Consider the following 71,927-nt stretch of genomic DNA (forward strand, 5'->3'; position numbering starts at 1 on the left):
TAGATATCTCATATAAGTAGAATCATGCAGTGACTGACTTATTTCACTTAGCATAATGTCTTCCAGATCTATCTATGTTGTCCCAAATTTTTAAGACTTTTAATAGAGTCTGAGCTCGTCACTTTGACCAGATATAAAATTGCTTTGATTTTCATATACACATACACATAAATTTTTAGATGGAGAGATGGTAAAAGAAACTATTTTTTCAATTAGAGAAATTTTTGTTAGAAAGTTAAGAGGAAAATACTAAAAAGATATTTCATGAAAAGTAAGAACTTCAATTAAGCTACCAAAACTATTGCTTATAAAATACAAGATCTTTTTAACAATATCAAAGATCAATTGATTCAAAATCTGAAAAATTGCAAAAAAAATTTTTGGAGGGTAGGGTTAGCTTTATAGCTTTATATCACAAGATATAAAAAACACTGTCCAATTAGTACTTTGGGTATGTTATGTCTCCAAAGATTTTTTAATTTACAAGAAATATTGTCCATTCATGGCCTAAAATATCAAACTCATGGTATACATATTTTTTAATATTTTACATATGTCAAAGAAGAATTTTGGCTAGATATTAAAAAATTAGTCTCTAACACAACAAACAGTTTTTCACCTGTGTTAGGCCAAAAACCCAGTTTATTGGAATTTTTAAAAAGGAAATGATGTTTCCTTTAAGTCTTTGTTTCACTGTATGATACATCTTACAAATACTTGTGCTCAATTTTCTGAAGCAGACTGCATGAAATTTGTCATGGATACAGCTGTTAAAATTATTCAGTGTATATATATGCTAATACAATGAATCATTACAACCGAATAGAACTGTTGAAAGAAATAAAAGACAGTGAATGTAATGGTCTCATGACTTCTTTGCCAATGTTCTTTGGTCGAGTTGTGAGAGTTTTGTTGTGCTGTTAACTTTAATTCAATATTTTCTTGAAAATAAAGGAATATTTGCCAAATACCCAATAATCAAAGAAAGAAAAAACAGCAGTGTGATTTACATTCTCACACTAATATCACACTGCATATGAATGAGCTAAATTTGAAGTTCCAAGAAAAAGAAAAGCTTATCTGTGACCTAGCTAGAGCAATACATGATTTTAAGTTGAAATTGAAACTTTTCATCATATGATTAATTAAGAATGATTTTACAGTTTTCTTATATGCGTAAATATGAAGACAATTTTAATTGTAATTGATAGCATTAGGTGTAAATTGACTACAGCACTACGAGAAAAACGTGAAGAACTCAATACTGATAAAGACTTGCTTTTCAATCTGTCAATACCATTTTGAGTTTAATGTTAAAAATACTGAGCTAACACAAGAGTTAATGAATTTACTAAACTTAGACATAAATCTGAAATGGATATCTTTTGCTTTGAAGTCAAAGCAATTACTTTTAAAAAGATAGACCAGTTTTGTCAATGTGGTTGCAAGTATTAAAGGACAATGATTTTTCAGTTAAGGGAAAAATTTAATTATGTTTGGAACACCTTAAATATGTAAATATATTTTTCCAACTGTGAATTACATAAAATCATACACTTCACCTATTCCTCATAAAAACTGAGCATCAAAATTTGGTGTGCTATAAGTGTAAAGTGCACTTAGTAAGAAGAGAAAAAACTAAAATATCTCATTAATATGTTTTATATGGATTATATGATTGAGTATATTGTGTTATATAAAGTATGTTATCAAAATTAATTTACCTGCTTATTTTTACTTTTTTAATGTGGCTACGAGAAAGTTTTAAATTACATATGTGACTTACAATACATTTCTATCAGGCAGTGGTGGCCCGGGGGAGTCTGCAAACTGCCTCCTCAATAAATACTGCACTTAGGTGCCTCAAAGGCGAGGAGGGGAGGGAGTCAGCCTGGGTGAATTACAGGTCCCCTGACTACTGGGAGAACTTTTTGCCCTGTTGGGTATATAGCGTTTGTCAGTGTTTGCCATTGTCTTTCTGCTCTTTCCTCTTCTAACCACAAAAAGAAAAGAAAGAGGAAGGTCAGTCCTGGAAGCTTAAAGCCAGATTTCCTCTGGAAGTCTATCTGGCCAGTTAAAATACGTCAGAGTCTATTCAGAGACCCAAGGAGTGAAATAGAATGCCCTTACCCTAGTTAGTGTGAGTAAATCGTTACAGGCTTTTTGACCCCAGATCTGTCAGAAGCCCTGAAGCAGAGAAAGGGAGAAACTCTGAGCTTCTCAGACCCTTTTTAACACTGGAAACTTCATCTAAGAAAGTAAAAGGTTGTTTTTGCAAAATAAGAAAAGTGGGGTTAGGTGAAGAAGTGATTAGGATTAAAATTGAAGTTTAATAGGAGAAGGATATTTAATTTGCCCTTGTGTATTTTTTATTTCTTTCTATTTTTCTCTCAAATATACAAGAATCATACACCATGATTAGTGATTTTAGTCATGACCTAATAATTCATGCTCTTATTTTAATAATCACATTTTGGAGGAATATCAGCATAAATGATCAGATTGTTTGCCACTTTGGCATGGTTAAGAAAAGGTTTTGTTTGTTTGGGGAGGTAGGGTTCTATGGAGAAATAACCCATTTACCTGGTGGAAGATACATAGAATATGCACATGGAAACTGGGAGGAAACAAATACTTTCTGAGCAAGTTTACACACTCAGCCATGGTGCTCTGTCTGTGTCATAATCAGTTCTCTGCCTAGCGCAGTGCCTGCCACCATGTAGGTAGCTAGCATCATTTGTTGGATTGAATTATAAAATGAGGTCATTTCCACAAAGAGGTTTGTTGTCTAATCAGAAGACAGAATGCAAACCATGAAAAATTAAATAAATAAAATTGGTTTTATTTTTGTGTATTTTTGTATTGTGTTTGAATTTGTTTTCTTAATTATAAAAACCTTTTTCTGTTAGGCCTTTTTTTTTTTTAGAAAAGACAGTGGGTACACAGGACATAATACAGACATTGCATTTATTACCTGAATTCTCACTCTCCAAATATTCCCTGTAATGACTTGGAACCATTTTTACCCTACATACATTACTCTAATTGAAAACCTTCTATAAAGTATTTGCATGCTGGGGCCAGTAAAAACTCATCATTTGGACACAAGTCTGGGCAAGAGGAGTCAGGATGCCCTGCAGTCTATCTTAGCTGTTTCCTCTGAAAGACATTTCTCTCCTGCTTGCACAGTTGATTGCATTGTTTAAACTTGTGTGTTATTGCCATCATCTTCCCCACACTGTTAAGTGAAAATGCCTTCTAAGAAAGTGGAAAAGCCTGTGAACCAAGTACATGAACCAAAGAGGCCTAGAAAAACCCAATCACTAAAAAGAGAGTTGAGAGTGAAAAAGCATTTTGAGAGAAAGAGAATGAATAGAAAACTTAAGCATGTAGAAAGGAAAACGTAATACGTATTGGCTATTGAACAACATGGTTGCAGAGTGTTAGTCTATACTCACTAATGAGTTCATTAAATGCAATTTTTGTTTTAAATCCTTTATCTTTATATTTCAGAAATCCTCCATGGATTATTATATAGATTTCTAAGAGGGTTTTAGGGGTAAATGGGGGAAATTGGTTGGGGTTTCAGGAAATGCTTTTAAAATTTTTTCTCACTTAAAAATCATAAAATATGGGCTCAAGCTATTTGAAATTCAATATCCAAAATATTTTCAGGAATAAATTGTGTTTTTTAACACAGGATGCCTGAGGTCACAGAGTGAAAACAGAATTAGATGGTGTCATGAACAAATCTGTTTTAGAGTTTTCTTATCTAGAAAGGTCTTTTAAACTACAAAGAACTTAATATTTTTATGTTATTTAGAGATATTTGGCAAATATATGACTCTAGATAATTTCCAAACAGAACTTCAAAGCAGTCCTGTAATGTTGAAATAAAGTTGGAATCCTAAATAATTTTTTTTAAATACATTTGAAATTTTTGATATCTTTACAAACTCTTCTCTCCCTAAAAGAAAAAAAAATTGAGTGTGGAAGCCATAGCTGGTCCATGGACCATTGTGGTTGTTCCTAGCTGGTTTCTTTATCTCTAGTTATCCCTATCCCTCCCTGTTCCAGTGGTCAGCACAAAGCTCTCAGAATTTTCTAGCAAAACACTATTTAATTGTAATAGCTTCTGGCTGAGGAAACATCAACTTCCCATTTCTTTTCATGTTGGATTGAAATGTTTCTTTCCAATCATCAAGTTCCCACCACATTGCCAAGTCTCCCCTCAATGTGGGACTGGAAATGAGACCCCTGGAAAGCACTGTTGGTGAAAACATAAAGACTATTTTCTTGGTGAAGGAGAATCAGAAAAAATGTACTCTACTCCTGGGTGTATATGGAGGACGAATACATCATTTACTGGTAACCTTTCTGAAGCTCAACTAAAACTAGAACAAAGAGAATTTTTAATGAACAAACTACAAGAACAATGAGTGAAGGAAAGAATCAGTAATGGTAAAATATTGGAAGTTTGCAAACATATGGAAAAGTGGCAATTGACTAGGAGATCCTTAGAAGACTGAGTCCTAAACCAGCCTTAAGGAAAACTGAGAAACAACAGAATTTTTACTTCAAAAAGCCTCCAAAAGCTCAGAATTGGTGTGCAAAATCTCTAGGAAGTGCAGGGCAAAGTAGAACTTAAAAATATCTAGGAATAAACTTAACCAGTGAGGTAAATATCTATACGCTGAAAATCATAAAACATTAATAAAGGAAACTGAAGATGATTCAAAGAAATGGAAAGCTATCCCATGCTCTTGGACTGGAAGAATCAATATTATTAAAATGGTCATACTACCCAAAGCAATCTGCAGATTTAATGCAATCCCTATCAAAATACTCAGGATATTTTTCTCAGAACTAGAATAAAAATCTTAAAATTTATATGGAAACACAAAAGACCCCAAATTGCTGAAGCAATCCTGAGAAAAAAGAGCGAAGCTGGAGGTATAATCCTCCCAGACTTCAGACTATACTACAAAGCTACAGTAATCAAAACAGTGTGATATTGGCACAAAAAGAAACTCATAGATCAATGGAACAGAATAGACAGCCCAGAAATAAACCCACACACCTATAGTCAATTAATCTACAACAAAGGAGGCAAGAATATACAAAGGAGAAAAGACAGTCTCTTTAACAAATGGGAAAGCTAAACAGCTACACATAAAACACTGAAATTAGAACATTCCCTCACACCATATACAAAAATAAACTCAAAATGTAAGACATGACACCATAAAACATAGGTGAAACAGTCTTTGACATAAATTGTAACAATATTTTCATAGGTCAGGCTCCCAAGGCAAAAGAAATAAAGGCAAAGATAAACAAGTGGGACCTAATTAAACTTAAAAACTTTTGCACAGCAAAGAAAACCATCAACAAAACAAAAAGACAACCTACAGACTGGGAGAAAATATTTCCAAACGATGTGACCGACAAGGGGTTGACATCCAAAATATATAAACAGCTCATACAACTCAACATCAAAAAAGCAAGTAATCCAATCAAAAAAGGGCAGAAGACTTGAAGAGAAACATTTTTTCCAAAGAAGACATATAGATGGTTAACAGGCACATGAAAAGATACTCAACATCATTAATCATTAGAAAAACACAAATCAAAACCACAATGAGGTATCACTTCACATCTGTCAGAATGGCTATCATCAAAAAGTCTAAAAATAACAAATGTTGGAGAGGATGTGGAGGAAAAGGAACTCTTGTACACTGCTAATGGGAATGCAAATTGATGTAGCCACTATGGAAAACAGTATGGAGGTTTATTTAAAAAAACAAAAATAGAACTAACATACAATCCAGCAATCCCACTCCTGCAAAAAGCAAAAACTCTAATTGAAAAGATACATGCACCCCAATATTCATAGCAGCACTCTTTACTATAGCCAAGACATGGAAGCAGCCCAAGTGCCCATCAACAGATGACTGGATTAAGAAGATGTGTTATATGTATATATACACAATGGAATATTACTCAGCCATAAAAAATAATGAAATATTTCCATTTCAGCAATGTGGATGGACCTAGAGAATATTATGCTTAGTGAAATAAGTCAGACAGAGAAAGACAAATACTATATGATATTGCTCATATATGGACTCTAAAAAAATAGTACAAATGAATGTATATATAAAACAGAAACAGACTCACAGACACAGAAAGCAAACTTATGGTTACCAAAGGGGAGAGGGAGGGAGGGAGGAGGGACAAATTAGCAGTATGGGGTTAACAAATACAAACTACTATACATAAAATACAGTTTTTAAAAATGAAATGATTGGTTGAAGATCAATTTGGTTGAAGAAGCAACCCCAAATTTGAAGATTCCCAAATTTTTATCCTGCCCCCCTTGTCCCATCCTACCATACCATGAGAGACTGCCCCTTCTAAACCACAGCAAGATGCCTGGAGATTTGGTGACTGAAGGATATAAAACAGAGTCTCTAGACTGTCAGACACCAGCCCTTGTTCAGGACAAGTGAATCATTCTGAAAATAGGGGCATGAATTGAATGGTGGAATGCTCACCCAGCTCACTTCTCCCACTAATTCCCAGGTTGCAGGTAGCTAGGATTAAACACTCTAGGCAGGAGGATGGAAAATCTTCTGGGGCCTCTGACAAACACAAGAGGGAAGGTCTGACGCTACTGATGCCAGTATCTTTTGGGTTCTCCAAAGATACATCCCAGCCAGAGCACTCCCACAGTAGAGACCACAGGTGACAAACCAAACCCTCTCTCTCACAGCTTACAATCAGCTTGCTGGTGCCCCACTCATATCAGATAGCAAAGAAAGCCTCTGTCATGAATGACATAAACCAAAACAAAAAAGCAAATAAACAAACAGGAAGAAGAAGAAGAAGAAAAAGCAACTTGGAGGAAATGGAGACCATGCAGGAAGAAGAAAATTTAAAAAAATAAAAAAGAACAATCCCCTATATCCTCAGAGAAATAAGAGAAGACATTATGCCCATAAAACAAAAATAAAATGCCAAAAAACAAAAAGAAAAAAAGAAACAACATTTAGAAAACAAATTAAAAAGTACACTGGAAAAAAAAAATTCTAGTAGAAATTAAAAATGTAATAAAAGAGTTGAAAATCACCCAGAATGGATTAAAAACACGAGATGGAAAATATTATTGAAAGGATAAAGCCAGAGGACTTGTTTTAAAGTCCAACATCGAAAGAACAAAATAATTCAAGATATTTTCCCCAAATGGATGTTACATGTTTCCAGAGAGAAAGGACTTACTGAGAACCCAGCATTATAGCTGAACATAGCCCACAAAAGGTACATTAAGGCTTCTCAGTGTACTAAGGAATGAAGAAAATATCCTACAAGTTTCCAGGGAGAAAACATGTTACATCCGAAGATCGGGAATTGGAATAGCTTTGAATTTCTTAACTGCAACGCTGGGAGCTAAATGTCAATGGAGCAGTGCCTTCAAAATTATAAAGGAAACCAGTTTACAATCAATAATTCTATCTGTAGCTAAACTAAGTGTGAGAGTGGAATAATGACAATTTCAAACATATAAGGTATGAAAAAGTTTGCCTCTAGTATGTCGATTCTCAGAAAGTTGGTAAAGAATGTGCCTGTTACAAATGAGGGAGTAAACTAAGAAAGAGGGAGATGGGGCACAGGAAACAGGGAATCCAGCACAGGAGAGGACAAGAGAATCCCTGGGGTGACGGTGAAGGGAGAACCTAGTAGGAGAGCTGTGCTTCAGGCACTGGGGACAGCCAGTCCAGACAGGAGCAGATTCAAGTTTAGGATTAGTAAAAGAAAAAAAAAAAAATGGAATTAAGAAAAACGACCAATCTAAAAGAATGAGGAAAAAAAAAGAAAAAGTAGTACAAATAGAAAACATAAAATAAGATGATAGAAATAAATCATAATAAATGTAAGTGGACTGAAAACTTACCAACTAAAGGGCAGAGGTTATTAAAATGGACTTAAGAAAATTCAACTTTATACTGTTTACAAAAGGCACACCTTAAAGTAAAGACAGAGAAATGTCAAAAGTAAAAGGATGAAGAAAAATCTTTCAGGCAAATATTAATAGAAAGAAAGCTCATGTAGCTACATTAATATCAGGCAAAACACACTTCAATACAAAAAGCATTACTAAAGATTAAATAGATTAAATGTTTTATTCACCATGAAAATATAAAAATTCTATTCTTTTCTATATCTAATAATACAATTTCAAATATATAAAGCAAAAACTGATAGAACTACAAAAAGAGCAAAATTCACCTACCCAGTGGAAAATTTTAGTACAATTCCCTCCAAAAATAATCAAGCAGTAAGAAAATTAGCTAGAAATAAAAGAATTGAATGACATAATTAACACACTTATTCCAAAGGCTGTATATAGAACTCTGAATCCAACCCTTGGCAAATACACATTGTGCTCAAGCACACATGGAACACTTATGAAAATTAAATTTGTATCATTAGGCTGGTAAGCAAGTCTCTATAAGTGGGAAAGCTGTCATATCATTGACACTATGTTTTCTGACTGAAATGGAATTATGTGTATTATTTTTCAAATAACATAACAAACCCAATATGTTTGAAAAATTCTAAAACAAACTTCTGAAAATTCAATGGATCAAAAAACAAACCAAGGTAGAAATTGGAAAATGCATAAATTCAAAGGACAATAAAATAGCATATATCAAGATATATGTAAGGAGCAAAGTTGTTATTAGTGAGAATTTTACAGATTTTTATGTTTATTTAGAAAATAAGAAAGAATGGAAATTAATGAGCTAAGAGTCTTAAAAAATTACAAAAAAACAACAGAATGCACACAAAGCCAAAAGTGGGTATTTCTGAAAATCTTAAAACTGATTAGATTTATTTTTTAAAAAAGAAAGAAGGAAAATAATATTAGGATTTAAAAATCATTCATAACTATAGATATGAGATAATTTAAAATATTAAGAGAATAATAAGAACAATTATATCTCTTTAAGTTTAAAAACAGATGAAAAGGACAATATTACATACCAAAACTGACTCAAGAAGAAATAGGAAATCGGCACACGACTCTAACTATTAAGTAAATTGAATGAATCATTAAAAATTGACCCCCGTACATACTCAGTATCACTCACGAGACTCAGACATTTTAGTGGTGAGTTCTATAGAACAGTTAAGAAGCAAAAAGTTCTAATTTTATACAAACACTTCCAGATAACAAACAAAGAGGCAGCAATACTAACCAACTTACTATATATTTTTAATACAACTTTAAAGCAAAAGTATACCAGGACAGTAAGAAAAAGAATAATAACATATTAACCTATTGCTAAACAGAGGTGCAAAATTCAAGGCAAAATGCTAGCAAACAGAAGCCAGCAATGTATTAAAACTCACAGTTACATTCACACATACACATACACACAAATGGTACAAAAGGGGGTCTTCAACTGTATTAATAATGTTCTATTTCCTAGGGTGAGTGGAGGCTCACAAGTTCCTTACATTACTCTTTATAGCCTTTTTTATGCCTGAAATATTTCAAAATATACTTTTAAGCAGCTAAAAGGCCTTTGAGATATAACTGAGGATGTCCAAGAATTGGCCTATTTTAAACTGAAATGTTAATGTAATAGTTTCTGGAGACATTTAAAGACTCATAAAATGTAGTATATCCATGTGTTATTCTCAACTCTTAATCTTCTTTTCTCCCCAGAAATACACTGAATTTCCTCTATCAATGTAATATATCTTCAGTGGGATGTATGTTCTAATTTTTCCTCTCAACTTTCACAGTCTCCTTAGCTTACAAACATACTCAAGCCTCCGCTATCCTTAATAAATTAAAAAATGAATTCCTATCACAGTTACCTGCTGTGAATTCCTTGCCTCCCCTCTTACCAGAGTTCTTGGAAGAGCAGCCTGTACTTCCTTTCTTTTAACCCATCACTTCCCCTCACTCTGCAAACCACTGCAATCCGGTTCCTGTCCACTTTGGCAGAAGAGCTCACACTCTGGTCTCAACAATTGCTTAAAAGTCAAATTCAACATAACCTTCCAGTTTAATAGACCTCTGCTGTCCTTGACGCTGCTGATCTCTTCCTTCTCCCTGAAGCTCTTTTGTCCCTTGATTCTGTGATGCTCTACTTTCCTGGTTCTCACACCTCTCTGTTCTGCTGCTGTATTCTTCACAACCTCTGAGTTGTCACCTTTGTTATAAATCAGGAGACCAAATGCATGTGGGAGTATTTCTGAACTCTCTATCTGTTCCGTTCATCAGTTTGTCTATCCTTGGTCCAAAACCACACTATCTTAATTACTGTATCTTTATAATTCATCTTGATCTAGACTAACATAAGGTCTCCAGCTTTATTTCTCTTTAAGATTGGCTTGGCTATTATTGCCTCTTCAAATTTTCACACACATTTTAGAATATTGTTTTTTTTGAAGTCTTTTGCCTCCTAAATCTACCCCAAAATTTTTCAGAAATTTTTGAAATTCTAAAGTCTGAGAATATCTAACCTAGTTATTCTTACTCATTTTTTTTTTTTTTTTTTTGGCGGTACGCGGGCCTCTCACTGTCGTGGCCTCTCCCGTTGCAGAGCACAGGCTCTGGACGCACAGGGTTAGCGGCCATGGCTCATGGGCCCAGCCGCTCCGTGGCATGTGGGATCTTCCCGGACCGGGGCTCAAACCCGTGTCCCCTGCATCGGCAGGCGGACTCTCAACCACTGAGCCACCAGGGAAGCCCTTCTTACTCATTTTAAGGATTAACTTAGGGGGCAGTTTCATCAGAAACCTTCCTGTCTTCCCCACCACAGATTGCTTAGTTTCTCATTTTATTATTATCCCACTTACTATATTATTAAGTGATATAAATATTTAATATATTATTAATATGAGACATAGAAAAGTAAACCTATCTGTCTTCCACACAACTGGCAAGTTTTTAATTTGGAATTCAAATCCAGATTCCAAAGCATGATTTTTTTCCCACTATTTACTCTTCCTCGTCTAGTGACATAATAGTTAATCATGGGATTTAAATTTAATTTGTTAGAGATTTGATGTTTACTTTTTAAAACCAAATGAATTATTAACTTTATAGAAAAAAATATTTACTACCTGTAAATAAGTGTTCAAGATAAACTTTAATTTTTTTAAACACCTTATCTATATTTTCTTATTCTAAATAAAAATATTTTTTAAGGGCTTCCCTGGTGTTGCAGTGGTTAAGAATCCACCTGCCAATGCAGGGGACACAGTTTCGTGCCCTGGTCCAGGAAGATCCCACATGCCACGGAGCCACAAAGCCCATGCGCCATAATTACTGAGCCTGCACTCTAGAGCCCGCGAGCCACAACTACTGAGCCCATGAGCCACAACTACTGAAGCCCGTGCACCTAGAGCCCGTGCTCCACAACAAAGAGAAGCCACCGCAATGAGAAGCCCGCGCACCGCAACGAAGAGTAGCTCCCGCTCGCCACAACTGGAGAAAGCCCACATGCAGCAACGAAGACCCAACACAGCCAAAAAAATAAATTAATTTAAAAAAATATATATATATAGTTGAAATTATTTATTGCCCCAGAACGCATTGGCATAAAACAAGTATTTTATTATATTCGTGAATTCTGTGGGTCAGGGCTCAGCCCAAAGGTCTTGTCTCTGCTCCACCAGGCCTGGGGCCTCAGTTGGGAAGACTGGAGTGTCTGGACACTCCTTCATTTATAGATCTGGTGCCTGACCGACAGGCGGGGCTCCACAGGGGCTGTCAACCAGAGAGCCTAGATCGGGCCTCTCTTTGCAGCTTGTGGTAGCTGGCTTCCAAGAGAGGGAGAATGTCAGGAGAGCAAGCAACCCAGAGAAACAGGAGGAAGCTGCAGGGCCCTTTCTGATCCAGTCTCAGAAGTCACACAGCAGCCATTCCATCATACTCTGTTGGTGGAAGGAGTCACAAGCTAGCTCAGCTTTAATGGGAGGGGACATAGAGTCTGCTCTCAATGGTAGGAGTGTCAACAAATTTGGGGGCATATCTTAAAACCACCAAAGTTCATAAAAATGTCTAGACTTTAATCATGTTTTTGATATCTGCATGCTTGTTTCTCTCTTTACTGTTAGTATTGGGTCTGAAAGTGATACCTTTGCAGTATCCACAGTTAGATCCATTCTGCAGGAGAGATGTGACAGCTCCACAAGGTTTCCCATCGCCTTTCACATCAGGAGGATTTGGGGATGATATTAGAAACAAATTCTAAATCTTCCATTCCTCTCTTCTGGAATTTTCCCAGTGGCATAGACTGTGTAAAGGACTGGCCTCGTGTGGTACCCAAGAGATAGAACAAGGAGTGTTTCCCTGACTTAAGAAATTTTCTTTGAGATTATGATAACATGTCATAGATGGGGAGATATCTAAATGGAGATCCATGAACATTTTAGTATCTCACTTGAATAGTAATAGGGCACATTTCTTGAGCATTTACCATTCGTCAGCACCGTGCTCCGCACTTATTTGATCTTTCAGCATTCTATGCCCTTGCCACTCAGAGTGTGGGTCTCAACTCAGCAGCATCAACATCACCTGGGAGCTTATTAAAAATGCAGAATCTCGGGCCCCAGCCCGGACCTCTTGAATGTGAATGTACATTTGAACACGTCCCCCAGGTGATTCGTGTACACGTTAAAGTTTTAGACCTACTGTTTGATGAAGTAAGCACTGCTACTATCTGCCTGGAGAAACTTGCTGAAGAGTGCATAATTTGTGAGTTAGCAGAGGCAGAATCCAAATCCAAGTTTGACTGGCTCCAAAACCTGCGCCCTTAACAAATGCTCCAAAATGCCCCTCAGTAAATTTCATCATCGTATTAGTAAGGATTTTGCTATCTGTTTAAAGGGAGGTTGTGAAAGTCTTCAGTGACTCTGAGAAAGAGGCTCTGCTCTTAGGACAGGTTTCTCTACCAAAGCAGTATTAGTCCATCACTCCGCAAATTATTTGGCCCTCTGTTTCCCCTGCTAGATTGAGAGTTCCTTAAGAGGTGGGACTACTGCTCTGTTTTTACATCTCTAGAAACTAACACAGAAGCTGGCATGTAACATACGATTTGTTCCTTACATGCTCATTAATGAATCAACAAATGGACCTGTCTATTCAAGTGAGTTGTATAGATTATGGACACTTAACTGGAAGCTGAAGTTATTTTGCAGTAAAAGAAGATGCAAGGGTTTTCTCTGGGGTTTGCTACAAGCCCAGGGTTTCAGCTGCAGAAAACCAAAGCACAAAGCTGCTGCTCTTGGCTTGTTGGTGAAGCTTATCTCTCCATCCAGGCAGCCCCCCACCCCAGCCAAGCAATGGACTTCCTGAGAAAGTTCTCCTTTCTTTCCCAGCTTCAGAGCCCAGCTTCTCTGTGGCTATAATTAACCTCCACATGATTTATGAAGGACGGGACCTGTGAAACACAGAGAAGCTTTGATCATAATCCCTAGATTTCTGTGGTCCCTCAGTTTCTAAAGTTCTCTTTTATGTATTCCATCTCAACTCTTCTTATTGAGAAATCTAGGGAGAGAAGAGCATGGAGACACAGCAATGTCTGGTGGTTAGAGCAACCAGATGTCTGCTTTTTGAGGGACAGTTTCCATTATGCTTGCTCGCCTGGCGTAATTATTAACAACATCCTCTTTCACTGTCAGAAACACTCATGTTTGGATGCTAAATTATATGGTCCCCCTAGTCATTGGGACCTAGTGATGGTCCTAAAGTTACTTCAGGAGCCCAAACAGGGCCAGCCCGTCATGCAGGGAGCTGCTTTCTGGACTGGTAAGCCATCGGTCATTGGTTGTTTCTCAAAGTGTGGTCTTCAGGTCAACTGCTTCAGCCACATTTGGAGCTGGGTATCCACGTGGGTGTCCAGGGCCCACCTTGGTCCTCGTCACTCAGAACCAGGAGGCCTTTTCCCTCAGGGTCTTAGTCACTCTAAGACACTTAAGACACTCTCTACTGTAACCTTAGTTCACCTTGAAGACCCCTGATAACCTTCTGTGCCCCCAAGTGCACATCCTTCCAACCCTGTGCACCTAGAATTGTTAGTTTTCAGGTTCCAGACCTCCTGCTTCCCACCAGCCTTCAGCGGTGGCCTGACTACCACCTTCCCCACACACCAGAGCTCTATTATTAGGTAGTAGCATCAGAAACTAGAACTGCAATCCCAGCGGCCCTTTGATCTCCAGAGAGAATCACCGGAAGGGACAGCCCAGCCTGAGGTTATATAGTCCAGCTCTCTTTCCTCTGGGCTCCTGAGGCCTGAAGGCCAGCAGGAAGGAGCTGCACTATTCTTAGCCAAGGTGTGGGAGCCTGGCAGGAGCTTCAGACTCTGCCCCAAGGGTCAGAGACAGGAACTGGCCACCCACTCCGGCTGCTTCCCCTCTCTCCCTTGGCTGCCCCTCACACAAGGAAACGACCCCCACGCTCCCCCTACCCGACAGCAGCTTATGGCTCAGACACCAGCCACCCCCTCAGTCCCCTCAGCAGCAGGCATGGCTCAGCCTCCCTCTTAGAGGGAAGCTTCTGGGTACAGTTAGAGCCAGGAGGTGCCTTGGTTCCTTCACTGACCCCTATCACTCTACAGATGCCAGGACTGAGCCCCACAGAGGGACAGGGATTCGTTCAGGTCCACCTGGATGTTTAGGGTCTGAACATCTAACCAGTGTTGGGTGGGGTCATAGGCTGTAGGAGCTATGAGATTGGGCTAAGGTTTCCAGATACCAGTCAGAAGACGTGGGCCCTCTGTGACATTTTCACCAGCCCTCAGTAAACTGAAGAAAATTAGGGTAAGATCACCAACACTTCAGGACCTTCTCACTCTTTCTCCAGTTCTAATCCTCTGGCTTCACTCTGAGGTCTTCAGACGGTTGCTGGGCTAGCTCTCCTAGGTCAATACATGCTCAGAGGAATCTCCCAGGCCCCAACCCTACTGTCCCCATCGAATCTTCTCAAAGTTCTTCCATTTGGATATGGCCATCTCTGGAGAAAACACACATCTGGGAAGCAGCTGCCTGGCCACTCTCACAAAATCATCTCTGTCTGAGGCAGTTGAAGCCAGAGTGGGGAATAGGCGTGGAGGTCTAAGGAAAAACATGAAGTCTGTCCAAGATGGGATCTGGGTAGAGTGTCGGGGTACCACCCCAAATGTTTGGAGCCTTGCCTCCAGGGTAGCCACCGGGATTCCAACTGTCCTTTGTGCCTTCCTCTGATCCCTGCAAGACCAGATGCATCCCACAGCTGTGTACCATCTGCTACCCCCAACCCCAAAGGAAGCTATAGTCTGGAGGTTAAAGACGTGAAGAGGAAGAGAGTGACTCTTCCTTGGCTCTGGAGGGTGAGTTGTGGGAATAAGCATCTAGACTTCCCACAAAGCAGGCAAATGACCTGACATCCGTCTGCACAGTGGCTCCCCCAAAACTCGCCTGGCATGAGAAAAAATTTTAAAGAAAAATCAATATGCTGGGGTTTCCAAACTCTTTTCCTACTAAATGTTTCACAGACTCTAGCTTAGAAACTTTACCTTTCCTATTTATTCTATTATCTGGCCCTCTCCCTTCCTCCTCACCCCAAACACTTGCACCCCGAGTTCCCAACCTGGGTCATGACGAGTCTAACAGCATCTAGTCAAGCTGACATCCAATCCTCCCCAAAGGAAGGGAACTGTACACGCATCCAGCAGATGATGTTATCGGCCCCTCCCTGAGCTCAGAAGCTTGGTGCAGCCCAGACATATGGATCTTTTTAGAGACTCATGCAATTTGGCAATCCTGTTTCACACCCTCCAAGCCCTGCTGCTCCGACACTGCTCTGCTGGGACTGCACCAGCAGAGGGAAGGAGTGGATTCATGTAGGCTCTTTTATTCTTGTTCTTCCCTTGTCATTTCTCCTGGCAACTGTCTACTCAATCTGGAAAACACAATTGTTTCTCTCCAGGTCCAGTCTTTGGCTGAAAACAGGAAGGAATTGAGAGAGACAGACAGAGACAGAGAAAGGAGGGACCGAAAGAACACAGCAGCACTATTCTGGTTAGTTTTCCAAGACCGAAGGCTGGGAACCCCTCAACCAACTACACACTTGGTCTTGCTCCTCCCCTTCTCCACTGCCAGCCACTCCTGGAGGAGCCATTTACGCCCCCACGGTCTGGGTAAACAGCGCTGCTGGTCCGTGCAGTGCTCGACCAGAGCACTACACGTTGCCCCTCTGCCCCCATCACATAATCCATCCTGAGGCTCTGTGGGTACATTCAGCCTTGCTCTGTGTGCTCAGAAATGATGGAAAATGCTTCTGCTGAGACGACAATATGTCCCTGCAACTTTGTGGGCACACTTGCCCCTTTCCTTCCCCAGCCAGACACACAGGAGGCTGCCATGTCTTGAACGAAAGGGAATGATTTTGCTGACCTGGAAGAAAGAACGACTTCTCTGCTCAGAGACCAGAAGTCAGAACTGTCAAGGAAAGTGTGCTGGCACTCAGAGGTCTGATTCTCACAGCGCAAGACCTCCAGTGACCCCCCAACTGGGGAGTCTGCAAAATGTATACCCTAAAGGGCAGGCCATCTTGCATGAAGATGTCAGACTAGGAGGGGTCCAAAAAATTCACAGGAATTGGGCAGTCCTTGACCCATTCCCCCACCTTCTGCCTCCAAGGTGGTCTCTTCGAGGCATAAGCCTCACTCATAAGATAAGCAGTGGGAATAGGGAGAAGGGAGGAATGTTCCCAGAGTCAGACCCCGACCAACCACCTTACTTTATGTGATGATTTCAAGACAGAAAAGACCTCTATATAAAGTGCAACAGTCAATAGTTTGGGACAGATGTTTCCTTTCCAGCCACATTTTCCTGCCCCAGGTTAAAAATAACCACCCTCTCTGTTTTGGCCTCCATCAAATGTATGTCATTAAAACCGTCCATTTGGGTTTCCAAAGACAAAGACTGATAGGTTCCTGGATTTTACAGCCTGTTGGCCCATGAACTACATGCAGTATCGGGTGCAAGATGATTCCAGCCCCTTGAGGCAATTCTTGGACCCTCTAGTGAAGGAAATTACTTCCCTGCTTCTACCTTTAGGTAGCACCAGAGAGAGAATTTCCAAATGAGGAAGCACAGTTTGCCAAGTAGCTCCACTTTTGTTACTCCAAATAAATCCTTCATGTTGGAATTTCCTTGAATCCATTACACCCCAACCCCCAGGGTAGCCTGGACCCACTTTGGTACTCTGGCTTTAATGGAAATATAAATGTTGTCTGGTAGCACTCATGAGCGAAGCTGAGATAGGCCTGCACTTGCAGGAAGATTTATTGAAAGTCTAGAAGAGACAGAAGGGAAATAAGCAGAGGCAATATCAGAAGTACAGACACACTCACATTCACAGACCATGGATTTCTGACCCATTCTCAGAAAGCTGCTTCCCAGGGCTTAAAAATTCTTTACCCAAGTTGCCCTCGTCACTGACATATCCACTCTTTTAGCTAAGCTGTTTTCAGCTATCACGTGGCCGCTCCCTCAGACGATGCAGGTCCTAACAAATCTTAAGACAAGAACTATAATAATTAATAATTGTCACAACTTTTTCCTTTTCACAATGAAAATAGCTTTATTTGTTATTTTTGTTTGTAAAAGTAACGCACAGGTATTGTAAAATAAAATAAGGTCCATGCTGCACACAGACGTGAAGAAGAAAAAGTGACATTTGCCCCTAACTCTACCACCCAGAGATGATCATTGAGTATGATGTGATGCATGTTATCCCCTCACACCCTGACCTTTTTTCCTTCCCACAACAAAATAGCAACACACCGTGATGTGCTTTTTCCTCACTTACATGTCACATCACCAGCTCTTAATAGCTATAGCAATGCACAGAAAAGCTGTGGATTATGTGCAAGTCTAGATGAAACACCATGTCCTTCTCTCTTACTGAGAAGCCTGTCTCTCAGGAAGCAAAATTGGGATGGCAGTCCTGGGCCAACGTCGAAGGAAGGGAGAAACAAAGCACTGCATTTTATGCTTCTTTACTGAACATCATTACAGTTTTGCCTTTAATGATATCCCAAGGGGCCTATGAAAGATGCCAACAGATTATCTTGGGCGCTTGCACTGGTTGATCAGCCCAAGCTCACTCCCCTCTAAGGAACAGCCTCACCTACTCAAGTGCAAGAGAGGGATGTTATCCCAACATAAGAATACTCTCCAACCCCACTTGAAATATATATATATATATATATGCAATTTGAAAACTTTTGTAATTTAAATTTTTGTAACAAATTATTCACAAAGTGATGATATGAACGAGAAAGAAGATACACTCTAAATATTAAAGTATAGATTAACAAGATAAAAGGAATTTTATCCATAATAATTTGAAAACTTTAGTAAATAAATAAATTCCTAGGAAAATAACAGCTTACTCAAGAGGAAACGTTTTAAAACTGAGAACTCTCATAACAATTAGAAAAAATGGAAATAGTATTTTTCAACAGTCCCACACTAAATATCAGGCCCAAGTGATTTCATAGGAAAGTTCTAACAAATCTTTAAAAATGTGATCATCCCCATCTTACAAAAACTCTTCCTGGGACTATAAAAAAAGAAAATATTCTCCAACTCACTTTATAAGGACTTCATAACCTCAATACCAAAATCAGACAATGACACAATGATGAAGAAAGAAATACAGACCCATTTCATTTATGAATATAGAAACAAAAGCCATAAATAGAAGACTGCATTAGCAACTTAAATTCTACAGTGTATAAAACTGATAAGCCACGACAAAGTTGGGTTTAATGCAAAGTTGGTTTAATGTTCAAAAGCCTATAAAGGTAATTCACTAAACTCCCATATTAAAAGAGGAAAAGCTATACTTCTCTTCAATTAGATGTAGATATTTTTAAAACATCATACATTCATTATTTTAAAAAGAACTCTTTTAATAAATTAGGAATAGAAGGGAATTTCTTTAGCATGATATAAATAGCACATATAAAAAAATTAAGCAAATGTAGTCCTCAGTGGGGAAACATTATAACATTACCCTTTAAAATCTGAAATGAGGTAAGAATGTATAAGATCACCCATCTTTCATTCTTGTAGCAGATGTTCTTGCCAGTACATTAACTTAAGAAAAAGGAATTCAAAGGGAGAAGAAAAAATAAAATTATCACTATTTGTAGTTGATATGATCATTTACATAGAAAACCCCAAAGAATCTACAAATACTTAGAAATAATAGAATTTAACAAGGTAGCTCAATAGAGGATTAATATAAAACAATGAACTGTCATTTCACACACCAGCAACAAAAATAATTAAATAGAAGATACTATTTACAACAGTATTAGAGGACGTCAATTACCTAGGAATAAATCTAACAAAAGATGAATTAAAACCACTACAGGGAAGATCATAAACTTTAAAGAAGAACCAAACAATGGAGAGCTATGCCAACTTCACTGAATGAAAGATTCCATTCTCTCCAAATTAATCTACAGGGAAATTTTTATCAAAATCCAAAAGGTTATTTTGGGGAGGAATCTGATAAGCAAATTCTAATCTATATGGAAGAGTAAAGAGCCGAGAATAGCCAGGCCACTTTTCTGAGAAAAATTTGAGTTTTCACTTGACCTAACCATATCAGGACTTATTTGAAGCTGCAGTAAATGAGGCAATGCTAAAGGCCCTGGGATACATATGGTGACCAATGAATAGGGAGCCCAGAAACAGGCACATATATATGAAGTGTTGACACATGACAGAAATGGCATTCCAGATGAGTAAGGAAAGGATAGACTATGCAGTAAATAGAGCTGGGCAAGCGTTTCTCTGTATAAAAAAATACATGAAACTGGATTAGTGACAGTTATTCACCCTGCATCTCTCAGTACCAACCCCACTCTTCTATACTCTTCTCTAGAATGCAGGTTATAATGTGTGTTTGCTCTATTATGTGAGAATATTCAGTTCTGCTACAGAGGACAAGGAAAGCAGACAGAATGGGTGAATTTCATCAGATGTACTATTTATAGGGGATAAGTAGGCAAGTGGTTTGTGAGACATAGGCAGAAGTCACATGTGCTAAAAGTAGGAGCAAATTTGTAATCTGTGAGACATGCAAAAATAGAATAAATTGAATATATTATAAAAAGAAGGGACCAAACAAAAGTGTTACTTACAGGTAGAAAGGAATAGAAAAATCAAGTCATGAGTCACCAAGTGTAGAGAGCATGCCTCCTCGGGCTGACAGCCAGGTCATCCCTAAGTTGTCTACCTATTGGTAGACATTATTCTGGCCCCTGTATGCTCTGCCCCATAAACGCTGACAAAAGGGATGGCTGCCCAGAAGAACACTTACGAGCTGTGTGCATAAACCTGCCACCCGACCAACTTGCCCTTGCATCTCCCAATAGAGCAAGTATATGTTGGTTGCAAGCATCTTCCACCTACTGATCCTTTAACCTCAATGCTGGTCCTCAAAACTGCACTACTGGAGCAAAACACAAGATTCAGAGAATGTGTGGTCCTTTTACCCTGCTTGTACCCATCGCAAGTGGGTTAACTTACCCCAACTCTTTCCTCTTGGTTCTACCTGTATGTTTTAAATAGATTCAGTAACCTTCGTGATTTGATTACCATAATTTGGTCTGAGCCTTCTTGGTCTGTGGCCTCTGTAGCCTGCCTAGAGCACACTGGAGGTTTCCACTGCATGCAGCCAATTTCCCACAAGACCCTAGGGCTGGGAATCTATATGCCACATCTCCCAGGTTCCCTTGTCAACTGGTTTCTGGTTACGTTCTGCCAAGAGGAAGCACTGGAGAGAGACTGGCAGATGGGAAGAGGACAGAAAGGGCTTACTTCTGACCTCAGGTTCTCATCGCCTCCCTCTAATATCTGTACACCTCCACCACCAAGCATCCCTTCTTGCCAAACTGGGCTCCGAACCCTGAAAGCTTTCAAAGACCCAAGACAAGTTAGCAATGTGGGAAAAACGTCTTGTTTCCAAAATATGAAAATGGAAAATCAAAATGAACAAATGTTTTATTAAATGCCTCTAAAAGGTAAACTTAGCCAACTTGTAAACTGCAATTCAACTCTTTAGCACTTATATCAGTATATAAATGTAATAAAGCTTGAATCACAAGAACAAAAGGAAGAATATATCATAAAACTCAAAAAAATTGTAAATAATTTCCCTTATTTTTTTTACATCAAAGTAGTTATATTTGACATGGGATGAGGGTCTATTTTAAATGGATTGATACGACATGTGTGTGTTTTTGGGGCTGGGGTGGGGGATGTTCAATGGTAAGGGTGGCCATGACCTAGAAGTCTATCAGGGCCCAACAGAGCCTCTCACTCTATAGATTTCTGCTGCCTCTGACACGGAGTGCGGTGTAGGTTTATTTTTTTTTTCTAAAGATTTTTTTTTTGATGTGGACCATTTTTTTTAAAGTCTTTATTGAATTTATTACCATATTGCTTCTTTTTTATGTTTTGGCTATGAGGTATGTGGGATCTTAGCTCCCCAACCAGGGATCGAACACGCACCCCCTGCGTTGGAAGGCGAAGTCTTAACCACTAGACCGCCAGGGAAGTCCCTGCATGGTGTAGTTAACATCCTCTTTCAGCAACAGCTCATGTGACAAAGTAGGGGAGCAGAAACATTGAGGAGTAGCCAGAAAAGGCTAGAGCTTTGAAGACCCTTGCTAGCTCGGCTCTATGTGGCCTGTGAGGAAACATAAGGCTGGGGCCCCAGGGCAGACATGTGTCCAATGGCCAGAACCTGAGTCTGTGGGTGGCCAGGGCAAGGTTATGTGTGCTTGGAGTCATGAGTCTCAGTGGCCCTGGAAAATAGAGAGTGGTCAGTTATCACCTAGTGTCATGGTTCTGGTGTCATCTATAGTCTTGTAGGCCAGAGAAGAACAGCTCTGGTTTCCCAGAGGAAGTGATTTGTCAGCCTCCAGTGCCTCCTACTCCTATTTCCCTCCCTGAAGTCTGCCATCCACTTTGTACCTAACCTGTCTTTGTTCTATACCAGGGCTTCTTAAACTTTAGCGTGTATAGAAGAGAGTGCCTATTAAAAGCTCAGATCCGCAGACCTTACCCTTGATTCTCTGTAGACCATGCTTTGAGAAGCTCAGTTCCATAGGATCGTTGACTCCTCTGCCCCCAAAGCTAGTTAAGAAATTCAGGTGCTAGGGACAAGTTCATGCTCCAGCTAGGGCAGACAAAGGGCATTTGAAGTAACCAGACGAATTTACTAAGAATGAAGGAAGAGCCGAGAGGGCCAAATTGGTTTTCGTATGGAGTTTCCAACCCCACATTTTGTTCACAACCTCTCATTGGGGGTTAAGCAGATCCAGCTCCTGGAGCTGAGAGAGCTGGGGGTCGGCGGAGGGCAACTCTTTTTCTCTGTTAATTGGGAGTTCCAAGGACAGAAGCCTGATTTTAAAAATGTATCTTGTAACCCTTTCCGTCCCCATCTGCAGGCCCTTGAGATCACAGTGTGGTCAGATCTGAATCACCATTTGCACTTTGAAACAGATACATACCATACCACCATGTTCTACCAAATCTGCATCAGAAGCCTTTGGTTTCATTATGTGATGAAAGGCTTTGTTTCCTCTGCAAAGGAAAGTTAGGCAGCATGATCAGAATGGGAGTTTCGGGTTGCTTTCAGACCTGGACACCCTTCTACTTTCATAATGCTAGGGGGTCTGCGGAGAAGTAAATCAGAAAAGAGCAGTGCTGGGCTTTCCTCTCTCTCCCCTTTGGCTCTGTGGAACAGACATCATGGAAGAGACTGGACTGGGTATTTGTAATCATGTGATCCCACTCAGGATCTCAGGGCATAGTCTCCAAGACTGTGCCTTCTCTTACCCGCCCCCGCCCCCACCTGGTGCCGTCATCTGCTCCTCCTGGCTCCTCTGTCTTCCAGTATCCATCTCCTCAATCCAGTCCTTGACTAGGCTGACTGCCCAGTTCAAAGTTTCTGTAATTCAGTTTACCAACAACCAGAACAACTCACGAGGAGTACACAGCTCCAGGATCAATTAGGTAGAAGGGGGTGGAGTCAGGGGAAGTCTTTTTTTCTGATAAGAGAGCAGGAGGAAGCCCCTAGAGTCTCAGCCCCAGGACTGGAGAGAAGGCACCCCAGGTGCTAGGGGAGTCCTTTGTCTTTATGATGATGGTGACAGGATCAAACTATGTGCGAAAATAGGGACAGTAACAGGAAATAACCCTCCAAATTAAAATAAATAGATCTTGTAAGAAAAATAATTAAAAGAAAGTGAATAATTACTGTCATTTATATGTCCTGCTCAGGCTTTCTGCATCATTAACACACAGCATATTCTCTGGTAGAGTATCACTAAATGCCTCAGATTTGACATGTGCTAAATTGTACCTGATTAGCAAAATGCTCACACTTGTAAACTCAGGTCCTAACTGGTAGATTCCATCTGCAAGATTGTTCTCAGCTTAAAACTTAAAAGAAAAGCAAAAAGGAAAGGAAATGGAAAAAAAAATCAGAGGAAACTTGCCCCCTGCCCTGGACACCGGCAAGGCTGACACAAAGGGGTTAAAGTTAAGTGAAGTCGAGCTTTAAGAAGATGGGGCCTCTATATAAAGTTGAACAAGACGTCTGGGGCCCTCACAAAACCTTTTTTGGCCTCGACAGCGGCAACCCCAGCCTGCCTCCTAACGTCCTCCGCCTTTGGGACCAAGCGGGAAGCTCACGTTAGTGGCAGCCAAGGAGAGGGGTTGGCCGTGCCAGGACTAAAGAGGGAGGGGAGGGGAAAAAGCAAGTTTCGCCCACCCCACGCTCGGGCGGAGGGGCGGGAGCTGCGCGTCCGGGCCTGGCCAAGCAGCGTCTCGGGCTCTGTGCATCTCTTCGGGAGCGGCGCGGGAAGGATGCTCGTCCGTAGGGGCGCGCGCGCGGGGCGCGGGATGCCGCGGGGCTGGACCGCGCTCTGTTTGCTGAGTTTGCTGCGTGAGTATGGGCCGCGCGCCCGGCCCGGCCAACTTGGTGGCGGGGAGGGTCGACGCTCTCCCGGAGGCAGAGCGCGCACAGCCGAGTTAGGCGGAGCGAAAGGACCCCTGCCCTACCCCGTGCCCCCACGCCCACGGCTGCTCCTGGCTTGGTGGGACCGGGGCCGCTTGAACAGAGCCCAATGGGCACTGGTGCCTCCGCTGGGAATGGGTGGGGGTGGGACGCGCCGGGAAGGCGACCACACTGTGAGCGTGAACTAGCCCAGGTGTAAATCGGAGGTCGCGCCGGAGGCTTCCCAGAGTCAATGAGGCTCTCTCGAGGTGTCTCTAAAGTAAAGCTCTTTGAAGATGCCAGTGTCCTTTCGCGTTGCCAAAGGTGCAGAGTGCAGAGTTGGAGCCAGAACCAGGAGAGAGGGGAGGAGAGAAGCAGGAAAGTTTCGTGACTGACGGTTGATTCAGAAAGCTGCGGCCTGAGCCGGTTCCTGGGAAGAGAGCGGTTCCTGGGAAGAGAGCGTTGGTGCCCACCGACCACTAGGACAGGGGGAGTCAGAATTGGACATTCAAGGAACCGGAGCGAAGCCAACCTGGGATGAGGCCCCAGGTCCGAGGTCCAGAGGCCCAGGAGGCAGGCTGAGTTAGGTGACATGGGGAGTTTGTGACATGGGGAGTTTGGAATGAAGAACAGTCCGTGAAAATATTCTTGCATTTAAGATCGCAAAGCTAAGTTACACTCCGTCTTCTGACACCCTCTTCTCCATGCCACTGGAGAGAAGGCACAGGGTAGATGGAGTTTGTTCTGTGCCCTGCTTTCCTCTCCCCACTGCAACCCCTCACCCTGGCACAAACTCAAACTTGTTACATTTCGGAGTTTTCTTCCCCTGCCCTTCTTCTCCAAGTTCTAAAACTAGTGGACAGATCAGCAAACTGGTGGACACTCCTTGGCTTATCCACATCCGCCCTGACTTCTTAAGCTCTTGCACTCACTTTGGTTAAAAAGAAAAATTAGTAGGCGCTCAATAAATATTTATTCCTAATTGCTTTCATTTGGGGATAACATTCTCCATCTCATCTCACTGCACTTAGAAGGATTTAAACATTGTAAGTTATTCTCCCTTTGGCTCCAGATTCTGCTTCCAGGCCTCTAGGACTCCCAATTCCCTACTCTTATTGCATCCTAAAGGCCACCCACCATGGCCCCAGAGTGACCTGGGCCAGCCAGCTAGGCCTCTTCGCTCTCAGTCTCCTCTGCTGTCCCCCTTTGGGTCCACCCAGTTGGAGAGAGACTGCAGGCTGGAGAAAGCTCTAAGTTAGGCTCTGGGTTGACCTGTTTGACAGCCCCAGACATGCCCTTCGGGGCAGGGAAAAAGCTGTCAGTAAGGTGTCCGTTGAAGCCCTAGAATGGGGAACTGCCCTGAGGTCTGGCTCCACCTCACAATGGGGTGAGTTGACCAGCAGCTCAGATTCCTATCCGATGCTCCACTCTCCTTTGGCTTCACAGCTCATGATGACCTGGTCCTGGGCCCAGTGAGGCCCACCCTTTTCTTATTTCCTCAGCTGGCCAGTCTCAGTCTCGCCTTGGCCTGCAGCAGTGGGGACGGGGAGGGCGATTTTAACCTCTGCAAAACCTTGGGCAGATATGCTGAGAATTTCAGTGTCTCTGCTTTGGGGATGAGCGGTGGGTCCTGGGTCCCTATGCTCAATCTTGCCAGCCTGCTAAGGCCAGTGTGTAGCTTTATGCATTCCCCAAGAGCTTTCTAGCGTTTGTTTTTATATAATACTAGGAGTCATTTTCTATTATACTGTGGGGTGACTGGAATGAGTGAGTGACTGTACCTTGAAATGCTAACAAAGGAGCATTGCAGAAACTCTGTGCTATTGTTACTGTGAACTTTAGGGCAGAAGAGGGTTCTGTGGTTTTCTCCTCACTGACCCTGACAAAGAGCTTTGTTCTGGGAAGGTCTTTTTTCTGTTGCTGTGAGAACTTGGCCTGGGCTTGGGTACAGCAGCCAACCAAAAGTGGACTTTCTCTGTTGTAGATGGGGTGGCTCTGGGTGGTGACCAGAGTCAGGGTGGGCGCTGAGAGGCCACCAGGTAGCACTGCCGCACCACCAGCTGGAAAGAGAAATCTTTCAGGTAATCAGGGAACCCCATTTGTCAGCCCCAGGGTATCTGTTTCCTCCAAGCCCTCCAAGGCTGTCCTTCCTTTTTCCCTAACAAGTACCACCCTTCACATTCCTCTCCTTCCTTTGGGTCCTTCGTGTCTGCTGACCCCACACCCATATCCTGTCTGGGGCTACGTGTAAGAGGGGAAAAAAGAAAAGGGAAAAGAATTTTATCAGATATTTTCCGGAGGGGAGAGGACTCCACCCTTTGACTCTCTGCCACATGGCGACCAAGAAGGAGCAGCCTTGGGACCTCTGACTAATTCCGTGGTCCCCAGTTCTCCCCCTTGTAGGGCCAGCCCAGCTGGCATAGCCTTTGCAAATGCAAATCGTCGGCAACATTCCTGTTTGACTGATAAAACGAGCCTGGGCATCTTTTTCTTATCCCTTTGGCTCCACCTCCTGGGCCTGTTCATTCACTAGTTCTCATCTCCTTCCTTCTCTGAGTCTTTGTCTCCAAAAGCTCAGGGCAAGAAGTGCCAAAGTGCAACAGATAAACTCAGGCTCAGAGTCTTACAAAAACACATCCAAAGGAGCCACAAATTCCGCTTCTTACCATCTCACTGCCTGATTTCCTTTAGATCCTGGGCAGGAGGGCCTGGACTTACTTTCAGAGCTGGATGGTTACCCAGTTCCACCCTCAGGGTGCCTGGGCCTCCTGCTCCCACTGACTTTGCTGGATGTCACTAAATGGCCCCGAGTGTGGGGAACTGAAAATGTGAAGGTGTGGAAAAAGAATAAAACACACCCTCCAAAAGAAAATGCTTGGAGTCGCCAGGGCAGAATTTCCATATTTTTCTGGGCTTTGACTTCCCTAATGAGAACATTCTCTTCCTTCCTCAGCTAAGAAATAAAAACACAGTATCTACGATTTTTAGTCCCGAAGGCCCTAGACTTTGCTAAGGAGAAAGACGCGTGAATCTTGAGAGAATGTGATACAAATAAATAGGGATGTATACCAGGGTGTACTTCCTAGGACCTACACTCTGGAGACCACTGAAATGAATCACTTCCCTTTGGAATACAAAGGAAAAACCTCTGGCTTGATTGGGAAGTTTGCTTCTGGTTTAAGAGGAAAAATAACCCAAAGAACCCACCACTGATACCTTCTTAGCAGAGCAGCATCTCTAGGTAGCCAGCTCCATTATTTAAGAAAACGCCTTAATGAGTCTTTGGGTGAAAAAACCTAGACTCCTGCACAAACCTTTGATGTGCAGTGGCAGACAGGAGGCTGAATTGCTGAGCATGATAAAATAAAGTAGAACTTTGTATTTGATGGGCCCTAGAGACAAAAGGCTAAAGGACTCCAGAGGCCAGGAGAACATAGAGAGAGGAGGGGAGGTGCTGGGAGCAGTAGGGAACAGTAGTGAGTGGAAGGTGGAAAAGACCTGGCTGGGAAAATTCCTTATGGTGTGGCCCGGCTGTTTAGCATAGGAATGTCTAGCCTAGGATTTCAAGATTATACCTTTGTCTCTTCTGGGCTGTGCTGTAATCTCCCTCCATGATCTCAAACCTTCAGTAAACACGCACTGGCCTTGTAACACTGTTAGTGGTGCTCTGGGGTGGGGTGGGGGGAATAAAGGAATGGATGTTTGGCAAGCCCATGGTGCAGTAGTGTAGAACGAGAACTCCTGCAGCCTGAGGACAGAGAGGCACAGAGCTGTGAGACAGGGGTCGGTGGCAATTAGGAAAATGGAGAAAGAGGTGACTGGGAGAGACGTAGCCCCCAGGGAAAGCTCAAGATATTGGGGTCCCACAGGAAGTGGATGTCGGCCAAGACATGCTATTTGAATATTAAAGGGGAGTCTCAGTACCCTGGGAACACTCAGGCCACAGACACTTTTTTATGCTCACACCTCAGTTTAGCCTCTGCAGTGTAGGAAGGCATCAGCCCAGTTCTTTGATCTAGTTCAACATGACCCAAACCCACCGAGACCCATAGCAGGGATGCTTCCTGAATGCTCCCAGGAAAGATGGGTGGCTCACTATCTCCCAGAGTAGTTCATTCTATTAAAAAAAAAAAAAAAATCCCATGATTATTAGCTTTTTCTGTACTGCAGTGAATTAGCCTTTATATAGCTTCTGATCATTAACTGCAATTCTATTCCTTAAACTCTCACAGAATTAATCTGATCTTTCTTCATGACAATCCTTAATAACCTTTCTCGTCTGCTCCACTAGATTATAAGCTCCTTGAGGGCAGGGATTTATTTAAATTCTAGTGACACTAACACCGAGCAGTAGAAAGGTATCTTCTCTTAGCTTGTGCTCCGCACAATGCTGTTTGGTGGCGCTTCGGGAAGATAAGAATGAACGAATGAGTGAAATGAATCTTGAAGAAAGGTATTTATTCTTTCTCCCTAAATTCTTCCTTTCTATATCAAAAATCAGCAAATTTTTTCTGTAAAGGGCCAGATAGTAAATATTTTAGGCTCTGGAGTCCATATGTGGTCTCTGATGCATACTCTGTTTTGTTTTATTTTACAACACTTTAAACATGTAGAAGCCATTCTTAGCTCACTGGCCAAACAGCACACAGCCCATGGGTTGGATTTGGTCCACCAGCTATACTTGCCAACCCTTGATCCAGATGAAATAGCACTAAACCCTCAACCATATGACTTGGTTTCTAGAACTTTCCTAATTCTGGTTATCATCTCATGGGCACTCCCTTAATTAAATAAATTCCCTCTTAAAATATAGCATTGAATGGCATGGTACTACATAGAGGTGGTCAGTGTGAACACTGTTCTACATAGAGGTGGTCAGTGTGAACACTCCTGGTGCAGTTGCCATTCAACCCAAGTGCTTATTGTGAACTCAGAGGATTGTGCTCAGTGCCCTGAGTAATACAGACAAGTATGAGAGATGGTTCCAGCACTCAGGAAACCTATGATGTAACCAAGGTGACAAGACCTATACTCAGGAAACAGCATATATGATCTTGGGCCAGATAACTCATGGAGATATGTGTCTTAAGGTCTCTGAGAAGCAGGAAAAAAGGGACCTGTCCTAAAGATAACCACTGTTTCTTGAGCATTTACCAGACAGGCAACTGCTTTACACCCCCATCTCCTTTACTCCTGCGAACAAGGAGGTAGGCACTATTTTTATCTCCATTTTACAGGTGAGGTATAGAGAGGTGAAGAAGCTTCCCGAGGCCATGCAACTAGAACTCGGTAAAGGAGCCTTTCAACAGGGTCCAATTACAGAGCCCGAGCTCTTTGTTTTGAGGCTTTCCTGTCTTCTCATCAACCATCAACGCAGGCTGTGGGCTCCCAGCAGAGGCCAGCTTGTCCCTTCTTCCTAGTACTGCATCTAAGTTACCCAGGATCTCCTCCAAGAAATTCCTCTTGGGCCAGGTGCTAGAATTTGAAAGGATGGGTAGAACGGTGCTGACTGACTGAGAGATAAGAAAACAGCACCAGCACAAACTAAAACTCAGAGGGTCTGTGAAAAACAAGACCAAATATAGGGGGAAAAAACCTTCTCCTAAAGTACAGGAATTTAGTAACTTAGTTAGCAGAACTTTCTGGATCTCTGAGGATTTGTAAGCCCCCTTTAAAGACTAAAAGAATCTTTAATTTACTAATTGTAGGTAGAAATCTTTTAAAAACATATTACCTATGTTTCTGCTTTCTTAGTGTATCAGGAAAAAAAGGGCTTTAACCTTCAGACTCAGTTGTATCATGAAAATAATTCGGTTATGGTGCAACTCAGTGGCATCATTAATGCCTACGAAGGTGTATATTTTCATTTACTCCTACCATAAATGGTTCCAGACTAGCGTGGTTTTTGATACTCATGTCTGTTTTTCATTTATTGCTGCTTATTCATTTTCAACTGTTGCTTCTCCTTATTGTTTGCTTCTATTGTTTGCTTCTCTTTCTAATTTTTAGCTTTAGCTAGGATATCAGATAAACAAGTTTGTTAGAATTGTGTGTAAAACAAGAATAATTGCCTCTGAAATAAGTACCTGTAAGTTAAATGCATGACTTTTACAACATGAATTTTGTGACATCTATTTGGCTTCTTGGAATCCTCATTTTGCTAACTTCCTGATACCTTGTCCCCTTTTGTCCCAAGTTCATGGGTTGAGATCAAGTAGGGTAGGTAGGGGCAAATAGGGTACTTAGGGAGAGGCAGTTAATAAAGATGGAGTGAGAAGTAAACAACAGAAGATAGCCTTTCATTCAAATTTAAATTGTAGTATAATGCTCTGTTGGGTTGGGGGTAAGGGCTGTTCTTCCAGTCTAGAGTGGAATGGGGTGGAGGTTTCATCGCTTGTCTCTTGGACCTGGCTGGTAGGCTGCTATGACTTCCATACAGAGTTGGGGATAAGAAGCTCAGATAAAGAAAGATCAGTATTGGATGGTTTAATGCCATGGGTGTGGGGGGCAATATAGGATAAGAACAAATCTGTGGTCAGTCTTGATGCTTATAAATGTCATTCCTCCAAGACCCATCTCTTCATGGGAGCATGAGAAAGGGAGCCCTAGAGACTGTGAGAACAAGAGACTCCAGTCTCTACTGACAGCCTCTGTGCTGCAGTGTAGGTCAGGATGGGCCCCCAGGGTTCTGCCAAGGTGTCCCCTTGCCCTACACCAGCTCATATGTACCCCATTGCTCAGCCTTGCCTTTCTGCCTTCCCTTTTTGTCCTGTTTCTCTAGGGTCTCAGAGGCTTCCCCACTCACCCTGGGCTCAGGGACATAAATCTGAGATTGGGGTTCCCTTTCCATTTGCAGACGGATCCTGCAACCTGTTCCTCAGTTCTTGGCTGCGGGATGGGTGGGAGGGGCAGCCGCAGCCGGGAGCCTGACCCTAGTGGCTCAGTAGCTGGCCTGGGTCCAGGATTGCTTCACTCATCTGGAACAGGCACGTCTGTCCTCAGAGCTAGCAGCAGGTCTCTCTTCACATCTGGAAAAGTTCAAAACTGTTTGTCTGGGTGAAGGAGGCCCTGGGGGAGGGGGTTCAAAAGCATGACATCACCTCAGCCAGGCCCAGCTTTCTCTGGGGAGAGAAGAGGGCTGGGCCAGGTTGGGCCAGATGGGATTCCCAAGAATTGATGTATTGGTGGGAAGAAGAAAAAAGGGTGGGCAGGAAGAGTGATGTCAAGGGGGAGTTCCGGTGGTGCCTTGGAATATGGTACCTTGAGAGGATGGTCCTTCAATTCAGTGTCCAAATGTTCCCACCACCTGCCCCCTGAACTGAACTCATACCTTAGGGTCAGATTGCTGAGAGGGACTTATTTATGGACAAAAGAAGACTGGATCTGCTTCCCCACCTATTTTATTTTGATAAATCCACTCCCCCCTCCCCGCTACTGCCCCCTATCCCAGCCAGAGAAGAGCCCATACTTTTCTCTCCAAAATATGGAAGATGCATCCTGATCTTTGGCAGTTTGGATCCCCTGACCCTCTTGCTACTTCTACTCAAGAGTCAGCTAAACCTCAGTGGCCCCATTGCTCCTTGCCCTGCCTGAATGATGGCCTTCCTTCTTGGCCAAAACTCTTCTCTCTAAAACGGAGATAGTAATATCACTTGCTCCTCCTGCACACTTGCCCTATAATTTTGAGATATGAGTTTTGTACTCACCATGAGTATCAACCTACCTGCAGCAGGCTGGGAAGAGAGGCAGATGAGGGAGAGTGAGACTTGCCACCACCTTTAGGGGAGACTTTTGGCCTCAGGTTCATTGCCTTGAAACTAATGCCTAACATCCGCCTTGATGCTGAGGAAAAGAAGAGGTGTCATTTTGCACTGCTATTTACCCGGAAACTTCTGTAAAATACAGGCCTAGGTTTCAATCAGTAAAGTTAGAGACAAGCTTTAGGGTGGCCTGGGACCCTCAGGTGCCTTTCCTTGAGGATGCTACTGCCGGGTATGAGCTCTGAATACCAAGTCTACCCCTAATACTTACAGGGCTCAAGCTAAGAATACAATGGAGGCCCACATATTATAGGTTTTAAATACTTCAAAGTTATAAATCAGGCCAACCATATGGTAAATAAAATATCGTCTATCCTCTTACCTTGAAAAACTTACCTTCATGGCCACCTGGAAGGCCAGATTTGAATTTAGGACTCTCAGAGCCTTGGAGTTCAATGCCACAATGCGGCTTAGCAGGAAGAGGTGGTCCTTGGCCCTTGCCTACCCTCTTCTCTTCTTCTTACTCATGGCTCTGGTCCATACTGTAAGGGATCTTGCATGCAGGCAAGGGACACCCCACCTACAAGGTGGGGTTAGATCTTAAGCTCTAACCCTTCTCCCTGCAAACAGCCACCCATTGGCCACCCTTGGGCCTTGGAGGCACACACCCTGGTGCTGCAGTTCACACTTGGACGGAGGGACTGGGAGAACAGACCCATGCAGGTCCTTAAGTGAGCAAAGAGCCATTTGGGCAAGAAGTTCTAGGACTTCTGGTCCCAACACATGATCTAGAAGAGAGGGTACACCTCTGTTGGCCCCATGGACTCCTCGTAGCTTGGGGACGGGGAGGGCAGGAAGAGGAACAGAGTGTAGGCTCTAAAGTGCAGGGTCCAGACAAGTAGCTTCTCCTTTCTGGGTCTAAGGATGGCACTGCTGGGTACCACAGGAAACATGGAAGGGTAAGAACCTGCAGGAAAATTTTCAGAGAATAACTAGTTCCAGGAACATTATACTATAGCAATTTAACATTTGTTATCTCATTGATTTTCCCAATAACCCCTCACTTTAAAAATTAGTAAACTGAGACACACACACATTAAATTACAGAGTTATTGACAGAGCCAGGACTAAGCTCTCTGTTCCCAGGACATTTGTTGAGGAACCAAGCCTTATGCTCTCTAGTCCCTCAGCTAGATCCCTAGGTCGGAGCTTCCCGAAAGAAATCTTGTGGTTGCTAGCTGCAGTTCCTCAATAAAAGGAAAGAATGAAAGGATTTGGGGAATGGGGGAATCTAGGGAGGATAGAAGATTTTTAAAGGATTACATAGAAATGGTGTCAATCTAGTGATTATTCCAAGAGTTAATACATTGGCTGAAGAGAAGGATACATTAAAAAGGAAATAGAGGCACATCTTTTCCCACATTTTAGATCTCGGCAATACTTATTCAGGTGTAATTTGAAATTTTAATATTTTACTTAGCATGTTATGAGCATTGCCTCATATTCTTATGCTGCTATAGTTTTTGCATTTTTTTATTTGCAATGATTATTGTATGTTAAGTGCATATAACATCTATCCTATTGTAATTCATTTAGTTGCTTGCAACTTTTCCCTTCTATAAATAATACTATACTAGATGTTTGGTGCACGCAAACTTTTCCTTCTCTCTTTCCTTAGGAAAAATCTAGTGAGAAATTAGTCACATGTCCAGGAGGATGTCCTTGTTCTGCTCTGTTGCCAGGGGTGGCAGGGGATGTTCTAGATGGATTCTACCTAAAGTCAAGAAATTGAATCAGGTGATGCCATGAGGCTCCAGGATGATTTGAGTTCTGATATTTCTTCTTTGTTTCTCTATAGCCTCTGGGTTCACAAATACAGAGAACTTGACTACTACTGCCACAAAGACATCTACCCCAGGAATATCTTCAACTGTCCCTACAACTATACCCAACCAGGAAAGCACAATATCAAGTACTTTTGGAAACATCAGCCTCTACACTGTCTCTCAGGACAGCAATGGGAACACAGCAGCCATCTCAGGTAAAGAGTGTTTGTCTCGGGCCCCAGAAGGATGCTGCTGGCACTAAGGTAAAGCATTAGGTTATTTGCAAATACCCCCACCCTCTAGTTCCCACCACAGATGGAAACATACAAGCCCCTTTTAATAGTGGCTTGAGTATCGTGCTTAGGGTACCCTGAAGTAAGCGCTAGACAGTTCTTCCTGTAGTGACAGCTTTCTCAACACCCTGGCAGCTGATCCTGATTCATAATGCTCCTTGCACCCTTTGAGTTCAGCTTAGTGATAAAATAAAAATCTGATGAGGACTCTGTAGAGATCTCTGAGCTCTTCTAAGTGCACAGACTGTGTACAGGTTCAAACTGGGGGTCTTTGACATCTCTAGGGTGGACCAGTTTCCAGTTCAGTTTCAGAGTCCTGAGGGCATCTCTAATACATTCTATGATTATAGCTATGGTTCCAACAGCTGGCTGGAAATGAGTTGGTAAGGGTTAAGACATGAAGTAACTCTTAACTCCCCAAATTCCCTTTTCTGGGTTGAAGTCCGTGCCTGTGTCAATGAACTGAGATGTGTTTGTGTGTGTGTGTGTGTGTGTGTGTGCTTATGCCAATGCGCATATATTCACACTTCTGTTTTGGTCAATTCCAGAGCCTACAGTCAATTTCACATCTACCTCTGGGATCACCCCAGTCCCTGGAACCATGAACTCTTCTGTCCAGTCACAGACCTCTTTAGCCACCACAGTGTCTTCTACCACCATCAACTTTACAACTTCAGAGATGACCTTGCAGCCCAGCATGTTACCTGGAAATATCTCAGATTCCCCATACAATAGTACCAGCCCTGTGACATCTCCCACTAACCCCTATACATCATTTTCTCCTATCCCAAGTACCATCAAGGTGGGTGAATCAGGCCAAAAATGACAGATTGCCCCCTCACTTCACATGTATGCAAGCTCTCTCTTCCCCTTAACCTCTGCTTATCCCAACCAATGAATTTGGGTCGTATAGGAGTTAGCGTGAAAAATGTGCAGCATAAATATTGCTGGAAGGGATAGAAAAGGGAGGAGAGGGGTAGCGTTGGGTAGCAAGGCTGATCTGTGCCGTGGGTACTATATTTCTAGGAAGTAGAGAGTAAAGAGGATTCTCAGAAATCCATCTAATTCTCTGTGGTTCTTTCCAGTACCTCTTGGTCCAATCTTTGACTAGGATACCACTTGCCTTTGGGCATATTTGGAAACCATCTTCTACTTAATGGCGCTGCTTTTCCCAAAATGTTTAGGGCAAATACCATTTCCTCTATGCAAGAGGGTTTGGTGGTATGCCAGGAGTAGAGAGGCAGTGAGGAACTAGGCAGAACAGGGGTGTTGAGCTCAACCTGCCTTTCTCAGCCTTTGGGCCTGTGACTATCAACAGCTTTCAGCAGGAAGAGTAGAAAATGTGAGGGCATGGAGCCTGGGGGCAGGCATGGGGGATCTGCCTGGTTTCTGTTTTTAAAGGAGCCAGAATAGAAATCTGGAGAGTTCTAAGGGACCAGGAGGAAAATGAGTGTCACCAGGATCTGCCTGGCCACCTCATTATCTGTTTCGCTGCAAGTGTGTAATTCACTGGAGGGAAAACAGCTCAAAGGGGAAAAGATCCTCCCCTCTTCCATTTCTGCGCCATCCAAGCAAATGTTTACCAAGGTCACAAATAGCTACTTGCCTGCAAGCCCAGGCTAGTAACAAAAGTTTTGATTATCTGATGAGTTAGGAAGTGAGGTAAAAGAAGAATATGACATAAATTCCTAGTCTCCTAACAAAATGTTTAAATTCCCTTTCTTTAAAGCCTCTTTAAAGAGTATCTCACAGAAATCAAACCAGAAAAGAGGTGGGGAAGAAATGCGGGGCAAAGATGCTGGCTTATTTACTTTTTTTTTTTTTTTTAAATACAGGGAGAAATAAAATGTTCCAGAGTCAAAGAAGTGAAATTGACCCAAGGTATCTGCCTGGAGCTAAATGAGACCTCCAGCTGTGTAAGTCAAAGCCCCCACCTCCATCCCCAATTCCTTACCCCTCCCTCTCTTCCCAAAATTCCTTCTGAATGTCCTGAAGGCAAGTCTTGGACTGACGGACTTGGGAGAGGGTGGGGTGAGTTTAACATGGACAGGCTACTTTGAATACTGAGCTCTGGATTTAAGGAGTGAGAGGCCCCATCTGGTGGACAAAGAAGGCAAAGACAATTTTATTTAAATTTACTTTTTTCCCTCCTCTATTGTACATTATATATATATATATTATATATATATATATATATATATTCAGATTTAAGTTTGCTTTTATGTTAAGAAATTCTTCATGAAATATAAACTAGTCACCTAAAATATCAATTTATTTATTATTATTTTCATATAACTCTTTAATATACAAAGAATTTTTTTGCTGTAAACGCTGCATTCTCCATATAACCATTTCCCCTATAATTATTATTATTCCTCTCCTTTATTGATTGGAATACTTCCTTTAGTTTGTATTAAGTTTTTATATGTCCTAGGGCATGTTCTTCAGAGAGATTTTATATGTTTAGTTTGTCTTTTTTGGGGGCCTGTTTTAAATTTTTTAATTATTATACTTTTATATTATGGCACTTTTAATATCCAGTCAAGCAGGTCTTTGCTTATTACACTATAAAAATGAAAGGCATTTTTCATCTATTCTTTTAGAAAAACTATAGCAACACCTATTCAAGATTCAAAAAAAACACAAAACCATTAAAATTTTAATTGGAACTGCTCTAAAATCCCTCTATTTTTTTCTAGTTTTCTTTGGTATTGTTCAGTATCTTTTTTTAGTTTTTAAAATGTTTTTTCCTTAGGTTTTATGGATTTCTTAAGGTTTATTTATAATATAGATTTTTCCATGATATATTCCAATTGATTTTTCTGGTATATTGGAAAGTTCGTTGAGTTTTTAATATTTATCTTGGGTCTAGTCATTTTCTTTAACTTGTTTATTAATTCCAGGAGCTTTTTAGCTGATTATTTTTCATTTTTAACATAAGCTATTGTGTTATTTCTCATAATATGTTGCTTTTCTCCTTCTTTTTAGTAGTTATGCCTCTTCTTTCAGTTTCATGTCTTATTGCATTGGTAAACTGTACAGCATGGTGTTAATTTTTAATGATGATAGCAGACCTCCTTGCTTTGTTTCAGTAAATCCAATTTCCTGACAGTAACAATTTCCTGGATGAAGGATAAGATGACAGGAAGAGTGGTATTTACTCATAGAAAAAAAAAACGTTTTCTTACAAGGTGGGAATCCATTTAAGGGAACCATATATATGATGTGTGACATGCATAGATTGGAAAGAGCCTGAGCAAATACTGTAGTCTGTAGAGGGCAGTAAGTTACTTATTTTGTCCACTCTGACTATCGGTATCTTACTCATGATTATCAGTTGGGTCATTGTGACTCACAGCTCTTTTAAAATAATACCTAAGAAAATTATTTAACTTACAATTTTAAAAAACACCACAAATTTTGAAGACATAGGTTCACACAATGGAATAACTAAGTGCAATCTGCAAAATAGTTAAGCATGAATATACAACGTACAAGTAACATTCTGTGTGTTTCTGACGCTGATTTTCAGCTCTAGTCATTTAAAAAAAAATTTTTGCCCAACACTTTGCTAATTATAGCCAAGAAAAATGACCATCTTCTCTCTCTCTTTTTGTATCATCTTGGTTGAGCACTTATTTTCTTGTGCATCACAGCGGTCTGTGCCAGAATGCTAATTCCTTGTACGAACGATTTAGAGCTAACTGCAGAGGATTCATTCTAAATGTCTGTCCACTGCTCTTCAAAGTTCACATTTAACGAGGGTCATTGTACAAGACAAGTGCCAGAAACTTACTGCTACTCCAGAAATAACTCCTCTTTCTGTGCTGCAGTCTGTTTCTCTCTGAGGTCTTTACTGTCTACTCTATTCTGTGCCACAGCTAAGGTCTGCACTCTACTCAGTTTGGAGAGGATCTGCAAGTAGGGATGTGAAAAGATAGCAATTCCTCCAATATCCTAAAGAAGGCTTCTGCACTGCCCATGATGAATCAACTCTATGGCAGCACCTGTGTAGTGCTATGGTTTTCCTTTTCCTTCCACCACCGTGGATACCCCTGTCTTCCTAAGGGTTCCTCTTCCCCAGCCCCCAAGCAGCATTGCCTCCCAAGGTAATTTTCCTCAGTCAGCAGTCCTTGTTCCAGAATTTTGGGCCACAGCTCCTGATTGTGTCCCAGATTCCTTTTCCTTGAGTCCTACTGCATGCTTGTCTGATAATCAATCTGTTCCAAAGTGGTGTAGTGTCTCCTAATTTTCCTTAGGTTGCATTTGTACCTTTGGTGTCAGAGAGCCTTACCACAGCGGTTCTAATCAAGGGAAACTCAGGCCTAATGAGAAGCATGAAAGACATGGGTTCCTCTAACATCACATCCTTGAGTACTTATGTAATGTTCTTATGCTCTTCCATCTAGTATATTCCCATAACAGAAGTATGCATGCATTGTTCTCAGCTATCCAGACACTCATTTTGCACTGGTACATAGTGAGTATCCTACCTGTTAGCTCTTGCAATGGGGATTATTTAGGCCTGTCTTCTGTACATGCATTCTGTAGACATTTCTATCCCAACTACTCTCCTTTTGCTCCTCATACTTCACCTCTAGGCAGAAATCACCTATTTCAGCCACAGGGAGGGAAGGCAATCCCACTCTCCTGTCAAGCACCTGTTACTACATCTCAGAATCTTCATTAGCAGAACGCACCACCCTATGTCTGACTTTCATTCTCTCCGCTGCAATATCAGGTTAATTTAGTTTTTGTGGTTGTGGTTTCCCACATAATTTCCAAAACGTGAGATTACTTTATTCTCTTATGCTATAGCTATTGGTCCTGGGGAATCTACCAAAGAATCATTTTAATGGTGGTAAAATACACATAATATAAAAATTTACCATTTTAAGTGTACAGTTCAGTAGTGTTAAGTACATTCACATTGTTGTACAATCAATCTTCAGAACTCTTTTCATCTTCCAGAACTGAAACTCTCCACCCATTAAACAGCTCCCCATTCCCCCCCTGCTCCCAGCCCCTGGAAACCATGATTCTACTTTCTGTCTCTATGAATTTGACTACTCTAGGTACCTCATATGAGTAAAGTCATATAGTATTTATCTTTTTGTGACTGCCTTATATCACTTAGCCTAATGTCCTCAAGGTTCATCCATGTTGTAGCATGTGTCAGAATTTTCTTCTTTTTTAAGGCTGAGTAATATTCCATTGTATGTTCATACCCCATTTTGTTTATCCATTCATTCACCTATGGACACCTGGGTTGCTTCCACCTTTTGGCTATTGTTAATAATGCTGCTATGAACATGTCTGTTCAAATATCTCTTCAACACTCTTATTTCATTTCTTTTGGGTATATACCCAGAAATGGAATTGCTGAATCATATGGTAGCTCTATTTTTAAAATTTTGAGGAATCGCCATACCGTTTTCCACAATAGCTACACCATTTTATATTCCCAGCAACAGGGCACAAGAGTTCCAGTTTCTCCACATGCTCACCAATATTTGTTATTTTCTGCTTTTGTGATAGTAGCCATCTTAATGGGCATGACGTGTGTTTGATTGGCATTTCCTAACGATTAATGATGTTGAGCATCCTTTCGTGTGCTCACTAACCATTTGTATATCTTCTTTGGAGAAATCTCTATTTAAGTCCTTTGCCCTCCAGTTTGTTTTTCAGAACTACCTTTCTTCAGAAACACATATGTTTATATGCAGAAGTTGTATTTTCTCCGCTAGCTCACATCACCCTTGTTCTGTCACATTTGCTTCATTGGAGGCAGGTTGCCTCCAGCCTCCAGATAATATCCCCAGCCCTCGCTTTCCTTGCCCTCTGCCCCAACACTAAAGGTAAGTTTCCATGCAGAAAAAATAACTTACAGACGGAAGACTGATGAAGACAGTGTGTCTTCTGGAAAGAGCCTGAGATCTGGGACAGCCTAACTTTTGGTCAGCTGCCCACTTGTGTGACTTGTAACAGGTCCTTTAATTACTCCAGTCTCTATATGAAAATAGGTGTTTTAGCTGCATTGTCAAACTCACACCACAGTCAATACATTTATTGAAAGAGAGGGTGGGAGGGACAGAGAGAGGCGATTTAGCCTAGAATCTTAACATTGGGAAATATCTTAACGTTCGTTTAGAAAAATACCTGTCCCTCTCTCTCCCAACTCCCATACTTAATATGCTTCTTTAACATGTTAAGAGTCTTTGCAAAGTTTGAGAATGCTACTCTAGAAAGGTTAGGTGGTTTTATTATGCTTATTATTTTTACAAAGTAACATGTGCAAGCAGATGTAGTTAGGGGTCCACCAATCTGATTCTCATGAGCAAAATGGTGAGGCTGTGGCTTCCTCCTGCCTACTCTCCCATGATGTCTGCCCACAGCCTCCCTTGGGGGAGGATGTTTATTTCAAGCATCCGGAGGAGCATTGTGCTTTGTTCAGGATCCACCTGCTCCTCTCCAGGCCCAAACACAATTCACTGATGCTGTTGGATTGCAGAGTGGGAGGGAGGCTGGGCACTCAATTCCCTTGAATTGAGTCCAAGAAACTAAACAAGGGGTGGAGGAACCCTGTGTAGAAGCCAAACCACTTGGGATGTTAAGACGAACAACAATTCACTGAGTTCTTATTTGTTTGGTGTTATGCTCCGTGCAGTCTGGGTTCAAAATTATGTAATATACACTCACTCCGCCCACTAAGAAGTCTTCTAGTCTAGTCACAGAGAAATGACAGTAGCGGTAAGGCAGAATGTGATTAAACATCGACGTGTGGACAGTATAGTCTACGAGGTATTGCTATTATTAATAGTAATAGTAACAGCTGCCATTTATCCAGTGCCGATTCGGTTCCAGGCACCTTGCCAGGCACTCTTCATACAGCAGCTCGTCAGTCACCACCCCACTGAGTCTTCAGCTGAGGAGCCTGACACTCAGATGAGTTGCATGACTTGCAAAGAATCTAATTAATAGCAGAACAGGGGCTGATACCCAGTCTAAGGGAAGATAGGACTGGCTTCCCTGAGTAGGTGAGTTGGAATTGAGTCTTGAAGGATGGGAATCCAAGGGGGAAAGCCATGTTCTTCATGGCAACCAGGGTTGTGAAGGTCGCAGGCTCACACACTCCTGGGCTTCCTTGTGGTGCTACCCCCACTCCCAAGGCCCTTCCCTGCCAGCTTCTCCTGCATACATGCTACCCATTCTTCAGGATGTTTCTGATAACCCCAAACCAGATGTATGCTCACCTTCCTTTGAATGTCCATAGCAGTTGTCTGTGCCTTTCTTAGGGTTCTTACCATGTAACTAGCTCTGTTGCCTCTTTGTCTCTTTGTGCCTCAGTTTCCTCATCTATAAAATGGGGAGAATAATAGTATCCATCTCGTAGGGTTGTGTGAGGCCTAAATGAGTCACCATGCATAAAGCACTTAAAATAGGGCCTGAGACATAGGAAGCATCGTTTATCTTCATGGCCGTGCATATACAGTGAGAGCTCTGATCACGTGGAATTCATTGCCACACCGGTACCCCCCCCCCGCCCCCCTACCTGACACACGCGCAGAGGGTTTCACACAGTGTCTCATATTCGGGTCGTGGTCACTGTCAGAACAGCTGAATCTGGTTGAGGACTCAGCAGACTGAGGAGGTGCCGCCTTGTTCGGCTTGTTTAGATTATGCAGGAGCCCTGTCCCTCTGCCTCTCTCAGGAACAAGACACATGTCAACCAGAGACACTTCAGAAGCCCAGAATCATCCAGGCAGGAGTTTCCCTCCACCTCATCCAGAAGGCGCGGTGCTGGGGAGGGTGAGGTGCTCACGGAGAGGCAAGGCAAGGCTCTCCAAAGGGACACGAGCCCAGAAAGGAAGAAGACAGCTGATCACATCAAATGTGGAGCCCAGACTCCCCACAGCAAATGCTGTTGTGAAGAGCTTCTATCCAAGGACTTCCTTGGACACCTGCATCGTCTATCCTTTTCCTGAGGGGGAAGCAGCCGTGGCCTGAGAATTCATTTCTCTGTAACCTTGGCTCTTGGGGAACTTCTGAGGCTACCGTTGGATTCTTCTCTCTGTGATCTGGAGGTTAGGTAGCCCTGCTCTCTGGCCTCCCCAAAGCCTCGATTTCCAGCTGGCCGGAGAAAGCTGGATGTGAGGCCAATGTTTTTTTTGTGTGTGTTTTCTTGCGGTACGCGGGCCTCTCACTGTTGTGGCCTCTCCCGTTGCGGAGCACAGGCTCCGGACGCGCAGGCTCAGCGGCCATGGCTCACGGGCGCACCCGCTCCGCGGCATGTGGGATCTTCCCAGACCGGGGCACGAACCCGTGTCCCCTGCATCGGCAGGCGGACTCTCAACCCCTGCGCCACCAGGGGAGCCCCGTGAGGCCAATCTTGACCTTGTCTTGTGCAGGAGCAAAGGAGCCTGGGTTTTCCTGCCTCGGGCCATAGCAGTAGGAAAATACCCAGGCTGCTTTCCAAGCTGGGAGGGCCCTCTGGCCTTGCCCTGAGGAACAGTCTTGCTCCACAAACAGGAAGCTTTCTTCTCCACGGAGGCTCAGTTCTGATGCCCCTCACACGCCCCAGCAGTTTTCCCCTAACAGGAAAGCTGTCAGAGCCGTTCAGGCATTTCCTCCCCTGCCATCTGCCATCTGGACGGAGGAGAAAGTCTTGGTTTTGATTCCTTTTCTGTGCTGGGGAGGCCACTCCTTTTGGAGGCTATTGAAATAAATCCTGGAGGTCTGAGCACAGGGTGCTGGAGGGGCACAGTCAGTGATTCCAATTCATCCCTTTTCTGGGACTCAACGGTTGAAGAATAATCAAGAGTTTGTCTTCTGAGTCTGAGTGCCTGAGTCCTATGTCGGCAACCTGGAGCAATCTGTTGCCCTCATGTAAAACTGGGTTCCATGTTTCTAATGGGAAAGGGGGATGGAAGACTAGACAAGAACACCACTTGAGGTTGAGCCATGCTCTTTGTGAGACCCCTTGGAGAGTAAGAGGGAAGGGACCGAGGATCCTGTTGCGTCTATAGTCATAAATTTGTTCTCTATTCCTCACCTCCCTTAGCTTTTCCTTCAATATTTGGGGCTATTGTAACCTTGAAACAGAGGATTTTCTCTTCATTCGTATTGCATTATTAATATTTTCTGGTTTTGGCAATTTCTTTTGAATTTAATTTGAATAGTATATGTTTACCTGGGCAATCCTTCAGCAAGATGATGTTTCCTAAATTCATCCTCTGGCATCTTACAGTGCCACCTAGGACCACCTTTTGGTCCTGGAAGATTTTGGACTTTTTATCTTATTATGTTTTTGCACATAAGAAGTTTGCGAGATTTTTTTCTTCAGTTGGAATTTTAGAAAAAAAGGATTCTTCTTGTTTTGAGGGTAACAGTGTGACTTTAATCAGAATTATTGCCTGAGACTCCGGATGCAGTTCAGAGTATACTAGTAACCTCCTCTCCTTCTCACCGTTTTTCCCTGTCATCCCAGGAGGAGTTTAAGAAGGACAATGGAGAGGAACTGACCCGAGTCCTGTGTGGGAAGCAGCAGGGTGAGGCCAGGGCCGGGGTGTGCTCCTTGCTCCTGGCCCAGTCTGAGGTGAGGCCTCACTGCCTGCTGCTGGTCTTGGCCAACAGAACAGGTAAGGGGCACATCTGTCTTGAAGTCTAGGGAGGAAGAGGGGCTGAGGTTAGAGGATCCTGGGTAGAAATCAGGCCTCTTCACTCAGCACAGATGCTAGGGAGCAGGGCTATGCTGACTTTGGGAAAGACCCCCCTGAGATGGACCCTCACCATCAGAGCATCTTCTAGAATAGTACAGGATGAGCTGTTCCAGCTTCTAGATCCAGCAACCTCTGTTTCTAATTCTAGAACTTTCCAGCAAGCTCCAACTTCTGAAAAAGCACCAGTCTGACCTGAAAGAGGTAAGCTCTGTGAGATGAGGGGTCTCAGGGGAATTCACTGGAGCAGGGGAGAAAGTAATTATCTTCTCCAGACCTGCCCTTCCTTCCTACCTCTCCACCCTTCTCCAATAGTCCTTTTCCCTTCTATGTTTGAAACAGAATGTTACAGTGCAGCTTAATTAAGAGATTCCGGTCTTAAGTCCTGTTTAGAAAATCCCTGAGGTCCGTGTCTTCTTGGGTTTATTCCCTGTTGAGCCACACACAGGGTCTAGCATGGTCTGGGCTCCTTGTCTAGAACCCATGTTCCACAAATGACAGGCTCTCTTTTTTGTCTCTTCTCTTCCAGCTGGGCATCCAAGGCTTCACTGAACAAGACATCGGGAGCCACCAGAGCTATTCCCGAAAGACCTTGATTGCACTGGTCACCTCGGGGATCCTGCTGGCTGTCTTGGGCACCGCGGGCTATTTCCTGATGAACCGCCGCAGTTGGAGCCCCACGGGAGAAAGGCTGGTCAGTTCTAGGGTCCAGGGCAAAGAAAATGGGAAACTAGGTCTCCTGGGGAGGTCCATGAATGCCATGGAGGGGGAGGAGAAATACCAGAAAAGGCACTTCTGTGCCCTCACAAGGGAATATGCATGTATTCACATTACTGTATCCATGGACAAGTCAAAACAATGTATAGCAGATTGGGGAGGGGGCACTAACTGGGGCCCTGGTCCCTGTGGTAGCAGATGGTTCGTGTCATCTATTTATTATTTTCCCTGGGATAGTTTAGCTGGATACAAACCAGAACAGGCTGCTAAATCAGCCACTTATTTGCAAGCATGTTAAAAGCCCATGGGCACCAAGTGGCTCACAAGGGGACACATGGAGGGAAAATCTACTCTTGACGTGTTCCGGATGAGAGAGGACAAGGCCAGGGTTTGACTTTTGGCCTCTGGCCCTTTACCTTCTCTGGGGAGGTTATTGCACCCTGGGGACTGCCTAGTTTCTGGCGGGAGCTGGCTCTTGAACTGCCGTGGCACGGTGTAGTGCCTCTCCTCTGTCCTTTCTCCTCTAGGAGCTGGAACCCTGATCGCTCTTCAGGAAGAAAGGAGTCTGCACACGCAGCTGCAACCTCCATCTTCCCCTCCCACTCCCTTCCTCTTCCTCCCACCCCCCCTTCCTGCTGCCCTGCTTACGAGATAATGCTCCTTTATTTATACACCATCTAGGGCGAAGACCCTTATTACACGGAGAACGGTGGAGGCCAGGGCTATAGCTCAGGCCCTGGGGCCTCCCCCGAGGCTCAGGGAAAGGCCAGTGTGAATCAAGGGGCTCAGGAGAACGGCACCGGCCAGGCCACCTCCAGAAACGGCCATTCAGCGAGACAACACGTGGTGGCTGATACCGAACTGTGACAGGGGGCGAGTGGGCGGGGCGAGACTGGGCAAAGTCTGGGGAAGGAGCCCCTCCCTGCACCTGAGCAGGTGCTGTCTCCCTGCTGGGGGAGCCTCCCTTATCCTCCACCCTTTCCCACTGCACACCCCGTCGGAGGCCGTTCCTGGGACCCTGCCCTGTTCCAGGCCAAGGGGTTCTCGCCACCTTGGGGAGAGACAGGTAGCTCCTGCCCTTTCCACATTCAGCTCCCTGCACCCAGCCTCTGGGCTGCTCTGCGTAAAGGTGTGATAGGGAAAGCCAAGGTGCAGAGAAACTCCTTGGGGGGGTTGAGGGCTTGCAGCTTCCACACAGGGGCCCCTTCCCTCCCCATCCTCTCTGCCTCATTATAGGAACTCCCAGGGGAAAGCACAGGCTTTTCTGGGTTGTCATTTCCTCCCAGGAGACTTTGCCTTTTACTCTTTCTTCGTTATATTTTCTTTCTCTACTTTAGGGAAACCAAAGCAACCCCTTTCACCTGCTCCTTTTTAATGATATAGCCAGAAAATCATGTTGTCTTAAACCATCTCCCTCATTCCCCCTCTAAGGCACTGTGGATTCTGTCACCAGCTCCCCTCTTGCTCTCCAAGTTCCCTGAGCTCCACAGGCCCTGCCCGCCCCCACCTCCAAGTTTTAGAACAATGTCCTGTGTCTGTGTGTTTGGGGTACGTGCACACACATGGACACAAATGGGTGAGGGCACATAGCTTGGCCCTTATCTCTGCGGGGCCACGCAGAGCTTCTGCTTGGGCTGCTGCTTCTCCCTGTGGCTCAGAGTGGACAGGACCGTGGGACCAGATCTCTGAGCTGTGCCTCTTGACCTGTGTGCTTCTGAGGAAGACTCGTGCACGGAGGCTAGGTTCTGACCTTAACCTCTGTCGCAACGGCTTCCTCCCTCCTCTCCCTGACTCCTGGGTTGAGCTGTGGCCTCAGCCTCCCAGCAGACTCCTTTCTGTCTCTGCCTTCCCAACCCTTAATCCTTTTACTGCTCTGCAACCCATGTGGTCAGGGCCCCAGCACGTCTTCAGAGGACCCTCACCACAAGCCACCTTTTCTGTGAGTGACACAGGTCCTGTTTTTGTTTCTGTTTTATTCCAGAGGGGTGAAAAGGGATCCTGGTTTCAATGACGGTTGGAAATAGAACTTTCCAGAGATAGGAAGATGGGGTGGATTTTTTTTTTTCCTGAATAAAAACTGGTGTGTGTAAATACTGTAATTAAAGTGATACTGAAACATATCTGTTCTGTGGTTCTGTCCCAGCCGGGTGTGCCTGAAGACCAGAGCAGCGGTTTCCCCATGAGACCTGGCCAGACTACGCAGGGACCCGGTAGGGAGGGGCTAGCCAGGGAAGAGGTGGGACCAGCTCAGGGGACACAGGTACCAACCAGGATGCTGCTTTTTGTCTAAGCCTACTAACTACTCCCCTCTCTGGGGGGGAGACAGGGATGCCCTCAGGGAAGCTGATGTTTCTAGTCGCAGAAAGAAAAGCAGGCAGAATGCAGCGGGGTCTTCAGATTGGAGGGTGCTGAGGACTTAGGAGCTGTACCCTTCATGAACACCTTTCTGAAATAGAGGCACATTTTGGTCACCATGTGTAAAAGATGCCAAACAAAGAGAAGGAGCCAGGGCCTGTGCACCCTCTATTATAGTCACACCATCCCCATCCCCAGCTGGGGGCAGAACAGTGAAGGAGGGTATGGGAACTTCTCTCTAGAGATCTGGCTGCCAACTCCTGGAGGGGATGCTTTCCACCTCTGCCTTAAGACAGCAGCCTAACTGCAAAACCATCTGTAAGCCCCCCTACCTCCAGCGCCCAGACACCCCACCCCCAGCCCCTACCATAGGAAGTGGGGGAGGGAGAGCTGTTGGACAATCAGAAGCTTCAGGAAACGCTCCTAAGTGTGTCAACAGTGGTGGCAGCAGTTGGGGCCAAACAAAGGATCCTTCGATTCTTATCTGGCCAAAGCCAGACCTTTTCCCTCAGCAGCACTACCCCCATTTCCCCCTTTCTTTTCTCCAACTGCTCTAACCAGAGGTTCCTCCCCAGGACTCAGGGGAGGCAAAGGGAGGAAATCTTGAGGTTTCCCTAGAAGGTGATGGCTGGGGGTTGGTCAAAGGGAAGATGGTAATCAGAAAGAGAAGTCAGGTTGGCCTCTGTCTGGTCACACATCCGGCCGTGAGAGGGACGGGAGGAGAGTCTGGCCAGGTCAGGCTGGTGGTACAGGGTACAGACTCCCAGGAAACAAGAGAGGAGGAGAACAGGCAGCTGGGTCTTTGAAACGCCTTCAGCCTCAGGCCCAGAGGCTGGGTATATTGCCCCGAGTTTGTCAGAGTGTGTAGGCTCTGGGAGGAAGGGGTGTGTGTGTGTATGTGTGTGTTAGCGGGGAGGGTTGGGTGGCGACTGGTTCTTTTTCCTGCTGGACAGCTTGCCCTGAAGGACTCATTGCTTTCTAGAAAAGCAAACTTTCCCACCTTTGGTGTGAGCATCCTAGTGTGGCAATGGCTCCACCTGCTGGCCATGCTGGGGTCCTACCGCTCAGCTTCAGTTCAACTGCCTCCATGTTGGGTTTCTCTCCACTACTGCCCTGCCCTTAAGCAGCCCCACACCTGAAGCTCATTTGAATATAGACGGTCACTGCTGGAGGAGACTTGAAAGATACTTTCAACTAGACTCCCTATGGTACAGTTAAAGACAAACTAAGGCCCTGAGAGGGGCTGTAGCTGGCCCAAATCATGTAGAATTCAGGTGTCCTGATCCGAAGCTTTTCCCACTCTTCTGCTGGGAACTCAGGGTTCCTCCAGTTGGATGTCCTGAAGCTGGAGAGGACAGTGTCAGGATAGGTCTGGGGCTTCACCTCTGGAGCATTTCATCAATGGGTGCTCTCCCAGGCCTGGGCAGCCAAGCAGGTCCCGGGACCTTAGTTCACTCTGCTGTGCCTGAAGTCAGCCCTGGAGAATTGACCCTGGACTCTTACGTAGTTCATTATGGAAAAGCATACCTAGATGTATCTTCTGCTAGATTTTCATTTAATGGATAAAGAGGAGGATCCCCTAAGCCTGGATAAAAAGATCGGTGATGGAGTGGCCCTTTTTTTTTTTTTGCTGAAAATGCTTTATAATAATGCAGAACAGTTATATATAGCAAACACCTTTAAAATTTAAACCTTTGAAACATTTAATTTTCCGGCACGAATACACACAAATGCTACTACGGGGGTGGGCTGAGAATGGGGACAGGGTGGGAAGGGCAAATTACAGCCTCCATAGGGATCAGAGTTTCAACAGTTACTTATAAATTATAGTACATCGATTTTATTTACTGACCTAGGCAGCCAGAGGATGGGAGGATATGCTATGTGGAGTAAACACATTCATACCGGGGTGAGGAATGCTAGAGGAGACACAGCTTTTTACACAGCTTTTTAGCATTAAAAATGTATAAAGTATTTAGCAAAAGTTACAGAAAACAGACCAAACAAGCAAGTGTCTTTTGGTTAGGAAATTCCACTTCCATGGGGTTTGCTACTGTGCTCCTGTCTGTGAAAGGTCTGCCCCCACCCCCTCCCCCATCAACTCCTCTAAGTGGAACAATCCCGCCTTTCCTCTTCACGTAAACCCAGTAGCAGTTGAGCAATTTAATGCAACGGGATGCTGCTTCTAATTCCTACAGCCCACACCCAAGAAGCCCACAGCCAGCATTCAGTCATTCAGCAAGTCTTCTGAACACTTACCATGTGCCAGATACCATTCTAGAGTCTGGGGACAGAGCAGTGAACAAATCCTCAGGGAGCTTACAATTCCAGTGCAGGAGAAACAAACACATTTATCTAAGCAAATCTATCCATATGTTTTCAGGTTGTATTAAGAGCTATGGAAAGTATAAAATAGATTGAGAGTAACGGTTGATATCTACATGTGGTTGTTACCCTCCAGGAGGTAAGAATTGAAAACACAGTTCATTAGAATGAAGTGGGGGAGAGATCAGGCCATGCAGAGGGAAGGGCAAGTGCAGGCGCCTGTGATGCAAACTCTGGCAAGTGCAAGAAGCTCTAGGTGAAGGAGGACGAGAAGACGGCTGAGGCTGTGTCAGAGGGAGTGAGGGGAAGAGTGGTGACAGGCCAAATCGCATCAGGCCTTTGAGGCCTCAGGAGTTTGGGCTTTATTAGCAGATGGGGAAAACCATTGGAGGATTTTGAGCAGAGAGGTAACATGATCTGATTTATATTTTAAAGGGATTGTGCTGGCTGCTAAGTAGAGAATAGAGGTAGACAGGCAAGAGAGGGGAAGCAGGGAGACCAAGTAGACTATAGTGATGGTATCAAGAGGAATGGTCATGGCTGGGAGCAGGGCGATACTAGTGGAAGTGGGGAGATGAAGTGGAATTCAAAAGATGTTTTCAAGGTAGAGCCAATAGGACTTGCTCCATCATTTATTGCTTCAAATCATCATCATCATCATCATAATGGCTAACCCTTACTGAGTACTGACTGTACCAACATTGAGATGCTGTATCAAAAATTAAATTAAATCCTATGAAGTAGGTACCATGATCTCAGAAAAAGAAATGGAAACTCAGAGACTAACAGGGGACTGTGCTAGGGGCTCAGTGGCAGAGGCAAAAATGAACAAAATATGAGTTCACCTGAACCCACAGATTTTTTTTTTTTTTTGACTGTGCCGCACGCGGGATCCTAGTTCCCCACCAGGGATCAAACCCACACCTCAGTGGAAGAGGAAAGTCTTAATCACTGGATTGCCAGGGAAGTCCCAACCCCACAGATTTTTAAATCTTGGAGAGAATACTACAAGTGCATTCAAACCAAAAAACCAACAAACCAACAAAAATGAATGCAAGGCAGAAAGTGAGAAATAACACAAGAGACTAAATGAGGTGCCTAATGTCCAGAGGTGGGCAGGACCCCTTCTAGTGGGGGAGATCAGGGGCTGGATCATGGAGAGGTGATATCTGAGTGGGGTTGTAAACATGGATAAGAATTTGATGGTAAAAATGGGTGAGGAGGGCTTCCCTGGTGGCGCAGTGGTTGAGAATCTGCCTGCTAATGCAGGGGACACGGGTTCGAGCCCTGGTCTGGGAGGATCCCACATGCCGCGGAGCAACTAGGCCCGTGAGCCACAACTACTGAGCCTGCGTGTCTGGAGCCTGTGCTCCTCAACAAGAGAGGCCGCGATAGTGAGAGGCCCGCGCACCGCGATGAAGAGTGGCCCCCGCTTGCCACAACTAGAGAAAGCCCTCGCACAGAAACGAAGACCCAACACAGCAAAAATTAATTAATTAATTCATAAACTCCTACCCCCAACATCTTTAAAAAAAAAAAATGGGTGAGGATATTTGAGGCTGACAGAAGTACATACATATGTGTATGTGGAGATAGGGATACAGATATGTAAAAAGTACTTTCAAAACACTGTGTTTTCCAGTGTGGCAGAAAAGTAGGATATATGGAGGGAAGCTGGGTACCAGAAAGATATGTATCACTGTTTGTGTAAAGCATTTAATGCCAGACCATAGAGTTTAGATTTATTCATTAGAAGAGAGAGGGCCACTGCAGAGTTTCCATTTATTCATTGATTTATTCATTTATTCAACAAAAAATTTTTGAGTGCTTATTTTAAGCCAGATACTATGCAAGGCCTGGGATAAGACACAGTCCCTCTGTCAAGCCTTTACACTTGGTGGGTGTGGAGGGACAGATGACAGAATAATTAGCGTTGAGTGTGAGTGCTGTGGTGTAGGGAGCCTTGAGCAGGAAGGGCATGGAAGTCATGCAAGGCTACCCAGAGGAGGTGACATCTCAGCTGACCCTGAGGGACAAGCAGGATTTAAAAAGGAGAAGAGGAGATATGGATGTTCCAGGGAGAGGTAGGCACCTTGGCCCAGGCACAAAGTGAGACTGGTCATTCCAGAAATGTGAGTGGTTCTTTTAAGGCCCAAGCAAAGGATATGATTCTTCTTTGTATCTTTATTTCTATACTGAGACTTTCTATTTGTTCCTTTATTTTAAGCATATTATGATTGCTCATTGAAGCATGTTTATAATCGTTGTTTTTAAATCCTTGTCAGATAATTCCAACATCTCTGTCGTCTCAGTGTTGGCATCTGCTAATTATTTTTTCTCATTCAAGTTGAGATTTTCCTGGTTCTTGGCATTACGGGTGATTTTAAATTGTGTCCTGGACACTTTGGGTATTGTGTTATGAAACTCTGGATCTGTTTCAGCAGGGCCCCTTTCATACTGCACTGGGCGGGGGGTACCTCCTGGTTACCACCAGGTGCGGGTAAAAGTCCAGGATCCCCATTCAACTGTTGACACTGGTGGAGTGCTGGGTGCCTCATTATTGCTGGACCAGAGTGGAAGTTCAGCATCCCCCCTAGGTCTCTGCTGATACTACCTTGATGACATGTCACTCCTTGAGTCCTGAGGCCCCTAACCTTCTTTTCTTTACCTTTCAGATTTTTATTTTATATATGATGTTCACTGGTTTTAGAAGTATTTAGCCAGAGGAATAGGGAGAAGTGTGTCTGCTTCATCTTGTCTGGAACTGGACATTCATGCAAGAAATATGAGGGAGGAGAGGAAATCACTAGCCATGAGGCTGGAGAGTTAGGCCTGCTCAAGACCAGTTGTTCTCAAAGCCCTCTTACACCATCGAGAGGTGTAATCAAAAGTTCAAAGACTTTTGATTTTGAGAATTATATCTATCAATAATTACTGTATCAGAAAGTAAAACTGAGACCATTTCAAATTATTCATTAACTCATTTAAAAATAAGAATTACCTCTTTAAGTGAATGTATGTCACCCATTTTAGTGAAAAATAATTATATTTTCCAAAAAAAAAAAAAAAAATTAGGGGCTTCCCTGGTGGCGCAGTGGTTGAGAGTCCGCCTGCCGATGCAGGGGACACGGGTTTGTGCCCCGGTCCGGGAAGATCCCACATGCCGCGGAGCGGCTGCGCCTGTGAGCCATGGCCGCTGAGCCTGCGCGTCCAGAGCCGGTGCTCCGCAACGGGAGAGGCCACAACGGTGAGAGGCCTGCGTACCGCAAAAAAAAAAAGAAAAAAAACAATTAGGGAGAAATGAGGCATTGTTTCACATTTTGGTAAATTTCTTCAATATCTGGCTTAATAGAAAACTGCTGATACTCTCATGTTTCTTTACTCAATCTATTGTCATATTACATGTCTTGTGGCCTCTGGAACACTCCACTGTACTACACTTGTGGGAGAATGAAAGTGAAAGAGGGCAAATAACATTTAATATTATTATGAAAATAATTTTGACCTTAGTTACCCCTCGGGAATGTCTTGGGGACCCCCAGGAGATCCTGGATGACACTGCTGCTTTAGAATTCACTCTTTCAGGAGCCACTAGCCTATGTGGTTACTGAGCACTTGAGGTGTGGCCAGTGTGAATGAGGAACAGAACTTTCCACTTTATTTAATTTTAATTAATTCATATCTTAAGACTGGAACAATATAGTTTTTTTTGTTAAATATAATCTTGTTATTTTTGTAGGAATACATTTCACCTTAACTCTTAAAGTAAGACATCTCATTAATAATTTTTTATATTGGGTTTATGTTGCTATGATAAGATTTTGAATATATTGGATTAAATCAAATGCATTTTTAAAATTCATTTCACCTGTTTTTTTTTAACTTTTTAAAATGTGGCTACTTTTAAAATGTAAATTTAAAGTTACTTATGTAACTCATATTTCTACTGGGCGGTACTGCTCTAAATGGATCTAGATGATGAAAACTTTATATGCCATGTGAGGTCTATTCTTTATTTTGAAGGTAATGTGGAACTATTGACAAGTTTGAAGAAGGGAAGTGACTCAATCAGATTTGCATTTTAGAAAGCTCACTTTGGCAGAAGTATGGGGCATGGATCAAAGGAGGAACTAGTTAGGAGGTGACTGCACTAGTGAAGATAAGGGAAACATGTGGCCTGAAGGAAAGTGGCTAAACTGGAGACAGAATGGGAGGATGTAATCTTAGGTGTAATATTGGCATCGTGGTTATGTAGGGAAATGAATGTCCTTATTCTTAGGAGATGCATGCAGAACTCTTTAGGGATGAAGTGTCATAATATCTGCAACTTTCTTTTATTATCTACACTTTTCTTTTTTCAGTTTAATTTTTATTGGCATATAGTTGATTTATAAAGATGTGTTAGTTTCAGGTGTACAGCAAAGTGATTCAGTTATACATATACATATATACACTCTTTTTCAGATTCTTTTCCCTGCAACTTACTTTCAAATCCACCGTATTTACATGGAAACTTTACACACACACACACACACACACACACACACACACACACACACAGTACATCTGTGAGAGAATAAGAGTGATAGGGCAAATAGCATCTTTGTATTATTATGAAAAAATATATATCTATGGAGAGAGGAGGAGGGGAGAGAAAGCAAATGTGGCATGAAATATTAGCAATTGTGAACCTATATGAAGTAATCTAGTAAATAGGGGATCATTTTACTCTTAAATTTTCTAGAGGGTTGACATTTTTCGAAGCCAAAAGATGGGGAAAATAATGAAAAACAAAGAATGCAGCAATTGGATATGAGAGATAGGGAAAAGGGCAGTGAAGAATGATTTTCTGTTTCTCTTTTGGCAACAGAGTGGACCACGTTGTCATCCTCAAGATGGAAACACAGGAGGAGAAACAGGCTCGTGGGGCGAGGATGAGTTCAGTATGGATCTGTGGGCTCAGCAGTGCCTTTGGGATCCGATAGGTAGTGTACAAGCTGAAGTTTCTGAGAGGGAACTTGGCTAGAGATGCAGACTTGGGTGACTTTAAAATCTAGATAGTACTTGAAGGAGAGCACCACGGTGTCAAGGGTGTGTGTGGAGACTGAGAAGAGGGGGGCGTGAGGATAGAACCCTGGGGAGCACTGACTTTGTAGGGTCAGCCAAGAGGGCTACCATGGTAGACAGCCTCCAGGATGGCCCCCAGTGCTGCCTCCTCAGCTTCATACTGGTGTGTGGTCCTCCCCGACATTGGACTAGTATTGGTCTGTGTGACAAGTGATGGTATCGCACTCCTGAGGTCTTGGCCACATGTGCTTATTCTTCTTGGATCAATCACTCTGGGGAAGCCATCTCCATGTCACGAGCAACCCTGCGCAGAGGTCCATGTGTGAAGAACTGAAACTTCCTGCCCATAGCCATGCAAGCGAGCTTGGAAGAGCTGGGGAGAGAATCTTCATGAATGAAAGAATGAATGAATGAGACTGCAATCTCATGAGAAATCCTGAGCCAGAACAACTCAGCAAAACTGCTCCCAAATTCCTGACCCTAAGAAGCTATGTAAGATAATCAATGCTGTTTTACGCTGCTAAATTTAGAGGTAATTTGTTATGTAGCAACAGATAACTGATACAGATGTCTCAAATGGAGACTTAGAAGGGTGGTCAAGGAGACATGAAAACTTTGAGACTGGCATCATAAGGAACCAGGGAAGAGAATAGTTCATGGAGGAAGGTCTGTTATACAGTGTCAAATGCTACCAAGTGGTAGAGAAATGGAATTTTCAACAAAGGGGTGATTGGTAACCTTGGTGAAAGCAATCAGTGGAGTGTGGAAGGGTAGCAACCAGATTATAATAGACTGAAGAATAAGTAAGGATAAAAGCTAGAATTTTTCCATATCACACTTAATTGGGGGGGAAATCCCTTGTGATAAACACCAAATCCCCACTTTGGGGATGAGAAAGCCAGGGTCACATTGCTGCTATGCGGTAAAATCTGTACGCCCCTGCCTGCAGTGGCCTGTTAGAGAATTCTAACTACATTCATTACTCTTTCTGGGAAGAGTTCCGATAAATCCATTTTGTGACCTCACCCCACTTCCAGCGATGTTCTTGCAACATTACAATTTTGGTGTCCCAGCCCGCTGCCCAGCTGGGACGGATGCTCCTTCCTCTGGTTCTGCCTGCCTCACCCCTCCTGCCTTGGGAAGAGAACTGACAAATTAAAGTTAGTGAAGAGCCATTCTTTCATTCATTTCAAAGCTATTTATTGAACTCTTTGTAAGAGCCTCAGCTACTGGCCAGACTTCTCAGACAAGAATGGGCTACCGACGTGATGTTTTACATATGGAGTCAGCACTCCCCAAGCAGAAGAAAATCTTCTTTATCTTCCTGGAGTGAGAGCCCCTACCCAAGGTTGAATAAAGCACAGCAAAATTCAGCAACTGCAGCATCAACAAATTGAGGCAATCATAGTAATCATTCAGCGGTGATTAATAGCAACAACTCCTCTTGGGTCTCATACATGAACCTATAGATAGGTAGCGATTTCTAGCTCTAAATCTGTTTTCATGTCTTTGGCCTCCAGTCAATCAATTCACCTTCCCATGACCCACACGGCCTCCCTCACAGAAAGATTTCCTGGGAAAGCTTTGCCCTAGGAGTAGAACCACTTCAGACCTGCTTGAGCTACATTAAGTGACCACACGGTGTCGTGGTCCACCTCCTGGCTTCAGAATCAGATAGGCCTGACCTGGGAGTCCAGCCCTGATACAAGGTATGTGACTTTGAGTGGGTATTTTTTTTTTTTTTTTTTTAACCTCTTTCATTCCTAGGCTCCTTATCTGGAAAAAAAAAAAATGGGGTTTAATCATATCTACCTCATAGCATGACCACAAGTTTAACAGGAAGAAACAATTTTTATGTAAAAATATTACTGCCGTATTTCTTCATTCTAAGGGAGGCAGGATTCACCTCAGAGGCGCTCGGCTCATTTGCTGGGGAGAACACTGGGATAAACTTTTGCGGCTGAGAAAACCAGCTGAGCAACTCTATACACACCCATCTCCTTAGCTCCTCCTTTGACCCCAGATTGAGAATAGCCCAGATTGGAGACATTTGTTCACAAAGAGCTAAATTTCTTCGTGTGATAAAGTTATAGAAAGCTGATATTTTCAGGGGAAGGTGGGGAACGGTAGAGAAATGGAGGAGAATGCCCTCAGGAAGGAAAAATGGCTGCAGGCAGGGTTCTGGGTAGCAAAACAGCCAGGACGGAGGGCGGGGCAACAGGGAGGGCGGGGCAGTTGAGGAGCTTTACTGTGGTGATTCCCAGCTAGTGCTTGCCCTAAGTGGTGCTATAACTGTCCTATCGTGCCTCTGACCTGCAGTAAAAGTCTTCCACACAAAATGACCCTGTGTTCTGGGAGCTTTAAGGACAGAAGGAAGGAAAGAGTTTAACTTGCTGTGAGAATAATAGGACGAGAGGATGCACTATCACGAGGCAGGAAAATGACCTTGAATTCAGCTGGAGCAGGAATTCATAAGAAAAAGGGAACATGAAAATGTCAGCCCATCCCCCAAGAATCCTTGGGGGGAACAGGGACATCCCACAGAATTTGGTACGGGGACTTGGGCTGTTTAAGGAAAACATGTTCTAAGAAGGCTGGTAAAAATCAGGTTACATAAGGATTTTTTTTTTTTTTTTTTTTTCCCCGCGGTACGCGGGCCTCTCACTGCTGTGGCCTCTCCCGTCGCGGAGCACAGGCTCCGGACGCGCAGGCTCAGCGGCCATGGTTCACGGGCCCAGCCGCTCCGCGGCACGTGGGATCTTCCCGGACCGGGGCACGAACCCGTGTTCCCTGCATCGGCAGGTGGCCTCTCAACCACTGCACCACCAGGGAAGCCCTACATAAGGATTAAATGAGAGAATGTACAGAAAGCAATTAGCTCAGAGCCCAACCTGTGATCAGCACTCTAAATTAAAGGTAGCTTCTTATTATGATTTAATGGACAATTTCCTCTTTTCTTCACCCTTTTGAACTTCAAGGACTCACAATCTATTTGAAAATTATGATATAGTCATTAATTTATTCTACAAACATTTATCAAATTCCTTCTATGTAGCAGGTAATTTGAATAATTTCAGGCAGTAGGAGTGATGATCATATTTCACGTATGCAGGCTTAGCGTGTGCCAGGTAGTGGGCTAAGTGCTTTACCCGGCTTGTTTCATTTAATCCTTGTGACAATCCTAGGGGGGAACAATTATCTTCCCACTTTGTAAACGAGGAGGCTGAGGTACAGTGAGGTTAAGCGACTTGCCTAGACCACATAGCTAGCCAGTGGGAGAGCCAAGGTTTGAACCCAGGCAGTCGGATTTCAGAGCATTCTCTAAAACTCCATACTGCACTGTTTTTGAATGCAACTGACATGTGTGTGAGTTATGGCCTATGAGGGGGAGGGGTCATGAGGGAGGGGTCATGGGGAGGTAAACCTACAGGTATGGCTAGGATTTTCTTGCCTTCTTTTTCCTCCTACCTCCCATTCCCATTCTAGCTCGCACTGTCAAGATGGGGGTGGCAGTAGCATCCCAACACTTATATCTGCTCAGAGCTGCTCATCACCTGGTTTGAGGTCTCCCATTCTACCTGTGCCCACCATTAGCAAGGGGAAACACGAAAAGGGAGAGAAGGAAAAGACCTGTTGAACTAACCGATAGATAATTAGAAGCTGACTATTTTGCCATAATGCAGCACAAGGGCAATAAATAAATCAATCACTTGGGGGGCGTGGGGAACGACTTTCCTATAATCAGCATTTAAAGGCTTATACCACTTAATTAGTCCGTTAATTAAAACTGTTCTCCTCCTTCCACATGTTATCAGCCTGCAAGGCAGAGAAAACTCAAGCCCCCTGGGGGGCAGGAGATAAGAGAAGTAAGACTGGAGTGCATAGCAGGTTCAGACAGCTGGGCATGTGTGTGTTTTAAAAGCACAACGCTTAGTGCCTGGGGCAAATCTACCTGCTAGTAGGAAGGGAAGGTTTATCAAAAACCAAAAGGCTGTTGTCTTTGTTGAACAGAAAGGGGAAAAAATGATTTAATCTTTAAAGAGAAAAGCCCCCATAACCACACACATGGATCTGTGAAGGGCAGATGCACTGCGTGTTCCCTGGGGCACTGGATACAGTGAGAAACAAACATGCTCAGGGCAAACGCTGCGTTATCAGAAGACTCTGGAGCACGGGGACTAAGCCCTGATGCTGACGTGTGTACTTCTTAGGGAACTAACACACATGGAGTCCCTACTATGTGCCAGGCACCACCTCCATTCTTTATGTCTGTAACATCGTGTTTGGTGATTTCATCGACATTCTTAGAGTGCGCTCGAGTTATTTCTGGGAATTCCCACAAAAGGAGCCTCATACGAGCCTTCACAGCTGTGGTCACCAAAGAATGGCTGCTCTGCTCTTCTCCTTCTGTTCTGGCTCTCAGTGGTCCATGCCTCCTGCCCACCAAGAGCTGGGGAAAGCCTCTCATCGCTGTGGCTGACTGTGTCATGCAAATTCATAGGGCCATGAAACTCACAAGTCATTCTTGAGCAGTTCAAATAGACTCCGAGCCCCACAGCTCTCTCCGTGCTCCTGGGAGGACTGTGGCCTTCGTACTCCTTTCCTCTCTTTTCCAGCCCCTCCGCTGGCCTCTGTCCTCTCCACCCTGGTTACCAAATACACACTCTGGTGCACTCGAATGAAGACGAGCAGACACAGAGTCTTCACCAGCATCAGACCACCAGCAGCGGTTAGGTTACCTTGTTATTACAACCCTCACAACAGCCGTGTGACAGACCACTAGCAACCCCATTTTACAAAATAGGGAAACCGTGGCTCAGAGAGGGTAAATCATTTGTCTAGGACTCCACAGGTAGTGACAAAACATTTAAATGAGCTCAGTAAATATATGCTGACAGACAGAATTGGAAATATGGAGGCAAGAGAAGATCTCCAGCTTCTGGGAACTATGGGGCCTGCAGGGGTCCGACTATGTGGTAAAAGGGAAGTGTCTGTTGAGGCCACCCTTCTAGGGTGGGAGAAGGGGCAGAGATGGGGAGTATAGGGTCAGCTCCAAGGTCAACTGCTCGTGAACCCAATTCCCCTGCTGGACACCTGTTGTTATATAATCTACTTTCTACCAACAACCCATCACATTCCAACCCCCCCGCTAGCCCCCCCCCCCCACAAAAAACCCTTTAGAAATAGTAAGTGGTGACATTTGTTAGCTGCATGAGCCTCTGTATGTCAACATGTACAAACATTCCCACTTGGGGATGGAATGGAGGGGCAGTGGTAATGTGATGGAGAGAGCCTGGGCCTGGAACCCAGTGACAAGCTTCTGTTCCCCGGTAACTAGCTAGGTGACCTTAGGCAAATTACTTCCATTGTCCACCTTCAGTTTCCTCATATGCAAGATGGGAAATGTCAGCCACCTTCCTCAAAATGTTACTGTGGGAATTAAGCGAAGTTAATACAATACTATTATTATATAGAGAGAACTTCAAAATTACAAAGTGCTTCCACATATACCTCTGGCAACCCTCAGAGCACCCTGAGTATTATTATCCCCATTTTTCAGTTGAGGAAATCGAAGACCCAGAAAGATTGGAATTCACTAGAGAACAGTGAGTGGTGCTATTATTCAAAAGCAGTGGGCCTGGCCCCAGCACATCTGACTTTCAGATCCTGCAGCACCACAGTATCTGTCCCAGAGTCCCTGTGTGTGTCATGTTCAAAGCTTTCACTCCTCTCGTAAGCAGTAAACATTTGTGTTCCTATCAGGTATCGTGCTCGGCATCGAGGATACTACTGCAGCGCTCCTATTGTGGCGGGGTAAGTGGACATCATCTAAGTGAGGAACAATCTCTGTGATGAATGTTACAGCTGGGGAAGGGCAAGGTGACATACGTGGAGACAGAGATAGAAGGGAAACCAGAAGAATGAGTAGGGCATAGCCTCACAAATCAGGGAAGGGGGTTCTCACCTCCTAGTGGGAAAGAGCTTGTTGTTTGATACAAGTGAAGCACAAAGGGTGAGAGGGAAGGGGCAAGAGAGGAGGCCAGAGGGTTAGCTGAGGGCCAGAGCTTGGAGGCTGAGAGAGCTGGGTGAAGGAGTTGGGACCTCATTCTTAGTAAAAGCAGAGCTGCCTACACATTTTCAGCAGAGAAGTGGTTGATATTTTTGGAAGATCCTTCTGGCTGGTATGTGGAGACTGGATCAGAGCCTGGTGAGACTGGAGGCAGGTAGGCCAGCTAGGATGGAGACAGATGCAGAAATTCAAGCAAGAAATAATGGTGGTCTGAGCTTGGGATGGGGCCATGGGGATGGAGAGAAGGGCAATCTCTGAAACAAATTTAGGACATGATGATCGATGGGGAATGTGTATGGAGGAAAGGAAGGGAGGGGGGAGGAGTCAAGGATGACGCTAGCTTGTTTCTGGCATGTGCAACTGGTGGGTGGTGATGTCCCTTATTCAACAAGGGGACACTTGGGGTAGAATGTCTGCTATTTGTCAGGGGTATCCTGTATGAGCTTGTAACCCAATTTCACCTAGGGACCTCTAAATTATGTTTGCCTTGCCCAGAGGAGAAGAAATGGATGAAAAGATCCTGCCAACTTGAGAATTCTGCTTGCCAGGTGCCAAGGTGCAGATGTATGTTGATGGTGAAACATCTAGTATGAGGGGCATCCGGTTCCTCTGGAGCAAGGGCATTCATCTTCCTGGGTCTCCAGTGGGCCTCCTGTTCCCTCATCCCAGCTTCCCTTTGATTATTTAAGAGCTATTTGTCAAGGGCATACCATGTAAGCCACCTCAGCTTCGTAGTTGCAGAGCGGAAACTCTTCTTAAAAGAGTTTATAATCTAGAAGCAGCGATAGGACAACCAACCACAAAAATAACTACAGGTCCACATGAATAGTGTTAATAGCCATAAATGGCATAAAGAACATGCTCCCAGAAGACCAAGGTCACTTCTGAATGGGAAAACCAGGGAGGAAGTGGTATTCAAGCTGGTCTTAAAGGAGATGTGGAACTTCTATAGGCATAAATGTGGGACTGTGGTAGGAGTAGGTATTCCTGAAGGAAGAAACAGCATGAGCAAAGATGGCAGCGGGCACAGGGAATCACCAGCTCCATCTCTTGCTATCTTGGGTACGGCAGAGAGGGATTCCTTAAGCTGGGGTCCATGGAGCTTTGAGAAGTCTGAGAATTCCCTGACGGTGCAAAATTATGTTTATGCATGAATGTGCACTTTTCTGGAGAGGGGCCCAGCTCTCTTTCAATTCTCTGAAGGATCTAGGGCCGAGAAAATGTTAAAAAACAGTACTCCAAATCTCCCGAATTAGAATTTACAGGTGGGTTGAGGCATCTGTCGTTTATTTTATTTTTTTATTTCTTTCAAGAACTGTCCGGTGCACACACCTCGGATCTCTAGACAGGCCCAAGGAGACCTTGAAATGCTAGCTCACAGGGCTTCCCTCCCTTTGCCCACCCTTGATCCCACCACCTCCATTTTATGAGTAGTCACCACCCTCACCAGTCTCCACTGCCCTGAGAGAAATAAGGGAGGCAAGGTCAGAGAAGCAGAGGGGAAACTCAGGGACTTATGCAAAGACTCTGGAATCTCCCTCAGAGATGGGGTGGGTGGGAGCCTTTCCGCCCTAAGGCCGGAGGTCAGAACGGCCTGCGGGGTCCTCCGCCCCACTGCAAACCCACGGTCAAATTCTGGGAATTTCCAAACCAGTCGGCGGTGCTGCGGCAGATCTTCCCGGACGTCAGCGTGCGGTGCCGGCCGTGGCCGCTGGGTGGCGCGGCGCCGGGCGCCGAGCGTGGGAAGCGCGGGCGCGCGGGCGGGCTGAGCTCACACACCCGGGAAGCGGCCACGGCAGAGCCGGAGTCCGCAGCGGCTGCGCATCTCGCGCCTCCCGCGGGGCGCTCAGGGGGCGCCGAGGAGGTTGTGCGGTCCCCTGGGAGGGATGCGGACGCCGGAGGTAAGAGCGGGGCCCCGGGCGGGTGTGTGTATGTGTGTGAGTGGGGGGGGCGCCGCGGCCGGGCCTGCGGGAAGTCTCCGAGAGCCCCGGGCAGGGGTGGGCCCCCTGGGGACGATGCCCCGGGCCCGCCGGGCTCGGGTCGTCCCCCACCCCCGCTGCGGCGCGGCCTTCCCGCGCAGCTGCCCTCGCCGCGTGGGTGGGAGCGGATCCGGGCCGGGAGCAGCCCGGGCCGGTCCCTGGGCTCTGGGGCCGGGGCCAGCAGGGCGGGGGAGGTGGATGAGCAGCCCCCTGGGCCCGGCCCGGGAGCCCCTGCCCGCTCCTCACCTTCCGTTTCACAGCTCCGCAGTGGGCGTGGTGCCCCTGTGCTGCAGAGGGGGTGCCCGGAGTTGAGGAAGGCAGTGGGGGAGGAGAGCGCAGAGACAGGTGGTTGAGGGGGCGAGCGATGGTGCGCGGAGGCTCGTGATATTAATGCGTATTTCTTTCTGCCCCCTTCTTCAGGGGGCGCGGAGGTGCGCGTGGAGGAGGAGGCGGGAAGGCCAGAGGCTTAGCTCGGGCGAGGCAGGCGCAGCCGGAGATGCCACTGGGCAATGTCTCTGTTCAGTACCCCCCCCCAAATTAATAAAGTGGGTGTGGAGGTGCGGGTGGGGGAGTTTGTTGAACTGCCCCAGGCCTGCCGCCTGGCTCTCTCGTGCATATCTGGGAGCCGCTTGCATTGAGCGCTCTGCAGAGGTTGGGGGTGGGGGCTGCCGTCGAATTGCAGAAGCTTCAGCAGCAGAGACAGTTGCAGAGATAGGGGCTGGGAGAAGGTCTTGGGGGTGGAGGGGCGGTGTCCGGAGGTGAAAGGGAGTCTCCAGGCCTGCAGACTAAGTTCATAGGTGCTGGGTTGGACAGGATACGGTGGGAGGTGGGAGCGGTAGGGAAAGAGGGTGATGTCCTTAGGACCCCCTCCTTCCAGCTTTGTTTGTAGCCATAGACCAAAATGTGGGATTCGGCATTTGCCAAATGTGCTTAATTTTTTTTTTTTCTTTCCCTTTCTGTTTGTTTTGTTTTTTAGAGGAACGGCAAATGACAGAGCAGAGGCAAGGCTGGCCCAGCCAATCCTGGAGCCGCTGCAGCACTGGTTCCCCAAACAAACACATTCTGGTGCAAGGACAGAGAGCAGGGGGCTGCTGGCCCACACCCCTCCCCTGCCCTTGGCCCCCTTGCTGCTCCCCTGTGAGAAGGGCAGCTGGACAGAGGCTGCCTTGGGCCAGGGTGGTGATGGTGCTGTGGCCCCTCCCTGCTGCCCAGCGTGGGAAGAAGAATGCAGAGCCAGGCAAGTCTCCCTCTGTGTCCTCTGGGGTGGAAAGAGCAGGTAGAGACAGGGCTGGGGCAGCCAGGGCCTGGCTGGCGTTGCTTTGGCATCGGTGGCGAGAGGGCTGTACCTCCGGCCCCTTGGGTTTGGTTCTCTCGGCCTGTCCCTGGCACTCAACAACTGCGTCTATGTGCTCATTGGTGCCACCATGTTATATAACGCTTATATAATCTCCCAGGGCGAGTGCTGTGTCTCCACTCTCAGGTCACACAAACACTGTGTCCGTGCGGAAGTCAGGATCTGTGGACGCTTCTATGCCCTCAGCTTCAACCTGGCTCCTTCTCCTGATTCCGACTGCAGGAGGGGGAAATGGGAGAGCAGGGGCCCACTCTACCCCAGCTGTCTGGGGCCGAGAAAGAGGGGTTGGCTGGGCAGCCTTCCTCATGTTCTTGCCCAGTGCACCTTCTGGTGGAGTGGATGCCATTCTTGTGCTCTGAGGCCAGTTTTTTGTTCTTGAGGTCCCCTGGCGTGGCAAATGGGTGTGGTGAGATGACCCCCAGAATGTTGCAGTGGAAGAATACATGGTACATAAGGTTGGATAAAGAGAGTGAGAAATTAACTCTGCCTTTGAGGTTTTGGGCAAGAGTGGCTAGAAGGATGGGATAGCGGTGGCATTCTAAGAAATTTGGAGCAGGCCTAAGGGCTAGAGGATGGTCAGGGAAGGGTGTACAGGGAAGTGGATCAGACAGCAAAGATAAACATGGTGTTCTTTTACTGTACTCTCCACTGGGCTGTCCCTGGTTGCCAGGGCAACAGAAGCAGTGATGAAAATCATGCCTTTCGTTCAGTGGAAAAATCTGGCTCCTCCTCCCGCCTCTTCCTTCTCTAATTGTCTGCAACCTATTGGGAGGGTGATGGCTCTAGGGATCAGAGACCCCAGCGTGTTCATATCAGGCACCCCCCTTCCCCATTTTTTGTCATCTTCTGCCTTCCTGCATCCCCTGTCTCCCCCAGAGCTCAGTAATTGGCAGTTGCGTAGGAGTTGGACTGGATGGAGGGGGAAGGGCATGGACGTCATTGCAGGGCAGGGTGAGCAGAGCGTGGGCAGAGCTGTGGATACAGGAATGACTGGCACACGAGGAGGGTCAGGCATTGATTAGCTGGATGGAGGCTTGTTCCTGGGATGGTAAGACCTGGGGTGGGAAGGGTGGGTGAGATGATGGAAGGCCTGCAGAACCTGGCAGTCTGGGCTTGCAGTGGTGGTAGGAAATAGGAAGGCCCTGAGGTTTCTGGTGTGGTCGTGGGTCCTGAGGAAAGTTAGAACTCATGCATTCAGCACTTTTTGTGTGCCTACCATGTTAGGTAAGGTTCTGGGAGCTGGGAAGACACAAGTAAGTAGGACTGGGCTTTGACCTTGAAGAGATCATGGTAGATGAGAGGAGGATGGGTATATGGGGGAAGATCAGCTGGCATTGTTACAAGCCCAGAATCTGGGACTCCAGGCAGGAGATTGGCAATATTCCAGACTGGAGGTGATGGATTAGGGTGGAGCGTGTGAGAATGGAGAATGCAGAGGAAGAGGTAGTTCAGAGAGCCCCTTTGGCTTGGGGACAGAACATGGCGAAGAGAAGGCGCTGACGTTTTGAGCCTTAATGATTGACAGAAATAGAAACATCAGGGTTCATACTTATTTGGGGTAGTCATGTTTGATTTGCTTTTAGACATATTGCCCAAGACAGAGGCAGAGTGTCTTGATGGAAATGTTTATGCTCGGACAAATGAAATTTGCGATGGAAGTCAGTGCTGGGAAGACGTTTGGAGGAAATTGTATTATGAAGCCTTGAAGGTATGAGGTTGTTGAGAAGGTAGTGTAGAGAGAGATCCCAGGGCCTGGGGCATCAGCCTAGAATTGGGTGAGGCTGTATGCCTTGTACTTGTTTATTATCCCAGGGCCCGCCCAGACTGCTGGACCAGTTTCTGCTGATGAACGCCTACGTCTTCTACCAAACCACACCCCATTTTGAAGTTCAGGTTTCTGTTTAAGTTTTCTTCTCGCTAGTAGCTATGTCCAGAAGGATATGTCCTGGAAAGATAGATATATACATTTACCTCTCCAAGCTCTCTCCTTGACCTTTGCTATACCATTCACTTATAAATTACTGAGAGGCCCTGGGATGTGCTAAAGAGATGTGCCAGAGGTCCTTAGCCTCCGCCAGCAAGGCTGTTTGTTCTGGTTCCTTTCCAGTCATCACTCTAGAGGAATAAGAGCCCTGGACAGAGTCAGGAGGCCTTTGCCAACTACCTGATCTTGGACAAGTCACTTCCTTTTCCAGGCCTTAGCGTCTAGTCTAAGGGTCTAGTTTCTTCCAGATCTAAAGCCTTCAGATATGATTTCCAAAGTTTTTTCCACTTTTGCTCAGGTTTCCGATGGAGGTGAGGCTTTTGAAACCAGCAGCCCAGATTTCTTTGGAGTCTTGTGGGAGGGAGTAGGGGGAATGGAGGCCTGGTTCCTAGAGCAGGCCCCTGTCTCCAGAGGGGGCGGGAGCCCTCCAAGTAGAGGGTGGCCCCTGTTCCTTTTGGGAGCTTGGGAGTGCTAGAAGAGCTGGTTTTCCCAGTGACCAGGAGTTGGAAAACTACAGCCCATGCATGGGCTGATGCCTGCTTTTGTAAATAAAGTTTTATTGGAACACAGACATGTTCACTGTTTACATCTATGGCTGCTTTCATGCTACATTGATATAGTTGGGTAGTTGCAACAGAGGCTGTATGACTACAAGGCTAAAGTCTTTACTGTCTTGCCCTTCAGGAAAAAAAATTGCTAATCTCTGTCCTAGACCACCAGAAAAGTGCTTGGATCACCACTGGGGATGCTTACTATGGCCAGATTCCTAGGGTTCTTGAAGATTCTGCCTTGGGCCTTCCTTTGTGATCCTATGACAGGATGACGTGGCAATTGAGATGGTAGATTCTTAGAGTCAGCCCAAAGATAGTGAGCCTGGATCTGGGAAACCCCTTTCATTTTCATCTGTCTTCCTGAAGCCTGGAGGGTGCCTGTCCCCGCAGTCCCTTACACGTATACTTCTTTGAGCCCGGAGACCTACATTCCTCATCAGGGAAGGCTTGTGGCCTTGGTGTGACAAGCCACCCTCCCTCTCATTTCCCAGGCCTATTCAGAGGAGAATGGACCAACCCAAACCCAGTGTCTGGTGAGGAGAAGGAGAGGCTCGTTGGTTCTGCCAAGTCCTGCAGCATATTTCCCTTGATACCTTTGCCTTGTCACCTCTGGCCTCACTATGCCCTTTAGTTCCAAGGCCCTGGAGATGCATCTGCAGAGAGAGCCTGCAACCCAGCCTGGTTTGTCTGCCTGAACTTGGCACTCATCCGCTGTCGGAATAAGGCCCCGCAGCCTGGGGTTTGTGGGGTGTGTGTCTGTGTTGGCTTGGGGCTGGAATCAGTACTCAGGATTCTTACAGCCAACCTTACAGAGTCCCCTTGTGTCCTGGTCTCTACCTTTTTTGACTCGGGCCTCATGCTGGAGTCTCGGTGAAACTCCTGGGTAGGAACAGGATGAATTTCAAGCTCTCGCTTTTATAAAACAGTAGCAGAAGAGCAGTTGGGTCACTTCTGCTCAGGGCTGAGGTAGGAAGTAGCAAGAGGAAACCGCGTGCTCAGAGCCGTGCAGGAGGGGGGCAGGGGGTTGGTAACTGAGGTTTATTCCCATTGCAGCTGGAAGGGAGGAGGCTGGCAGCGAGAGGAGGGAGCAGACGACCCCGAATAGCAAAGGAGACAGAAGCTAAGCACACCCAGAGCTGCTTTTAGCTGGTAATGGTAAGCCTGGCTCTAGGGGCCTTACTTCTCACCTCCCATACACACATTCTCCCCAGAGGCCGGGCCTGTGACTGTCCTCATCAAAGAAAAAAGTAAAAAGGTCTTCATCAGAAATCCTTTCTAAATACCTTTCCGTTTAGGGTGACCCCAGACTGCACGGGTTTACACGAATGTTTAGACAAGTGCACTGACTTGGAGAAACACTCGTTTACTACAGATTTATTACGGGTCTCTTCTGGGTTGGGCATTGTGTGAAGCTTGGAGGACACAGAGGTAAATAAAGGATTCACAGTGTGGTCTGGAAGGTGTATGGGCAGTTGAACCAATTTTAGTAGAACCTGTGCTAGATCATAAGCTTCAGGTGAGCACATCTGTGTGTGTCGTGTTCACCGCCGTGGCCCCGCGTGGGGTCCTGTGCTCGGCACATGGCAGGCACACACATGTTTAACTGGCTGACGCATCCCTGTTTGGTGTGTGTCCTGGAAATGTGCAGGAGGGATCTGAGGAGGTAAGCGGAGCAAGAGAGGAGCTCACGGACGGCAGCGTGTGTGACAAATCTGGGCAAAGGATGGACATACCTGGACGGACTGGTTATGCGAGTGCTGTTAAGGAGAAAGGATGTAGAACGGTTGACCGTGTGGGAATGAGAGACACCGTTGGCCTTAGGACAATGAGAAAGGAGGAGAATGACCTGGTACAAAGAGGTGGGTAACCAGCCCCACATCACTGGATAAAGCCAGGGGCTGGGGAAGAAAGAAGCCAGCCAGTGGCAGGGAAGGTAAGATTGAGTCAGGAGAGCAGAAACCAGCATGAGAGGAAGCCTGGAGGCGTCTCAGGCCCAGGGTGGAAGCAGAGCTGAAGCAGGTGAGTCCCAGATGAAGATGATGACAGTGACTGTCAGCTCTGTCCTGCAGGTCTCCTCCGAAATGACCATGTCCAGGTATGACCCAGAATACCACATTTCCCTGCACTGGGGCAGACACAAGGAAATTAAGTGGAGTTTGAGATTATGGTTATTCTCCTTTCTAAAATTCTTACTATGGAAATTTTCACATATCTATGACGGTAGAGAGAGTAGAAGAAACTTCAGTGTTCCCGTCACTCAGTTTTATCTTGTAATCAACACATGCCCCTTTTGTTTCATTTGTACATTCATCGACCTTATTCCTTACTCCCTTCTTGGATTATTTTACAGCAGATCCAAGACATCATATTTCATCCCTAAATACTTCATGATGAATCGCTAAAAACGAAATACATTTTAAAAAACACAATCCCAGTAGTAGTGTCACCCCCTGCAAAAGCACCGTTACTCTTAATGTCACCAGTCATCCATTCAGTTACGTTTCCCTTGCTTGTTGCCATTTTTTTTTTTAAATAGTTGGTTTTGTTTGAATCAGCCTCCAAACAAGATCCCCGTGTTTCATTTAGTTCATGATTGATCTCAGCGTCTCTGTTAATAAAGATTATGCTCATTCTGAAAAGAATGATGCTTTGCAATTCTACCTTTTAGATTTACTTAGCTGCCGCCTCTCTGTCTCCACTCAGCTGCCATCCAAAGCTTTCCTGAGTTTTGTTGAACCATTTGGTGATTTTTGAGCATTCTTCGTTATTCCTCATCTTTGTGGTTTAACGTAACTAGTCGTTTTTACCTTCCTTCAATAAATACTTCTCGGGAGCCTCCCATGTGTCAGGCACTGTACCAGGCACTGGGCATACTGCCGTGAAAAGACAGGCTGGGCCCTGCTCTCAAGGAGCTTACAGTCTGACCACGTGAGAGCTGTTGTGGGTCTGCTTGTTGTCCCCCACCCCATGTTCATCCCAGCCAAGTCGGGTGACCATGACCATCACTTCTGTGCTGACACGTTTGCCGCGTCCTAGGGCTTGGTATTCATGTTCTCATGCTGTCCTTTCATGTGGTTGATAAGTGGTGTCCTCAGTACTGATGGCGAAGCCAGGTGTGGTTTCTGTGGCATGTCCCTGTTTCATAGGCGTGCCCAGGGATTCTAGCAGTGTCACCAAGTGACTTTGCGTGTCTCCATGTGACACTCTTGGGCTTGAGCCTTCATAACTAGGCGAGTTCACGTGGAGAGCTTGCTTAACTGGCAGACTGTAGAGGGGTTGAGTAAAAACATCTGGAAGGTGCTCAGAACTGTTAAAGAACTCAGCGCATGCCATGGTGCTGGCATGTTCTTTGAGCAGGCCGGATGTTTCTATGTGTTTGTGGACTTCCGGTTGCTTTGGGGCTTTTGCCCATAATGATTAGGCTACCTGCCTAATTAGGCCTGCTTTCTCGACCTGCTGTATTTTTGCCAAGCAGTACGGTACTGGGTGACTGCCGCCTCAGTAGCAGAATCTAATGGTACAATTCAGGCCTGTCTTGTTAATAAGGCATTTCACTGATTTGCATTTCTCTGTGAATAAATAATCAGACTTATTTGGACACTGTGACTTTTGATTTTGAGAGTGGTCCGTGATTCTTATTGTATTTTTCCAGTGCAAATACAGCTATATTGCAGTTCCTGGATTATAGTGTCTGAGCCTTTTAACAGAAAATCTTAGTTAATAAAAATGAGTATATTCCCAGATACAAAGACTAGTATTCTTTCACCTTTCCTAGGTCTTTTATTATATAGTTAAGATAATCATACAGAATATATGAATATGTCATGATATACATGTCCTGTTACTGAAGGCTACATAGTTTAGAGTTCGGTGTTATGTTTTTATTTTCTTCTAATTACGTAATCTTTAATTATTTTGATTATGCACCGGTGTTGGTTAAAACTTTCACACAAGTTTCCTTGTGTGTTTGTGTGCGCGCGTGTATGTATACAGCATCGCCATGCTAATACATTATATACATTACAAAACACAAAAAGTTAAAAATAGCTGGATGTATTGTACTTCTGTCTGCACTACTTATGGTCCTGTGGGAGCCCCTCTTGTTTGCACTAAATTTCACCCTGAGACGTATTCAGGACGTCGCTCCAGCACCTCCCTCTCCTTCTTGCATCACCATTTCTCCCCTCTCTCCTGGATCATTTCCATATGCTGCTGTTTTTCTCATCTTAAAAAAGGCCTTCTTTGACCTCACCTCTTCTAGCTGCTGCCCGTTTCTCTGCCCCAAAGAGTTTCCAGTCCTTGCTCCCTTCACTTCCTCTGTCAGACCCCTCCAGTCAGGCTAGTCCCAGCCACTCTGGACAGCAGCACTCTTGCCAAGGCCAGCGGTGACCTCCATATTACTAAGTCTAGTGGCCCCTCCCTGGTCTTCATCGAAGTAGCTTCAGCGATATTGGCACAGCTGGTCATACCCTTTTTCTTGAAGCTCTTTCTTCACTTAACTTCCAGGATATATATTTCTGGTTTTCCACCTGTCTCATTGGCCGTCCCTCCTCAGCATCTCGTCTCCCTGACTTCTGAATGTTAGAAGGGCTGGGGCACCTGCTGTCTATCTTCTTCTTTGTCTTCGTGATCCTCTCCCAACTCATGACTTTACATACCACCTGTATGGATGTTGTCTAGAATTCACTTCAGAGTAATCCCGCGGATAAACAAGACTGACCATGAGTTGATAATGGTTGAAGCTGGCTGGTGGATACCTGGGGGTTTATTCTGCTGTTCTCTCTAGTTGTGTTTATGTTTGAAATTTTCCATAATGAAAAGTTAGAAAAAAATCTACATGCTGATGACCCCCAGTTATTTTTCTCAAGCCCAGCTCAAGCTCCTGAAGTACAGTCCTATGTGTCTGTCTGCCTACTTAACATTTCAACTTGAATGTTAATAGACGTTTCATACTTAACATGCCCAAAACTGAACTTCTGATTTTTCGATGCAAATATCTTCTTCCTTCAGTCTCCCATCTTGGCTATGAGAATGTCAGCCTTCCCGTTGCTCATCCAAAATGCCTATGGTCATGCTTCACTTCTCTCTTCTATGTCCTTCATTCAGTCCATCAAAAAAATCTTGTTGACTCTACCTGCAAAATATACGTAGACTATGACCAGTCAGAACTGCTTCCACTGCCATCACCACGGTCCAAGCCACCATCATCTCTCGCCTGCTTCTCCTTTGCCCCTTACAGGCTGTAGTCCTCACAGTAGTCAGAAAGATCCCACGAGACATAAGTCACATCATGCCTGCCACGCTCAAAACCCTGCTGTGGCTTCTTTCCGCACTCAGTGAAAGCCATGGTTGGAGTGGTCTGCAAAGACCCTGCAGCCTATGAACACTGTCCAATAGAAATATAATGAATTACACAGGACCACCACATGTGTAATTTAACAATTTCTGGTAGCTAAATTTAAAAGGAAAAGGAAGTAGGTGAAATTAATTTTAATAATCTAACCCAGTGTGTCAAAACTGTTTTCATTTTTGATGTGTATTTCGTTGTTCTTTTTGTACTACGTCACACCCATAGCACGTGGCAGTTTGGACCAGCTACATTTCATATGCTCGGCAGCCTCATGTGCCCAGTGGCTGCCTTATTGGGATTGCAGGCCTACCTAGTCTGGCCCCACTTGGCTTCTGTGTCCTTCCCTCCTACTACTCTTCCCTTCTTTCACTCTGCTCCAGCCACACTGGCCTCCTTGCTGTTCCTCAGATAAACCAGGCATTTCCTGTGTTAGGGCCTTTACACCTCCTGTTCCCTCTGTTTGGAATACTTTCCCCCAGGGAGCCC

The 71,927-nt window shown here is 44.6% G+C and overlaps 1 protein-coding gene across 2 annotated transcripts; it reads left to right on the forward strand.

Annotated features, from left to right (window-relative positions):
• Window positions 1–23,801: 23,801 nt before the first annotated feature.
• Window positions 23,802–46,542, forward strand: CD34 (CD34 molecule). 2 transcript variants are annotated; one of them, XM_060010108.1, is made up of 8 exons: window positions 23,802–24,043; window positions 33,713–33,895; window positions 34,522–34,775; window positions 35,809–35,889; window positions 43,461–43,611; window positions 43,841–43,893; window positions 44,219–44,383; window positions 44,934–45,079. In XM_060010108.1, exons 1-8 carry the CDS (start codon window positions 23,965–23,967, stop codon window positions 44,946–44,948), a joined length of 981 nt encoding a protein of 326 aa, XP_059866091.1. In that variant the 5' UTR covers window positions 23,802–23,964; the 3' UTR covers window positions 44,949–45,079. The 2 variants fall into 2 exon arrangements, with proteins under 2 accessions (XP_059866091.1, XP_059866085.1); XM_060010102.1 differs by lacking the exon at window positions 44,934–45,079 and adding an exon at window positions 45,088–46,542 and having other exon boundaries at window positions 23,813–24,043.
• The last annotated feature ends 25,385 nt before the right edge of the window (window positions 46,543–71,927 follow it).

Source organism: Delphinus delphis, chromosome 1 (genome assembly GCF_949987515.2).
Source record: "Delphinus delphis chromosome 1, mDelDel1.2, whole genome shotgun sequence".
Classification (NCBI taxonomy): domain Eukaryota; kingdom Metazoa; phylum Chordata; class Mammalia; order Artiodactyla; family Delphinidae; genus Delphinus; species Delphinus delphis.

Coding starts and splice junctions, on each gene's coding strand:
- CD34 (XM_060010102.1), top strand. CDS start 23,965: ATGCTCGTCCGTAGGGGCGCGCGCGCGGGGCGCGGGATGCCGCGGGGC. Junction 24,044..33,712: donor CTGTTTGCTGAGTTTGCTGC/GTGAGTATGGGC, acceptor GTTTCTCTATAG/CCTCTGGGTTCACAAATACA. Junction 35,890..43,460: donor TAAATGAGACCTCCAGCTGT/GTAAGTCAAAGC, acceptor CTGTCATCCCAG/GAGGAGTTTAAGAAGGACAA.